Genomic DNA, 72,089 nt, shown 5'->3' on the forward strand with positions numbered 1-72,089 from the left:
ACTCTCTGTATATAGTGGATAAATTGTGAAAAGATAAAGGTAATTTTTGAAGAGGAAAGAAATTGATTGAGTGTAGAATGCCTTCCCTCAGTAATAATAAAAAGATGCAAATTTAAAACATTTTTAGGTATCACTATACAATTATCAAGCAAAAATATATTATTAAATGCAATGAAAGTCAATATAGACAAGATTATAGATTAACAGGAACAGTCATTCATTATTTATGGAATTGAAAACTTTAATTTAGAACCATAGCTGCCAATACACAATCATAAAAAAAAAATGAGGGAATTCAAATCAATCGTGCATCATCAACATAACTGTATTACTCCTCCCATGTTTGACTTCTCAAGAAGAAATTTTAAAGCATCTTTCTGTTCTACATTTTGTTTGTTGTGCTATCAATCAAAAACACGAAATAAATTTAATTGGATCATTATAATCTTCCTAAACTTTAAAAGTTAACTTTCACATAGTTTCTACAGAAATGTTTAAATGACTTCAAGGATTACAGATTCCTTGAGGAACACTTTGTGGAAGGTTGGGAAAATGTAGAGGATTTGATTGAGGGCACTGATTTATTGTTACTTAGAGGTGAATATGTCTGAGTTAAGATGATTTTCAGCTTACTTCACCATCTTGGCCCACAGAAGTCCCTTCTGTATTATTATTCCAAAACCATTTTCTACCTTTCCTTTCTATTATTTTCAGTATTAAGTTTCTTTGAACCCTGAAAAATATTGTCTTCTCTTATCCCTGGCAAATCTGACATTCTCATTTCAATGTTCCAAGATTTGTTTTAGCTCTAACATTTATGATAGTAAATTTGCTAAAATTGAATTTAGAACAACTAAAGTTAAATAGGGGTCACTATGACATGGTTAATAATTGAACATGCTTTGCTATTTAAAATAGTTTTCACTATGAGAGGAGAAATTATATATGTCCCTTTTCTCTTCAAAAATGTATCTGAGAAAAAAATATGTTTGTATGCATATATACAAACACTTATGAATAAGCTTTCTTACATATATGGGATCCATATGTGTAATATATTTTATTATAGTGTAATATGAGAATGTGCTTTATTATCTATATATGTATATGTTCTATTCACATATGTACACATTATATATAAAATGTATATGTGGAAACAGAGTATGGATTATTTCATTCTTTGTCTTTATTTCTTCAATTTCTGTCATAATGCTTGGTATATAACAAATGATAAATAAATATTTTAGTTGATTTCTTTGTTCCCATGGTCCTCCTCTTCAAACCTCTTCAAATAGTCCTTCATATATTGGTCTATCTCTTTGTGCTTTCCCTCTTTTACAGTTAAATATCTGCTACAATTGGACTCTTGATGCTTTTCTGTTTTCTTAGTATACTTTCTCCATTGGTGGATGGAAAGTAAGGTCTTCATAGAAAAGGCTATAAATAAGAAAACTCCTTCTGAATAGTGAAAAGTACTTGGCCTTAGTAAAGCTTGTAAATTAACTTGTAATAAACAATGACTTTTTAGAGGATGGGGGAACTTCTGACTTCAGTAGGTGTAAGTTTATAACAATTAATTATTTAACCTCAACATTACAAAATCATGCTGCTTGGCTCCACAAATCAATTTATGGTTTCAAACTCCAAATTTCCAAAATCTGAATAGTTTAAAGTTCAGTTTTGCTTTAAGATATTCAATAAAGACTCATGTTGTTGAAATATAAAAATTCTAAGCGGTATTAAAAAACAAATTTTATGAAATATTTTAAATAGCAAAGCATGTTCAATTATTAACTATGTTCAAAGAAACAAAAATATATACTAGTGTTTGCATAATTCCTTTCTACACTGGGAACATCTATAAGATGACAGTATAATCAATTAAATTAGTCCTATCACAATGACAAAGTTTACTAAACCTCACATACACAGGAGACGTCAGTTCTCACAACTTTGCTATTACTATGTACATAGTATATTTCACTTTGCTTAAGTACATGGAGGACTTTTTGTGTTTTTCTGATAGCATCATTCTCTTCATTTCTTATGGCTGCTATAAATATTTTTATATATATACGTTCTTTTCCTTTAAAAAAATCTTTTTGGGATTAATGACTAGTAGTGTTATTGTTAAGTTAGAGAATATGTATGATTTTATACTTCTTTGGGCAAAAATTATGTCTTTTGATCATATGCTATTTGGGGAATGCATATCTATATAAATTTGACTCAGCTCCCTATACATTTGAGAAATGAGGGCTTCATTGGAGAAACTTGCTTCAAAATTCTTTAAATAATTACTATTGCTAACTGTATATCCCCCCTGTTTATTCTATTATTTCTTTCCTTTCACCCTGTCCCTCCTCAGGTGTTTTGCTTCTGAGCAGCCCCTCTTTTATCACCCTCTCTTTTTCCCGTATAACTTCCCCTCCTATTTTCCTGCAGGGTAAGATAGATTCTATACCCATTTTTTGAGTGTGTTTATTATTTCCTTTTAGAACCAATTCTGATGTGAATAAGGTTCACTCAGTCCCATTCATTTCTTCTTCATGTATATTATAAAAGCTTTTTCTTGACTCTTTTATGGCAGATAATTTACATTATTCCATCTTTCCCTTTCCCTTTCTCCCAATACATTCATCCCCAACCATTTTATTTTATTTTATTTTTTAAAAATTTTATCCCTTCATGTTCAACTCACACCTGTGCTCTCTGTCTCTATATACTCCTAACTACTATGATAAGGAGAAAGTTCTTATGAATTACAAATATCAGCCTCTCATGTAAGAATGTAAACAGATAAACCTTATTAAGTCCCTTATGAGTTCCCTTTCCTGATTACCACCTTATACTTCTTCTAAGTCCTTTAAAAATAAAATTTTCTATTCATCTCTGAGGATGGTTTTTTTTTTTTCACTTGAACTCAAATCACCCAAATTATATTTCTATTGACTGTTGAGCTGGAAGAAACTAAAAGACTACTTAGTCCAAATCCTTTGTTTTTTCATCTAAAGAAAAAGGCCTGAGGAGGTAAAGTGATTGTCAAATTCTTAAGTTAGAGAAGTCAGAATTTGAATCCTGGATAGTGAATAAATGTGCAGAATGATTAATGATTTGCTTAGGGTTAGACAAACAGCAACTATAGGAGCTAAGACCTTAACTCAAATCTTCAGACTAACTCTGGTACTCTTTCTTCTATAACAAACTGACTCTTTCAAATTAGAACTCTAGGAAGTAGAGATGGAAGTGTTTTAAAAGGTTATTTAGTGACATAAGTACTTACTCCGTAAAAGGTTTTGTGATAAGTATTAAGGATAAGAAAAAGATTAAGCTACTATTCTCAAAAAGCTGGCATTCTATTAGAGAGGGAGGGAGGATACAATGTGAAGAATGGTTAAAAAAAAAAAAAACCATCCACTGGGAAAGAGATAGAAAGGATTCTTTCAGAAGGTGGAATATGAGTTAAACTAACTTCCTAAGGTGTGATGACCATGTATTTTAAAATCAGGAATTCAGGTTAAGGAAAAATCCTCGATCTTTATTTCTTGTGGAAGTGAAGGAGGATGGCAATAGGAATGTGTGTAGCTGCTACACGAACCTGGCCAGCAGTCTCTCTGCCTCTCTCTCTGCCCCTCTCCCTCCACCCACCACAATCGTCTCTACGTCATTTCCTATATAACACATCAAAACTTGCACAAAGAGTGGTAGGGGGCCATTCTTTCTCCAAGCATATATTAATAGAGTATGGTCCAATTACTATTTAACCTCACGTGCTTGGGATCTCAGTGCATGAACTCGAGCTTCAGCCCATTACACTAAGGCAACTTAATTGGCACAGTGGATAGAGTACTGATGGTAGAATCTGAGTTCAAATTTGACTTCAGATGCTAGTTATATGTCTGTATACAGATTCAATCTGCTTCAGTTTCCACAACTGCAAAACGGGAATAATAATAGTAGTACTTACCTCCCAGGGGTGCTGTCAAGGTCAACTGAGATCATATTTTTAAAACATTCTGCACAAGACCTGAAACATGTATGCTCAAAAAATGTTTGATTCCTTCTTTTCTTCCTTGAAGGTATCAGGAAAGAAAGTACTATATCTGTGATTTTGTGATTCTAAATTCTTTCAAAACTCTATTTTCACCTTCTTTTTAAAGCTCCATTAACCAAAGACTCATTTGAGGCCAAATATAGAGATTAATAAGTTGATTTGTTTTGTTTCGTTTTTGTTCAGGATGCAGGCTAGGTGTAAAGGCTTTTTTTTTTTCTCATGTATGATTTTTATTTTATAAAGATAGTGAAATTGTCTTCAAAATTCAATTAAATGCTTTTTGAGAAGTAGATATTAAGTGTCCTCCATGGACAGGCACTGAAATAGATAGCAGGTATGCAGAGACAAAAAAGGAGAGTCATTGATCTCAAAAGATCTGGTGATATCTTAGTGGCAGAAAGGGAAGGAAAAAAAAACTTTTGTAATTTCCTCATTTATTCAAACCTGCAGTTGCACGCATGGTGTCTTAGATTCTTTTCCTGGATAAAACATACTATGAACCTATTAATTCAAGAAACTAATAAGCAGAAATGTGCTGAAATACTGCACTAAATGTGCACTACTTGAGTTGTCTTCCTGATTCCAATCCTTTAATCCCTAATCTTTCTTTGGAGAAAGTTACTAGCTGATCCAGAGGAGGTTCCAGGACTCTTAAATTTACTTTCATTGTCTATCAGCTCTCCCAAGCTGCTGGGGGTAGGGGTAGATAGGAAGAATAAGCTTTTGTATCCAGAACTAAGACTGAATGCTATAGGAATTGTGGAAGTAGGAGTCTTACTTGCAGCAACCAAAGATTTCTTGGGAGGGCTGGCAATGCAGGACAGAAAGCAAGTTTCAAATAGAACTTCTGTCCTATTGCCTGGAGGAATTCCCTTTAGTTGCCACCGGGAAGTTGGAAAACTTGGTCTGGTCTGGTAATTTGGGAATATAAGTATAATTGAGCTCCCTCCCCCCCGCTCCAGTTGTTACTACTTCTTAGCACACTACCCTTTTCGCATGTCAGAAAAGTCCTTCCCACATTGAACTTGGAAATCATCCATAACAGCTCAGCAGTCCTCCATAGTTCAGTCCTTCTTTCCCTCCTGCAATTTTCCATGAAGAGTAACCCAAGCACAGACATTCTTCCTGAGAGCTAAGTAAACTATGATGTTTGAAAATTGCCTTCTGATTTATTTTTATCCAGGAGAAATCTGCATGCCTTTGAAAATGTATTTTGCAGAAGAAAGCAGAAGACCTAGAAAAGTACCCAAAGCAAATTGAAAGTAAAGTAGATGAGATTAAAAGAAAGGAAGTAAAGTAGATGAGGATGGAGAAAAGGAGAGAATGAGACTCAGAAGACAGACATAGGGAAAAGAATTGATTTCTTTAGAAAGGGAAATCCTGGGTAAGGAAGCTTCCTCTTTCAATGCAGGTTGCCACCTTTTATGAAATTTTAGTCTTTGAGAGCTGCCCAGAGCACTGAGATTAAGGAATTTGTCCAGCCAGTAGATGTCAGAGGCAGAACATAAATCCAGGTCGTGTAAGCTCCAGGGCCATCTATCTATCCACTATGAAATGCTACACAGAGAGTGTGATTCAAATTAAGGTTAATAAATTTGAAAGGAAAGAAAGAGGATAGATATTCCAATATCTTTAAACGTGAAATATCTTTTCCAACCGCAGGAAAATTTCAAGAAGTCAAGCTATCTGTGTGGGCAGAAATAGAACAGCAGCCTCTCCTTATTAATACTTTGTGGATGGAACAGAAAGAACAATATGGGGGAGGGACGACATGGGAATCTTATTTTTCTCATGGCCTAGTCCACTGTACACTTTTCCTGGATTTCTAAAAGGAATTAAACATTGAGTAGTATTAGCACTATTATTCCTGAATTTGAGTCATTATAGGTAACCTTGTGTCTGAGCAGAGACCATAATGGTGGAAATAAAATTGGAAATAAATGGTGCACAGATGTATATAGTGATCTTTATTTGTTCTTCACATAGGATACTTCTCTTGGTTTTGAGCATTTGCCTTGGCCATCTGCCATGCCTATAAGATACTTCCTCCTTACTGGTACTTCACACAATCCCTCATTTCCTTCAAGATTCTTGTTAATGATTACCTCCTACATGAAACCTTTCCTATTTCTCACAAATGTTAGGACCTGTCCTCCATAATTACCTGATATTTATTTTGTAATTATTTTATATGATCTCCTTTATTTACTTATTTAAAATAAAGTACAAAATTTTAAAAAAATAAACATTTCTATTTCAAGAAAATATATACAATGACAGAAATGATTATATTCACGCCTGTAAATCCTTTTTTTCTTTTGCTACCTTGTAGGTAATTCTTTTGTTCTCTGATGTGCACTTTTTATATTCTTTTCCTCCCTTTCATCTCCCTCCTCTTTCTCCAAGGAGGCAGCAGTTAAGAACAAGTATAATTAAATACATACATACATACACACACACACACACACACACACACACATTCACACACATATATATTCACCCCAAACACTCGCCCACCCATATATACACATATATACACCTACCTGTATATAGTAATGTACACACATTTACACATATGTAGACATTCATCTAAAGCAACATTAATATGGCTGACATATAATGTAAATTTCTTTCCTGATTGAATTTTAAGTTTGACTTTTCTTGATCAATGATTACTAGCTCTACATTTTTTTCCTAATGATCTCCTGATCCTTGTTATTGTGTCTATATATATATCTATTTGCCATCCCTGCTAACTCTTCTACTTCAATTCTACTCCTTAATTTGCCCTGCTATTACTTAATCTCCCCCACTCATGAATCCCTCCCTTATCTTCTGTACTCACCTTTTCTCTCCCTCTTTATCCCATTCTCATTGATAATTAACTTTATCCCATTATTCTAAATACCCTTCTGTGCCCCACCTTATCCTATGCTACCCTTTCCCATCCTCTTTTTCCCTTTCCTATTAATTTACAAGATCCTTCTATAATTCTGCTCTATTCTATTTCATTCCTCCCACATTTCTTTTTTTAAATTTTGGAGGGTGCTGTACACTTCATGTTTTATCTATCTGTTTATCTATTTGTCTCCTTCCCTATTCAATTTATTCCTGATTTGAATAGGTTTTCAAAATTACAAGTCCTCTGTTCCACAAATAGATTTTATGAACTCTGGCTTTCCTTATGGGGAAACCATCTAGGTGTCTATAAGCTAAAGGACTATCACCCTTAGGGAGAGATTGTCATGCTGGATTCAATAACCACTAGTCTTTTCTTATAACCATTAATCCCTTTGTCTCTGAGGATAGCAATGACGAGGATATTGATAAGATAATTAAGGAATAGTCCTCTTTGGTAAGTGGATCTTAAATAGACAGTAAAGCACAGGGAGTTAATGGATGATACAATTATGTAAAGGACTAGAAGTCATGTTAAGGGATGGGATTGTCAGGGTTTCTGGGTGGCTGGAGACATCTTAGAAGAGGTAAGACATATTGGCTTAGCAGAAATAGAGACAACTGGGAAGAGACCAGAGATTCAGAGGAACAAAATCCTTGCGGGTTGGCAGTAATACAATAGCCACAAAACAATCAGCAAGAGCCATGCATTCTCCCACAAAGCAAATCCATTGCCAATTTTTGGAACTCATAGTAAAAATGAAAGTAGATATTAGTGACTTTCTTTTGGTCCCTCAATAGCTAGTCAAACTGCTTATCTAGAAAAGCTGCCTCTAGGCACTGCTTCAAAATAGGCATTTTATTCCTGTAACAAGAATTTTGCCATGGGAAGTCCACTTTCTGTATTCATCTTAAACTGTGCCTAGAAAGGATATGAAGACTTTGAAGAGAATCCTGATTAGTCATGGCCTTGCATCCTCACACAAAGCAAGAATTTAGGAATCTTAAGTCCTAGATCATTGGTACATGCAAACTGTGAGAGAAGTCAATACCTTAGAGATGGATATAGAAAAGATTTCTGGATACAAGGATAAACTGAGGTCCATTATCAAACAGGATAATACTTTTTAGGGAATTGCAGGGAAATAAAATAAAAATTTTAAAAATAGAGCAATGAAGGGGCAATTGTCTCCCAGCAAGGTTCTGACCTGGGGAATTCTATCTATGCCTAAGGAATTCTCTCTATTAGTTCTTGCCAAATGTCAATTTTGGGTGCCTGAGTGACTGCTACTTGTCTACCTGTTGAGGAACTCTGGATCCCTCAGGTTGGTAACCTAAGGTCATCGATTGAGTTTTCCCTTGTCCCAAAGTTTCTAGTAGAGGGTGCTCTGGAGAAATAGATTCCTGATGTCACCTTTCTCTATTATGGTGTCATGTAGGTCAAGATGTCCTATTGTGCATTTGAGGTCCCTGGTTATTTTGGTTCAGACCCCATCTGTTTCATGGTAAAAGGATAGTAGCCACAACACTTCTGAGTGCATCTAGAATCAGATTAAATTTTAATTGGGAAATATTTAACAAAATTAAAAAAAATGCAATAGAACATGGATAAAGTTAATATATGGTTTTTTTTTTTCAAAATCAATATGCTGTCACAGGAATCCATATGAATGATTTAGTAGCCCATTTCTATTTGAGTTTGACATCATTGCTGAAAGGCACTCAACAGAGTGGGCAGTTAGTAAATGATTTCTGAATTTTGTTTAATTGAGCCAAGAATAAAATGTCAAAAATTAGTCATATTACTAACTATAATTTACAAGCTGTGGATAAAGTTTTTGTTTACTTTTCTTCCTTACCCAAAAAGGTAGTTATTCTTAGTAGCTCTTCTCTCTCGGGAATAAAAACTACTACTTTAACAGTAACTCGGAAGGAATAAAGCAATTTGCAGAGATCATTAAAAGTCTGATTCTCCATAATGTCAATGTTACCATGGTACTTAATCTCATGTGTTGAAAATATGCTTTGGCCAACATTGTTATGAACTGTTTCTGAGCTACAAAACTGATGAGGAACCCCACCTTTACAATACAGACTTGCAATTCTTCTGCATGTCTACAACTTAGGATCTTACGGTGTTATCTGCAGCACTGAAAGATTAAGTGACTTGCTTTGGGTCACATCATTAGTATAGTTGTTCATTCTATATTAGTCTCTATTAAGAAACTGCTTCTCATAAATATTTTTCAGTTCAAACATACATAAATATATAGATATTCTGTGTGTATATGTGTGTGTGTATATATAGATAGATAGATAGATAGATAACATAATGTGTATATACACATGATTTTATCACATTTGGCCAAATAGTAATACAAATACACACGTATATATATTTATATACAAGTGTCTTTGTTTATATATTTATATGTAGCCAAATAGAACTTTGGCTGGGTGTGGTATGCAGAATGTGAACAAACACTCTAATTTTCACCTCTTACTTCTGACTGTTTGAGACTCTTTTCTTTGCTAAATCCCCTTCTGGGTTTAAAGTATTTTGAGATATGAATATACATTCAAAATTACTGAAATTTGCATATACTATCTCTCAACTCAGCTAAATCACATGTTGTTGCCTTTCTCATTTTCAAAATGTGCATCTTTTAGCTTGGATTGAAAAGCTTTTAATGCATAATATAGATTATTTTAATAACATTGATAATAGCTATGAAAAAGCTACTGGGCAAAAATGTCTTTTCACAGAGACTCTGAAAGACTTGGTATTGCGTTTATTATTGGAAAGAAAATAGTTGACTTCCCAAAGAAAGTGCTAAGGAGGATTTTAATTCTTAGGGTATAGGTTTCAATTCTTATTATTGGTGGGTATTTTTTCTATTACTGTGTAACTATAGGTCACTATGATTTCGGAGGGGATTTCATGAGCTTCTGTCAACACATGATGGTTAATCTGATTGTGATAAGTCTGTGGACTTAAATACCTTTGATAGCCCTTAAACAAGTTTGTTACCAAATGTGCTCCAATGCTTTCTAGCATAGGAGAATCTGCTAGAGACATTGGGGAAGACCCTAGGAAAAGAATTTATCACATTACCAGAAAAAACTTTAAATATATATGTTCATATTGATGGCTGAATAAAATGTTTTTCATAAAATTCTAAACTTTGTGGAAAGAGGGTCAATAATTACATTAGTGGGATGAAAATGAGAACTGAACATGGATGGTACTTGCCAAGGGTCACATAGCAAGTAATATTGATTCTTAATCTCAAAGTAGATAATGATGATATCCTCTATTTCTATTTTTAAATTATATGTGAGCTAGTAGTAATTTTGTAGCTTTGCTAAACTTCACCATGTTTCATTAATTAGACAGAAATAGATGACAACAATTTTGAATGAGAAGGGATGAAGGAGAAACTTTGTTTCAATAATGATCACAACATCTCAATACCTTCTCATTCTTCATTATTGAACATTTGTTTTCTCAATGATCATGTAATCTTCCATATGAAATCTATAATTTTATAGATCTACAAAAAATGGCCCAGCTCATTCATAATTTTTAATGAAAAATAGAAACTGAGGAATTCTTCCTCATGAGGAGATGAAACTATAGTAATCTGAAAATATAAAATATTAGTCGCTGTGTTAGCTTGGGCAAGTCACTTCATCTTGTTGCATCTTTATCTGTAAAATGAAATTATACTAGATGATGTCTAATGAATAGTTCTACTTTTAATATTCCTTGATTCTATTAAGTTTATATCCTATTCTTTCTTGAAAACAACAGCCATCAATAGAAACATTCCAAATCACAATAACTTTAAAATATAATGTGTAAAACAGTTAAATTATTTCATTTCTAATTTATATATATATATATTTAACTCAAAAGAATCAGTACAAATATTCAACATATGAATAAGAGCATAATAAGAGAATATATGTTCTGTATATATGAGACAAATGAGTTATTTTTGCATCTCAAGTTTCTGCTACTCAATGATCATTGCTCCCTGCTTCTGAAAAAGCTGTATACATTAACTTTATTACCATAGAGGATTATAGTGGTCATCGTTATTGTTTTTCTGATCTTCTGAAAATTTCACTGCTTTGTGTGTAATATGAGCTTTTGGCAGTTAACTTTGTCTTTAACCAAAAAAAAAGTTTTTCTTTTGTTCTTTGTTTATTTTTATAAATACTTATATATACGTTATATGTGTGTTTATGTATATGTATATGTACACATACATTTTTTCTCTTTAATAATATCCTTGGGATTTGATCTAGGTAGTAGAGACAGTAGGTGATTATGAATTCACAGTTTTACAAGTCTATCATTTTTTAAAAATGGGGCCAATTCATAAATGTAAAATCAACATAATAGCAAACATATCATTAGGGTAGCCCCAAAATATATCCAGCATTGAATTTTGTTGTCTTTTATTGTCTATTCCAATTGAATAGCATTCAGATAGATTCAAGCAACTAATTCAATTTGCATTTTTCTGATTATTATAAATCAATAGCAGTTTTCATGTGATTACTGATTATGTATTTCTTCTTTATAGGATTACTTGGTCCTATACTGTTTGACATTTTACTCTACATGAGATAGATGGTATGTTATGGGATAGATGATATGTTGATGAAGTCTACAGATGACACAAAGCTGGATTAGATAGTTAACACAGCAGTTAACAAAGTCAAGATCCAAGTCCTGAAAGACTAGAGCATTCAAATGCACTTTAAAAATAAAATTCAATGAAGATAAATTTAAATCCTTGCATTTAGGGGAGCAAAAAGACATAGCATTGGATCTAGGGACAAATCTTTCCTTAGACACTTAGTGGATGCATGACCTTGAGTACATCATTTAACCTTTATTTCTTTATTCAACTATAAAATGGTGGTAACAATAGCTCCTATCTTACAGAGTTTGTGAGAATCAAATGAAATTATATTTTTAAATATATTCCAGTGTTGGAATCTTTACAAACTGCTAACTCATTAGAGTTGATGTTTTGGGCCAGAACCTGAAACAAGATACTAAGTAGAACTAATTCATACAATGCTTGTGTTTACACCTTTACTCATTGGAATTCACAAGTATGGGAGAGTCACAAAGTAAACTTTATAACTTTGTGAATTCACACCTCCCCTGAAGCTCTTAGGGCCAGAAAGCACTATGGGAGAAATCCATAATCCTCTCTCTTGCATCCCACAATTCCTCTCTCTCGAATAAATAGAGCTTCAAAGGGGCCAGTCACAAGAGTTTTCAGAGGAAGAAGCTACGAGTCGAGAATTCAGCAGAAGACAGAGAAGGCTCTCTCAGAGGCACAACCAGATTCATCTTCATCTCACACCACTGTGGTAGCTGGGCTCCTGCACTTCCCCCACTGAGACCAAGCTGGTCTGAAAGACTCACCAGAAAGCTAGCCGAGCCCCAAGTGAAGGAGACAAGAGATTCATTTCATCTTTGTGCTGGCTGGAGGCTGAAGAAAGCAGAGGCAGGGGCTGAAGGACAAAACTTTTGGATTTGGAGACATTTGGAGGGAGCTCTTGGAATCAAGCAGAGAGATAGGACTCTAAGAATCTAGCTATCTGGGCCCAAGGAAAGAGACAAGAATTGGAAGGAGAAATAAACATTTGTATTTTTACCAGCTGGCTGCATTTGGGGTAATTATTGATCTGAACTGATCCTAAGGCTGCCTCCAGAAAATCTCCTGCTCTCTTCCCCAGAGAGAACCTTTATATTATTTTAAAGAAGAAAAGAAAATCACCACATTTTGATGTGGTGGAACAGGGACTGATTTCAGTGGAAAAGCCTCTGATCCTGATCCAGTGGAAAAGACTCCTCAACCCAGAAATTAGGGTGAGTGCAACAAAGAAATTTTGTTAAAAGAGTTAAAGTAGAATTTCAGCTAAGATGGGACAGATGTTTAGAAAACAGCCTTCTGTTTCTGTTCAAGGAAAATGTTTAGAGAGCATTGTCAAAGTTATGGAAAGCCAAGGTTTAATTATAATTTTACATCAGATCACTGAACTTTTACAAATTGTAAAGCACATATGTCCTTGTTTCTCTCTGGAAAAGGAATTAGATCTAAATGAGTGGAAATTGGTAGGAGAAGATCTTTGTCAATCCTATAATAAAAATGGGCCTAACTCAATTTCCAAAGACATACTTAATACATATAATTTAATACAACTGGCGTTAGGAAATTTTATAAGTATTAAAATAAGGAAAAAGAAAAAACACAGAATTATGTTTCACCATGGAGTCTTATATTGGGTTCGATAGGGTCCTAGTCCCTTTTATTTATGCTTTGACATATGATTCCCCAGTTTTCTTGTGGAGCAAAGAAAAAATTGCTTATCTGACCACCAAAGAGGATAACTAGAACTGCTTTCTCTACTGAGAGAAACAGGAAAAAAACAGAACAAGAGAAGACTAGAAAATTGTTTCATCTTAGGTCTTTCCCCATACTTCTTTTTAAATCATTTTTTTACTATGGGCTCTGTCAACCCTTCTGAAATTGAACCTTATGTGTAAAGCTTTAATTACATATTTTCTTTTTCAAACTCTGTGCCCAATCTTAAGAGATTTGGATATTGGCAGGAAGATTGTCACCTATTTTTAAACCTAAGTCAGTTGATTGTCAAACAAATAAATCACTCACATTGGCATTTCTCTCCCTTTGCCAGAAGGGAAACAAAAAAGTGTGACACTTGTACATCCCTCCAAAGCACAGATTATAAAAGATAATTAAAAATCAGAATCATTCCTAGCATCAAAATACACCATTGGTTTCTTGCAATATATTGCTTTCTTCTTGAATTTTCTGGTTCTTCCCATCAGATGTTGTCGCATAGTTCTTTATGAATGCCCTTTATTCATTTTCACTCTGACTTAACAGAACTCATTGAAATTTATCAAGTGTAATTTTTTGTATTAGATTCAGTTAAATATATTTAATACCCTGTTATTAGACTATAACTTCTTGAGATTAGGGACTATGACTTAGTCTATGTATTTATCCCATTGCCTAGTAAAGTGTTATACATGTGGTAGGACTTTTTTGTTGTTGAGTCTTTTTTTCAGTAATGTCAAACTTTTTGTGACCCCATTTGGGGTTTTCTTGGCAGAGATACTCTAATGGTATGCCATTTACTTTTGCAGCCCATTTTACAAATGAGGAAATTGAGGAAAACAAAAACAACTTTTAGTGATACCAGGAGTCACATAGCTAGTGACTGAGGTAAGATTTGGCTCACAAAGAGCAGTGCTTATAACTCTAGGCCCAAAACTCCCTTTCACCACACCATCTAGCTGCTCCTAATGGGATTTTATTAAATGTTTAAACAAATTAACTCCAGATTATTTTATGTAACAGAAACTCTTTTCCTAACTGGCATCCTCTCTCTTTGCACCTTTCCTTCACACCCATTTAACTTTGAACCATTTCACACTGTTCTACATATTATGTACTATCTGAAGAATATTGAGAAATGCCATGGGTCAGACTTTAGTCAAAAAGATATTTATACTTAATAGCTTCATTCTTACACAGTCCAAGTGCCTAGTCACTTAGAAGGGATTAGCAGTAGGACAAACACTATGCCCAGTTTTTTTTGTCAGAAGCAAGAAAAGGAGTGTCTCCTTTCATGTAATTGAAACAATTTTTAGTGACCTATATAATCAATCTTCAAGCAGAGCTTTTCTGAGGATTTGAAGCAGAACTCAAAATAAGGCTTTATATTGTCCTAGGATCCATATCCAGAATATCATTGTGTCACAAGCAATGCTTCATAGCCTAACTTACAGTTCAATGCTGACGTAATCATCATCATAACGTAATGGCTTTTTATTTTCCCACACTTTCTTGGCCCTTTTTCCATTTAATTTCTGTTTGCAGTGCATTCTTCCCATTCATAAACTTCCATACACTCTTACCTATAAAAAAGATTTTGATTGTTGGCAGCATGATCTTACACCTGACATCTTTGGAATATAACACTCTGGAAACTTTTGGAACTATGACATAAGATGGCAGAAAGATAGGATTAAAATCACTTATCTAGATCAATCAACAATCTACAAATACTAATTGTTATTATTAGAGATGTTGGTTCTTTTCTTTTCCTTTACCCAAAGATAATTCATCCAACATATGTGTAAGACATTTAATCATCTAACTGAGAAAAATGTGCTATGCATCAAGCTTTTAAAACAAATATGACAAGAAACAAAATTTTTAAGTTATATTTTCTTTTACAAAAGAAAATATATGCATTCTTGGAAATTTTGTTTAGTGATATGTTGAGATCCATTATTAAAGATATAATTTTTTTTCAGTTCTACTCTCTTCTGTCCCAGTTAGAACAATAACTTTCTCCAATTATGAAATCCATCCTTGTTTTTTTTTGAAAAAAAAACATCTATTTTCAAAGAATTCTGCTCTCCATGCTACCTTTCCTCAACCCAAAATACAGGTCAATCCTGCTCCTATTGTGATGCATTCTGCCTGTCATTTGTGGAGCAAATCAACTCTTCATGCTGAAGCAACAATGACAATGGCAGGAATCTCAGTGATCAGATGCCATATTTCAGTCAGGCAAGTGTTCAATTCCAAAAATAACCAAATACAAGTCTACACAAAAAGCCATTCATAAATATAAGAAAAAAAGTACTAAATAAATATCCTAAGGCAGAGCTATTTGTCTCTGTTAATTATTATTATTACTTGTTGGATAGAAAATGTCACAGGTGTTATTTCTTAGAATAAAAATTAAAAAGACAAAAGTTTGAAAAATAATACTTAGGAAAGAAACAGTGATTTTAGCATTATCTCATATCTTCCACCTGACCTTTTAAATTAAATTGTTCACAGAATTAGGGCTCCTGAATGTATTGTTCTTTCCTTCTTATATGGTAGGGCAGAATTTTGATATTCAATACAAGAATAAGATTTGACAACTGCCTCTGCAGTTGTTATAACCCACTAACCCCCTGCAAGCAATAATTGCTAAAGACCAAGAAAATGAATTTCTCTCCAAACTGCTCAGTGCTGTCAAATAGTTCAATATCAAAAATAGCTATGATTTTATTTGGAAAAATGGCTTTAAAGAAGATACATTTGTTTTGCTGCTATACCTTAAATACTATATGGCCTTTCCATTTGATTTGCAGCTGAGTCCTCTTACATGTCTTCTTTCCCTTTGTTAGAATTTTGTATCCCCAGTTCTTAACACAGTGTTCTGCATGGAAGTGTTTAAGAAATGGTTTTCATTCACGTATGCATTAGTTTATTTATATTTATTTTCATCTGATTTCTAATAATCTGTATAATGGAGAAGCATTTTTTGAGCCCCTCTACAATCTCTTCTACAACAGAGACCAGATTGCTTTTTATCATAAGTAATACCTGCTATGGGAAAAGGCAAACATTGTACATTTGAGCTAACATTCCCATAAATTTCACTGTGTACTTCAAACTCTGTGAAAACAAGATTACCAGTCCTCAGCTGAGCAAAGAAAGAACCAAACCATGAATATTTACTAAGAATAGAAAGACTGGGGTTCATCTTCAGAGAACAGTGAAGTAAAAAAAGCCTCTTCTATCCCAAAGTGTAATGTTAAATGGCTACCTGCCCAGACAGAATTTGTAGAACTTAAAAAAAAAAAAAAACTTTTTTTAAATAAAATGAGATTTGAGGGGGGCAGGAAGAATTATCCAAAAACAATAAGAAGATTTTGAAAAAAAAAAGCAATCAACTAGAAAAGGAAATACAGTCTTAAAGAAGAAAAAAATTCTTTAAATATTAGATTTGGGCAGGAGGGAGCCAATGAAGCTATAAGAGAACAAGAAATAGCAAAATAAAATGTAAAGAATGAAAAAATAGAACAGTATGTGAAATGTATTATAAGAAAAACAAAAGATCTGGAGAATAGATCAATAAGAGAAAATATAAGAATAATTAGACTACCTGAAAGCTGGAACCAAAAAAAAGAAGAATCTTGACACAATAACTCAAGAAATAATCAAAGAAAATTGTCCTGGAGTGATAGAGGGAGAGTAGCCAATGAAGTATCCAGACCATCCTTCAATCTATGACTAAGGCTTGGGCTAATGGCAAATTAGGGGAATGATTGCCAAGGTAAAATACAACAGAAATTTTGTGGACCCCAAAATACTTATGCTGATTGTGGAAACCTGTTGGAATGCTGAAAGCTGGTGGCTTAGGCTCCACAAATGTCAGTGATTGGATTAGCACCCTAGTGAATGTGGTATAACTATAAGACTCAGAAACAGATAGGAGGGTGTCATAGGTTTACAGGCAAATTCCATAGAAAAGTCCTGATGATTAATTTAGCATAAGGATAGCAGAGAAAGTAATGCTTTTTTCACATCTGGATACTTAATTGGCTATCACTAATTATTAGTTTAATGTTGATTTTATTGTTTGTGGCAGTTGTGAGAAGTTTTGTTATTGTTACATTCCTTCAAGGCTCACTTCAAATTACAGTTCCAATATTCTCTTTTACTCTAAGAACAATTCTGCAATCCACAGAGATTTCTCCTTTCTCTGAGTCCTGTAGACCTTAACTTTTGATCAAGTCATTAGGAATATTTATTTTTGGTCAATATTCCATCTCTCCAACTAAATGTTAACTAACTTAATTTCTTTAATTTCCTAAGGCAACTGAGACTCAAAGTAGTAAGACCAACCCTTGGAGGAGGCAGGGTTGAAATTAGATCTTCCAGTCTAAATCAAGGATTCTTTCAACAGGAGGTCAATAGCTCCCAAGAAGGTCTTTAAACTCTGTATGTAGTAGTATATAGATCATCAGGAAGAGAAATTTGACAATGCAATTTATTTTTAAAAGATCTGGGGAGAGGAAGGTTGTTGCACACAGTATAAGTTCATTGGACTTTACAATGAACAGGATGCAAAAAAGCAAGGAAGAATCAAGGAGTGTTGTCTGAACAAATATCTATCCATAATTTTCCATTCTTTACAATTTTCCACACAGCTACCAAAGTAATATTGCAGTTATATAGATCTGGTCACATTACACACATTCTTCTATATACTTAGTTTCAATAATTTTTTATTCCTTCTAAGATCAATAAATATTCCTTCTTTGAAATAAAAGCATTTGAGGGGCAGCTAGGGGGCACAGTAGATAGAACACCAGCCTTGAAGTCAGAAGGATCTGAGTTCAAATCTATTCTCAGACACTTAACGCTTCCTAGCTGTGTGACTTTGGGCAAATCACTTAACCCAATTGCCTCAGCAAAAAAAAAGAAAGGAAGAAAGAAAAGAAAAGAAAAATAAAAGAAGGAAAGAAAGAAAAGCACTTGAAAACATGATTGCAAACTACTTTTCTATCTTTATTGTTCATCATTAATTTACCTTTTAGCTATTCCTTCACCTGATTCCATGAGGTTGGCCTACTTTGTTCAAAGCTCAACTCAAATGTCATTTTTTGCATGAGGTCTTTCCTTCTTCCTCACCTTGAACTATTCATAAATCCCTCCAAAAAAGAAATCTCTTACATTTATTTTGTATATATTTGATACATATTTATTTGAATGCTTGCTGTCTCTCCCAATAGAATAGAAGCCCTTTGAGAGCAAAGAATGTTTTATTTTTGTCTTTATCTCAGCAGCATAAAATTTAGGGCTCATCAGATAGTGGGTGTATGTGGGTGATTTGTTGGAAGAACACTAAGTAGACCTCTTAATTGGTTTTCTTGCTATTTTTCTATAAATTCTATCACTCATTGGACCAAAACATAAGGCTTTGCACTTTTATTTGCTAAAAGCTTTCCTGACTAGCAGATGTTTAACTGCCTCTTTCACATCCTTGTTCCTGAGACTATAGATTAAAGGATTCATCATGGGAGTCATTACCCCATAGAACATGGAAATGAGTTTGTCTGTAGTTTGCAATTTATCTGAATTAGGCAATATTTTGGATTTGGGCTTCATGTACATAAACAGGATGGTCCCATAAAATATAATGACCACAGTCAGGTGGGCTGAGCAGGTAGAAAAGGCTTTACTTCTCCCTTCAGCTGAGTGAATCTTCAGGATGTTGGAGATGATTAAAATGTAAGAGACAACAATCAGTAACAATGAAGTTAATCCAAATACTGTAGTGGCTATTAACGTGATAAATTCATTACCAGAGATGTCAGCACAGGCCAATTTCATGATTGCCAGGATTTCACAGCTGAAATGATTGATAACGTTATTCCCACAGAAAGGCAACTGGACCACAAGAATTGTTTGCACCAATGAATTGACACCCCCTGCTACCCAGGAACCAGCTGCCATTTGCACATACACAATCTTGTTCATGATGATGGAATATCTCAAGGGGTTGCAAATGGCCACATAGAGGTCAAAAGCCATTGTGGCCAAAGTACCCATTCTGTGGTCCCCGTGGCCAAACCAAGGAACATCTGAACTACACACCCGGAAAAGGAAATGGTTTTTCTTTGAGATAAGAAGTTCACCAGTGTAGGAGGAATAGAGGTGGATGTGTAGCAGATGTCCAAGAAAGAGAGGTTACTGAGGAAGAAATACATGGGAGTATGGAGATGAGGGTCCAGGATACTGATTACAATGAGGATGCCATTGCCTAGAAGAATGACCACATACATTACCAGGATCACCACAAAGAAAATGATCTCAAGTTTGGGATAGCCAGAAAGTCCCTTTAGGAAGAATTCTGTCACAGTGGTTTCATTTAACTTTTCCATTTACCTGTATAAATTCAAAGAACACAGAACAAATGATTTTACATTCAAAGCCATCACTGCTCAGCCACATTGATGTATCTACTTGGAGATTCAGTGCTGAAGATGATAAATTCATCACTAATTATATTTGAATTTTTTAAACTGTGTCTAAAACTGAGCAACACTGTTAGCATTGAACTGGACCTTGAACTTTTATAAGCCTCTCTACATGGACCAAAGGTAAATCATTAATGCAAAAATTCTACTCAGGAGCATATGTCCCAAATAATGATATTCTCCCCTGGCTTTTCCAAGATGATTTAAGTGACTGGATTAGTCATAAGGAGATGGAGAATCCTTAGAGACAAAAATACTGCTCTTTCTCATTTATTGTTAATTTAGTCATTTGCTAATGAGTTCATTTAGATAGTTTCTAATTCTTTGTGATTATAAATAATACTGTTAGCTTTATGGAAATGACTTTAAAGTTATGCTGATGCTCATCATATAGTTTTGATAATGGGATTACTAGATGAGGAGCAATATGATTTCAGCAATAATTTTTGTGCACCACTTTCCATTAATGTGTAACTTTTTTTGTATTTTTGGTGGGGGTTTTTTTGAGGTGTTACCCCATACTTATGGTCAAATTGGCAAAAATGTCAAAACCCATTTGTATTTTTGTGAAGATTAGTAAATTCAAATATGTTTTTAAAAGATTGTTTACAAAATTTATTTCCTCTTTTATAGATTTTATAGACAATCTTCAATGAGTGTGACTTGGGTTTCTCATCAATTTTAGATGTTGTTTTATTATTTATTTATTTATGATTTATTATGTTTATTACATTTATGCTATTTCTCCCATACATAATGCTTATTTTGAAATAATTTATAATTTTTTTTGGCACAAGAAACATATATAGCTTCAAAAAAATTCTTTTTTAACATACAAGTTTTTATTTACCTTAATGACTGAAATAAATATATTCCATTTTCCTGGTTTTTAAAAGTTTTTATATAGACTAAGGTCTAATTTAATGATTCAAATGAAATTCCTTATATTTTGTAGTGTGAGGAAAGCATCTAAATTCATTTTTCCTACATTTTTATCAAGCTTTCCCAATAAATTTATGATATAATGAATTTTTTCTCTGGTTTTCATTTTCCACATTTTTACAAAAATATTAATATTTCTCATGAGAGGCTGCATGACATAGTGAATAGAGAGTAAGCCTCTCGTTCATGAAACCCTTTCATGTCTTGTCCCTGACATATAATTGAGGGATCCTGGATGAGGCAATTAATTCTTAATATTGTTGAAAATTTTTTAAAAATACAAATTCCACCATTATAATCTAATTCTGCAAAGAATAACATTTTATTGCTATTAAAAATATCAATAAATTAATCTAATAACAATGATCATTTTTCTAATCCACAAACATTGAATTTCCTATTAATTATTAAGATAATCCTTTATCTACAAGCAAAGTTTTAGTTATTGTCATAAAGTTACACACATGTAGAGGTAAGCTAATGCTCAGATAGTTAATATATTTATTATTTCCAGAAAGCAAGACATAGGTGGTGTACAGTTCACATATTCCACTGACATCTAGATATTGCCAAAAGGATACCAAGATCACCAAGCAAGTGAAGTTAATTTTTTGTGGTGAATTTATGGGAAGATATTGTCAGGCATGTATGTGTTTACATCATTGGAGGGAATGTCCATATCATTGAGATCACAGTTGTATTGACTTGATTTCTATCCTTATATTTTCTTGAAAGAAAAAAAAATTTAATTATAGCTCAACTTATTTAATATATTAATTTGAGGCTTTTTGTAAATAACCATATTACCATTTGAAAATAATATTCTTACTAACAAGCTGTGATTTTATATTCTACTGTTGTCTACATAAAAAACAACTCTTTTTAAAAAAAGAAAATAATATTCTCCATAGCAATTAAATCATAGGTACAATTCTAATTTCTATTACTAATTTCATTCTAATAATTTATTTTTTACATTTTTCTCTATTATAAAAAATCCTATGGGCAACTTGCTTAAATTTTGAGCTTCATTTCATCTGTGAATAGGAAGAACACCTATAATATTTCATTCACAGTATTCTTATGATATTCAAAAGAAAAAATACATACTATACACATTGATATAGAAATCAAAATCTGAAACTTATTGTAAGTCACATTATATCATGTTAAGTAGTAGGGTTCAAAATAGAAAAATGGGGGGTTGGCTTTTTTATTGCAACAAGGACAGGAACTTAGGAAATTTAGGAAATGCAGGAACTAACTCCTACCCACTATATATTTGGATGATTCTGGGCATTGTTTTTATAATAATAAAGTAAAAAAAATAAACTACTTGTCACTAAAACAACATTGCATTTAAACTTTATAAGCATCAAAATGCTATGTTAAGTCTTTTGGTTTTAGTTGTAGAACTTCTATCTTTTGAAACTATTGAGAAGGAAAAAGCCTTTCCTCCCCCCTCCCCCTTTGTAGTCTGTGTTTTTGATATTATTTGTTCTAAGTAGCATTTTAAAGTAATACTAAGTTTCTTTTGTTCAGCACCACTGATGTCTGTTTCTTGAATCTGGGTCCTACATCATAGCAGCACAATTATTATTGAATTCTGTTTCATGAATTTCCTGAAACAGATGTTATGAAGCTAGACAATAGAGCCTAATGACAAAATGAATGAAGTGTTTTAACTTCTATCTGAAATTTTTTTATTTCTCTGAAAAGGAATCCTTTACATTGTACACCCTTGGAGAGTGACATCTTGGAATGGGGTTCTTGGGCCTCTATGCCTTTGTGGAATCTTCCAATCAGGATTTATAAATAGAATAACTGAATTGTAAAATACTTAGTTTCAGGGGTCCTCAAACTATGGCCTGCAGGCCAGATGCAGCAGCTGAGGACGTTTATCCCCCTCACCCAGGGCTATGAAGTTTATTTAAAGGCTCACAAAACAAAGTTTTTGTTTTTACTATAGTCTGGCCCTCCAACAGTCTGAGGGACAGTGAACTAGCCCCCTATTTAAAAAGTTTGAGGACCCCTGAGCTAATTAGAACATTGCAGGGACCTTTTCTCTGGGGCAGGTGGTTCAAGAATGAAATGTGTTTTAGTGGCCAAGAAACACCTGAAAGAGAAAGAAACTCTGACTTATCTTTTTAACCTTCTCCATTATAATGTTGTAAGAACACTGTTGTTAACATAGATTGAAATGAGAAGCCAAATTTTTAGTCATCTGTGGTACATGTTTTCTTTCTTCCTTCTCTATAGCTAGTTAATATTTATTACTCAATTTCTGAGCATCACTCTTCATTTTCTACTCCCATGATGGCCATTCTATGCTGCTGAGTTTTCCACTCATGAAACTCTAATAGTTTATAATCATGTTAAAAAGTAAGAGGCAATACAGGAGACACATGGGCTCCATGATGTAGCAAATACAGAAGGCAAAGGTTTCAGAGTAATGTGATTTTTTTCCCAGAGACTCATCTGTCATGCAGGACTACAAAGTTCATCCAGACATCAATTTAATTTAAGTGATGGGATGATTTATGGAAAAGTAAAACAAATGCTAGAAGCTAAAAGACATTATTACACAGCAGGATTTTCATACTTGTCCTCTAAGGCAGAGAGTAACACAATGGCACAACTTTTTTCTTCTGTGTAATGGGAGTTTAAGGGGAAGACATGATGAGGAGAGAGGGCAGAATTATTCACCCCAATACTAGTGGAGGTAGAATATGTTGAATTATTTTCTCTTCAACGTACAACTTAACCACTACTTCCACTACCATCACTATTACTACTACTACTACTACTACTACTACTACTACTACTACTACTACTACTACTACTACTACTACACCACACAAAAAATTACTGAGATAGAGTGAACAGATCTGAACATTTTCTAAGCACTAAAAATTCAGATGATAGAGAACAATATACTTTGATAGGACACAAATGTATACTTTCATGACAACCTAACAATAATAGGACTTCTGTACACACAGAACCATAGAGTCTGAGTAGGATAGGATCTAAACCTTCAACAACTCCCATCAACTCCACTAAATATCTGATTGAAGACCTCCAGGAATGGGAGCTCTCTGTCCATGAAAGAAATACATTCCATTTTTGGACATTACCCATTGCTAGAAAGGATTTCCTTAAGCTCAACCTAACCCTCTCTGTAACTAATTATTAACTCAATTCAGTAGTATTCACAGAGTATTGTTCTATTGCTCAAAACTGACTGATCAGTGTGTGTATGATCTTCAATACAATTTACCTCCTCTCAAAATGTCATTCCTCTTCCTGGGATAGAACAAACAGCAGATTTTTTCCCCTTTTTATGTTCACCTTTAACTTTTTTCAAATTCCTTTTGAAGATTCTTTAGCTGATGGATTCCAAAAAAGTCATTTCTGAAAGAGAGATGCATTACTCTAAGATGTCATGATTATTTACATCTTTCATAAAGCTGCTCTTAAAACAATCATGTTTTATCATGTAGATTCAGGACATACTTATTCCTGAAAAACTATAAAGTTAGTATATTTAAATTATTATTGTGCACAAATGGAAAGAGACTGAAGAAAAAACAGAATTGCATAACTTAAAATTAAGGACAACTTCATTTGGCAGGCAGTCCAGACAGAATCACTGACCCCATAGAGGAGGCCCAAAGATATTTCAAAAGGACAAACCAAGGGCTCTAGAAGGTACCTTAAATCCCTATTTGCTCTTAGGGATTTATTTTGTCCCTAAAGTAATTTAAATTGTGGCTTGTGGAACTTCAAAACTTTTTAGTACTTCAGGAATAATGCCCTAAAGACCTAATTAGATAGAAACCACTTTCTGATTTCAAATGGAAAGATTATCAAGAAGAAGTGTTTGTTACATATCCTTAATCCATCTCATGAAAATGATAATTTCCTCTGCATCTATTTTAATAGCTTTGTCCAAACTACTCAGTTTACCCTCTTACAGTTTATTGACCATAGATTAAAATAATTTGAAGTCTTAATTCTTGCTTATTTACAGTAATGGAGTAGAACAATAGTATAGATAATTCAGTTCTATTTTCATGCAAGTCAAAGGCACTCTGAAGATTCATATCACATCCCCCAAAATTGGAAAAAAAAAATTGGAAAAAACCAGAAACAGTCAATGTTGAAAGAAGGAAGCTTGATACAATAACACAGTTTTGGTAGGCCAATGAATTATTCTAACAATTCTACAGAGCATTTTAGATTTATGTTAGAGGGAGAAAAGGAAAAGGAGCCCATAGCAGAGCCTTGATGGACACACAGAATTGGAAATATAACACAAATGAAGATCTAGCAAAACATACTGCGAAGAGTGATTAAGCAAGTTGGAGGAGAGTCAAGATAGAGAAATATCACAAAAACCTAGAGAGAAAAAGGTACAATAAAAGATGACCAACAGAGTCAGATATTATAGACTACTCAGGAAAAATGATAATTAAGGAAATCAATTAGATTTTGCAATAAGGAAATCACTTGTAACTTTGAAAAGAACAGTTACATTAGAATTATAAAACCAGATTACAGGGGGTTTGAAAAAGATGAGGGAAAAAAGGAAATTGAGGTACTGAATTTAAGGGAAGCAGACATCCAGGACAAAAACTATTGGGGATGGAAGGATAAAATGAGAACTTTTTAAGGACAGGGGAAACATAAATATGCTTGTAGGAAATAGATAAAAAATAAGTATATAAGGAAATATTGAATAATAGAGAAAAATTAGGATGGTGGGGCCAATTTGCTAGAAAGTACTAGGAGAGACTGGATCAAGAGTATCTGTAGATGAGATGATCTTGGCAAAGAGGTCAAACTCTTCATCAGAGAATGGAGTAAAGGTGATTGTGAGGAATGATGTCAAAGAAATTTTATGGGAGTTAAGGGGGAGAATAGAGAGTTAGCTGATCAGCCTTAAATTTTTTTGGTGAATCAAGTAATAAGATTCTTGACTGAGGCTTGAAAAGAAATGAGAATATTTGATAAAATGAAAAACTTGTTCCTATTTAAAAACACTTCATAACTAGATTTTTTCTTTAATAAGAAATAACTCTCTAAAATCAATAGGAAGAATTATTTGTAATAAGATTAAGATAGAAATACATTATCACTAATAATATTCAATATTGTACTAGAAATGCCAGTAATGCTAATAATAGAAAAAAAATAATTGAAGGAATCAGAATGGGCAATGAGGTAATAAAATTCTCTTTTTGAAGATGTTATGATGATAGACTTGGAAAATCCTAGAGATTCAATTAAAAATCTAATTGAAACAAAAATTTTAGTAACAAAGCAAGATTAAAATAAACCTACATAAATGATAATTATTTTCATATCAACAACTAAATCTTGCAAGAAGAGAGAGTTCTTTAAAATAACCATAGAAATAGAAAATACTTAAGAGCATACCAGCCAAGACCAGGTCAAGTCAAGTTATATGAACATAATTATAAAATGCTTTTTATATAAATAAATGAGATTTAAATAATTGAAGAAATAGTAATTGTTTGTGAATAAATCAAACCAATAAAATAATAATTTCAATTCTTCCTAAACTAATATGATCACTCAGTGCCATCCCCAATTACCAAAATTTATTTTATTCAACTAGAAAAAATAATAACATGAAGAACAAAAAGGCAATAATAATAAAGGAATTAATGAAATAAAATGAAAAGAGATCTAGCAATGCCAGATCTTAAACTATGTTATAAAGTGATCATTATAAAAGTCATCAGATACAGGCTAAAGGATAGAGTGGTGCATCAGTGTAATAGAGTAAATGTACAACACAAAATAGTAAATATAGAAAGTATTTGATAAATGTAAAAATTTAAGCTTTTTGGATAAGCATTCAATCTTTAGTAAAAGTTATTGGGAAACCAGAAAAGCAGTTTGGCAGACACCAGGTATATACAAATATCTTACACTATTTACCAAGATTAAGTCAAATTGGATACATAACCTAAATATAAAGGGAGAGAGCATAAGTAAATAGCAAGAACATGGAACATATTATCAATTAAATTTATGATAGGAAAGAATTACAGAGTAAACAAGAAATAAAAAGATTATAATATATAAAATGAAAATTATCAATTACATCAAATTAAAAAGGGTTTTGTACAAATATAATCAATGTAGCCAAGATAAGAAAGTAATCATAAAATTGAGGAAAACAAATTATAGATTGTTTCTTAGATAAAGGTCTCGCATTTCAAATATATAGAGAACTTTGTCAAATTTATAAGATTATGTGTCATTCATCAATTTACAAATGGTCAAAAGAAGAACTAGAGATCACTATTGACCACAAAATAGAAAATTTTGATTATATCAAATTGAAAAGGTTTTGTACAAACAAAACTAATGCAGACAAGATTAGAAGGGAAACAATAAACTGGGAAAACATTTTTACAATCAAAGGTTCTGATAAAGGCCTCATTTCCAAAATATATAGAGAAGTGACTCTAATTTATAAGAAATCAAGCCATTCTCCAATTGATAAATGGTCAAAGGATATGAACAGACAATTCTCAGATGAAGAAATTGAAACTATTTATAGACATATGAAAATATCCTCCAAATCATTATTAATCAGAGAAATGCAAATTAAGACAACTCTGAGATACCACTACATACCTGTCAGATTGGCTAGAGTGACAGGGAAAGATAATGTGGAGTGTTGGAGGGGATGCGGGAAAACAGGGACACTGATACATTGTTGGTGGAATTGTGAACACATCCAGCCATTCTGGAGAGCAATGTGGAACTATGCTCAAAAAGTTATCACTGTGCCTACCCTTTGATCCAGCAGTGTTTCTACTGGGCTTATACCCCAAAGAGATAATAAAAAAGGGAAAGGGACCTGTATGTGCCAAAATGTTTGTGGCAGCCCTGTTTGTAGTGGCTAGAAGCTGGAAAATGAATGGATGCCTATCAATTGGAGAATGGTTGAGAAATTGTGGTATATGAACGTTATGGAATATTATTGTTCTGTAAGGAAGGACCAGCAGGATGAATACAGAGAGGACTGGCGAGACTTACATGAACTGATGCTGAGTGAAATGAGCAGAACCAGGAGATCATTATATACCTCAACAATGATACTGTTTGAGGATGTATTCTGATGGAAGTGGATCTCTTCGATAAAGAGAGCTAATTCAGTTTCAAGTGATCAAGGATGGACAGAAGCAGCTACACCCAAAGAAAGAACACTGGGAAATGAATATAAACTACTTGCATTTTTGTTTTTCTTTCCGGGTTATTTATACCTTCTGAATTCAATTCTCCCTGTGCAACAAGAAAACTGTTCGGTTCTGCACACATATATTGTATCTAGGATATACTGTAACGTATTCAACATGTAAAGGACTGCTTGCTATCTGGGGGAGGGGGTGGACGGAGGGAGGGGAAAAATTGGAACAGAAGTGAATGCAAGGGATAATGCTGTAAAAAATTACCCTGGTATGGGTTCTATCAATAAAAAGTTATTTTAAAAAATTTACAAATGGTCAGAGGATATGAAAAGACAATTTTTGACTGAAGAAATCAAAACCATACATAGAATCTAAATCATTATTGATTTTTAAAAAGCAAATTAAAACAATTTTGACTTACTGCTTCACACCTATCAGGTTGGCTCAAGTAATAGAAAGAAAAAAGAGCAAATGTTGGAGGGGATATGGAAAAATGGGACACTAACACAGTGTTGTTGGAACTATACTGATGCAACCATTCTGGAAAGCAGTTTGTTACAAGATATTTCCTGAGGTGATCAGGGAAAGAGAAAAAAAGAATATATATAGTCTAAAATAATTACAGCAGCTCTCTTTTGTGGTAGCAAGGAATTGAGAATTGAGGGGATGTCCATCAATTGGAGAATGATTGAATTAGTTAGGATATGTGATTATGAAGGATTACTACTGTGTTGTAAGAAATGATGAGAATCTTCATTATATGAAAATGTGTAAAGACTTGCATAAAAAATAGAGAGTGAAATGCCCAGAAGCAAGGGAATATTGTATACAGTAACAGCAATATTGGTGAAGTATTAATATGAATGACTAACTTCTTCTTAGTTTTTTGAATATTCAAATCAACTATAAAGGATTGTGATGGAAGATACTATCCAAGTCCAAAGACAGAATGAATATGAAAAAGTATATATTGTATAGTTTTACATTATGTATCTATGTCAAAAATACCTGCGACTTCTCTAGTTCAGGATTGGGAGGAAGGCAGTAAAACATTAAAACTCAAATGTAACAAACAAAATAAAAATTTTCAAAAAAGAAAAAAGAAACCATAACAAAGCTGTCCAAAAATAGTATTGGTTGAAGAGATGGTAGATTCTTTCTTGGGGGTTTTCTTCAGAGATTAAATAACCTCTCATCAGGCTTTCTCTCATATTATCATGTGGCTTTCTCTCAGTAATGGATGCCTTCTAACAGGTATCATAAATTCCAGTTAATATTCATTCTGTTTTAGTTTAGAATGTATTACATTGAGGTTAGGAGATTCTAGGTTTTTGTGATCATGGATTTAAAGCTCGAAGGATGTTAGAAATAATCTAATAGAATCCCCTCATTTAATAGAAAAGGAAACTGAGATACAGAAAGTTCAAGTTACTTGGGCAAACTCATAGAGCCTATGAATTTAACCCAGGTTCTCTTACTCCAAATTCTATACTAGATGAATCAATAGCGGGGACTAAAAAACACTCCTACTAAAAACCACCAGTTTTTTTTTTTTTTGGCAGAACAATTGGAGTTAAGTGACTTGCCCAGGATCACATAGCTAATAATTGTGTATGAGCCTGATTTCAGGGCCATTGTTCTAAATACTGTACCATCTAGCTACCCCTATCAATACATGTACATTCAGTTTTTGCACATTTCCACATAAATTATGTTGAAAGAGAAAAATAAGAACAAAAAGGAAAAAACCACAAGAAAGAAATAAAAACAAAAGACAAAAATGAAAATAGTATGCTTTAATTTATATTCAGTCTTCATAGCTATCTTTCCAGATGGTAATGTATTTTCCATTGACAGTTTATTGAAATTGCCTTAGACCATTGAAATTATGAGAAGAGATAAATCTATCATAGTTGATCTTCACAAAATCTTGCTTTTTCTGTGTTCAATGTTCTCCTGGTTCTCTTCACTTGTAGTATTATTTTTCCATATGTTCACTTCATTCAGCATCAGTTTATGTAAGTCTTTCTATCATTTCTAATAAAACAATAATATTCCATTGCTTTCTTATATCATAACTTATTCAGCTATTCCCCAATTGATAAACTTCCACTCAATTTTCAATTCTTTGCCACTACAAAAAATGCTACAAACATTTTTGCACATGTGGGTCCTTTTCTCTCTTTTATAATCTCTTTTGGATGCATATCTGTTGGCACTGTGCATACCCTTTGATATATGGAAAAAATAATACTACTCTCTTTTCTAATGTAATGATTCTAGAGTAAAAGAGATTACATTCTATTAAATCTGGTAATATCTTGAAATATTTCTAAATTTGAATTATAAGAATCCAATCCTTTTTCCAATGATAAGCACAAAATATGATCAAAGAAGAAAGATGACTACATAAACAAACCTTATTGAAATTATTTGCTTTTATATTGAAACCTAGGAAAGATGGAGATGGAGATAAATATGTTGCTATTTCAAAACAGCAACTATTATCAAAAATGTGTTTAAAACACTTTCTTTGTTTAGATAGATGGAATAATCCACCTAAGTGCCCTGGAATGAACTGAAAATGAGCTCTGAATCTCACATTGGAAGGTAAACAAAAATGTTTTCTGTAGAAAATGGAAGAAAGAGCAAAGATTTGGTAAAATAGCTAGGCATAAAATTCAGATTATGGGGAACTATAATATGACTGAGTGATGAGTAAATTGAAGATAGTCCATCTAGAAGTTTACAAATAATGGAAAAGAGGTAGAGGAATGATAGCATGATTAGGTGAGAAGTTTTCTCTGAGAAAAAGACCTGAACATAGGTGCCTACGAGAAGGAGTCTGCGAAAAAGGAACAATAGAAAAGGATGTTTTGTTTTAGGTCCTTACACAATTTCCTTGTTCTATTTCTTTAGTCTTAGGTCATTCCTACCATCTGCCTCTTGTCTAGTCATCCAATTTCTAACTAACTTTCAGTGTTATTCTCAACTCCTCATTCTCCATTACCCAATTTAGCCAATCAGTTACAGATCTTATTGTTTCTACCTCCACAATCTCACATTTATTTTCATCTCTCTATTCCTATAGTAATTACATTTATTCAAGCTCTCTTCTCCTCTTAAAACCATTATAACAGTATTCCAATAAAAATCTTTCCTTCAAACTCTTCCATATCCAAACAAATCCACAATTGTTGAAGCACAATTACTAAACCATAGTTCTGACCATGTCATTTCCTCCTTAGCAAACTCCTGTGGCTCCCTATTGGTTTTTTTGTTTGTTTGTTTGTTTGTTTGTTTGTTTTTTGGTGTTGGTGGTAGTAGTGGTTTACTTTTAATTCTCTTCAAAATTTCTTTCCAACCTTCTTATATGTTATTCCCATTCCTACACCCAAAATTCTTGTCAAAATAACCTTTCTTTTCCTCACTGATGACACTCAATCTATCTTCTCTGTTTCTTCGAAATTGATGTTCAAAGAACTGGGCCTGGAATGCACTCTCCTTATCTTCACCACTTAGAATTTCTTGTTTCCTCCAAAACTAGGTGGAGCAGGAGACAGAGCATTGGTACTGGAGTCAGAAAGATCTGAGTTGAAATCTAACCTCAGACAGTCTCTAGTTATGTGATGCTGGGCATTTAACCATTGTTTGCCTCATTTTCTTCATTTATAAAATAGGAATAATAATATACCTCTTAGGGTTGTTATGAGGATCAAATGAGACAATAACTGTAAAGCTCTAAGCAGAATAATGTCTACTTCATAGTAAATGTTTTATAAAAGATTAAAGAAAACTCAGTTCTGAATCCACTTTCCATGTGAATCCATTTTGGATTCCCATTTCTAGTTCCCAAACCTATAAAATTCCTTCATTTATTTTGCACATATTTATATAACAGGAGAACTTGTCAAGAGGACCCTCAAAAACAATATGAAAATTCAGCTGAGGAGAGGATTTTGAAAAAAATAGTAGCAAGTTCTGTATTCAATATGTTAATTTTAAGATAACTATGAGACATCAAGTTCAAAATTTCAAAAATGACTTTATTGAAAATGCAAGATTAAAAATCAGGGAACCTTCAAATAGGTAATAATTGAACCCAAGAAAGCTGATCAGATGAATGAGACAATAAATTGATGATGATGGTATGATTATTGAATATTATTATATAACATAAGTATAATATAAATTTTAAAAATAATAAATTAAAAAGAGTCAAAAATGTTGCCTTAGGAGACACAAACACGTGGAAGCATGATACAAATAAAGATATAGAAAAACATACTGAGAAAAAGTGTCCAAATAGATAGGAGAGCCAAGAAAAAGCAGTGTGACAGAAATACTGAGAGAAAGGGGTATAATAAGAGATGATCAACTGAATCAAATGTTACAGACTGCTTGAGAAGGATGAGGATTGAGGAAAGCAATAATATTTGATAGTAAAGATTTTTTGGTAACTTTGGAAAGAAGAGTTACAATTGAAATATAAAGCCAGCTTACAGAGGGTTTGAATGAAAAAGAAAAAAGAGGGAATTGAAGTATTGAGTATTTTTTCAAGGAGTTTTAGGAAAAGAGATATATAAAACAAAAGCTAGTGGGGATGGTAAGATGTGAACTTTTTAAGATAGGAGAGACATAGATATGCTTGTAGGAAGTAGTTAAGGAGACAGTATATAAGGAGATGTTGATGAATATACAAAGAAGTGGGATGATTGGAGACAAATTGATAGAAATATAAGAGGAGATTAGATCAAGGATATAAATTGATGAATCAATCTTGTCATGGAAGTTTAACTTTTCATCAGAGGATGGAGTGAAAATGATAGAGAGATGATATCAAAGAAATATGATATGAGGAAAGGAGAAGAATTTGGAACTCATGCTTTTTGGCTTTGAATTTTTTGGTGAATCGTGAAATGAGATCGTCATTTGAGACTTAAGGAGAAATAATAATGTTTGGAACAGCTGTGTGAGTAAGACAAAAAAATCTATTAAAGGGTAATAGGGTTGCCTTGAGAGTCCAGTTGTAATTAGATAACACAAAAAATTCAATGTACCAATGTAATATCAGAGAAACTGAGGCAGAAGAGAGATTAGAGAGTTTTTATTATTTTATTCATTGGAGAACATAATTGACTGGACAGGACTTGCTGTCTCAAATTATCCAGTGATGAATGGGAGACTCCCATTCCTTAAGTACTTTTTACAAACAAAGGAAGGAAAAAAAGTGGGAAAAATTCTTAACGGAGCCATTTGGTTCTGTCAGGATGGGGGAGGCCATAAATCTTTACTAAAAGCCAGAGACAGAATGTCTGAATAAACAGAGGTAAAGATGTCAGTGAGATATCCGGGATAGTCTTATCTCTTGGAATATTTTAGAGGGATAGTGTAAATTCTTGAGGACAGAAAGAGTCAGGAAGTCTAATAACCTTAAAGCAAATGGTCCTCAGCCTTAATGGATCAGAGGGGGTTTTACAACTAAAGGGCACAGTTAAGGAGACAAGGGAAACTAGTACAGGGAAACTGAGATAGAACAGTTCAAAAGAGACTATGGCATAACACCAATCACCTCAGTTTCATAACTCCTTCTAATTCCATTCAGTAGCACATGAATAGGAAAAAAGGTGGGTAGGTGTTTGTTATAATCTAAGGCTAAATTTATAATAATCATCTAATTGATATCCATGCTTCAAATATCTCCCCACTCCAATACATCCTCCACAAAGCTTCCACAGTGATTTTCTACTTTACAACACCTTTTATAGACATCTCTTTTTTCTACTCACACAACCAAAATCCTAATTCAGGCCCTCATTTCCTCTTGCATGGAAAAATTCAATAGGCTTCAAACTGGTTTCCATGACTAAAGTCTCTGTCTACTTTAATCCACCTTTTATCCATATGCTTAGTGAGCCTCTAATATTTCAAGGATGAAATATGAAGTATTTTGTCTTACATTTAAAGCGCTTCACAATCTAGCCAATTCTTTCTCTCTAGCTTTTCCACATTTTAGAACATTTTAGAAGTCTTTGTTTACATACTAATATCATTGGAAAGCATAAGAATAAATGCATTTTTTTCCTCAAAGTGATAAGAAGTTTCTACCTAAAATTATCATTAAGCATTATGCATAATGAGGATAAGCTAGAAGCTTTCCCAGTAAGATGAGAAGAGAAATAAGGATAACCATTATCTCCAATATTATTCAATATTTTTCTAGAAATACTAGCAACCGCAGTAAGAAAAGAAAGAAATTGAAGGAATCAGAAGGATCAATACTATCTCTTTTTGTAGAGGATAAATGAGAATTCTTAGAGATTCATTTTAAAAGCCAGTGAAACAAACAATTTTAACAAACCAGCAGGATATAAAATAAACCCACAGAAATTATCAACATTTCTCTATGTCACATACAAACTACTGCAAAAGGAGATAAATACCTCAGAATAAACCTACCAAGAGAAACTGAGGAATGACAGAAACAGAATTATAGAACATTTTTATACAAATGAAGTCAGATTTAAGGAATAGGAGAAATGTTAATTAAATTGTTTATGGATGGGCTGAGCCAAAGTAATGAAAATGACATTCTGTCAAAATTACTTTAATTATTCAGTGCCATCCCAATGAAATTATCAAAAACATCATTTTATGGAGTTAGGAAAAAATATTAACAGGAAGAACAAAAAGCCAAGAATATCAAGGGAATTAAAGGGGGAAAATGAGGAGGAAAGAGGTCAACACTGCCAAATCTTAGAATGTCTCATATGGTGGTAATTATCAAAACTATCTGATACTGCCTAAGAAATAAAATGCTTGATCATGGAACAGAATAACTGTATGATACCAGGAGTAAATTACAATAGTAATCTTGTGTTTGATTAATGTCAAGATTTAAGATTTGGTGATAAGAATTAATCATTCAATAAAAGAAAAAAAAAGTTGAGAACACTGAATAACAGTCTGACAAAAAATAGGAATAGACTACTCTCTCATACCATTTCCCAAGATAAAATTAAAATATATACCTGACATACATAAAAGGAGATATTCTAAGTCAATTAGAAGAATATGAAACATACTACTTATCCGAATTAAGAATAGAAAAACCTATTGACTAAACAAAAAAGAGAAAATGTTATGATATGTAAATCTATAAATAATTATATTAAATTTAAATGTCTTGATACAAATGAGCCCAAAATTAGAAGGAAAGCAGAAAATCAGTGGGGTGGTGGGATTTATAATTTCTAGATACAGATTATATATCTTAAATATATAAAGAACTTTGTCCAATGTATAAGAATATAATTCATTTGACAGTTGATAAATGGTTAATGGATATAAACAGATAGTTTGTAGATGAAAAAATCAAAACTATATATGATTATATAAAAACAATCTAACTCATTATTGGTTAGAGAAATGAAAATTAAAAATTGAGGTATTCTCTCAAATCTATTAACTTGTGTAAAATGATAGAAGGAGGAAATGACAAATTTTGTAAGGGAAGTGGAAAAACTAAGTAGCTAATATAGTGTGCTTGAAACTAGTAACTGATCCAACTGGGAGCAATCTGAAATTATTCCCCAAGAGTTATAAAACTGTAAATCCTTTGATGAGCAGTATCACTATAAGATCTATATTCCAAGATGATCAGTGAAAAAGAAAAAGGATGTATATGTTCTAAATATAGTAACTCTCTTTGGGAAGAAAAGGAACTGAAAATTGAAGAAATGGTCATCAATTGTGGAATGGATAAATATGGGTATATTTATACAGAACACTTAACTTTGTAATTGTAGCTCTTCCATACTCCTAAAACTGGGACTTAAACTTTGAAGGACCCAGACTGCTGTGGGTAAACAACTTAATACTTTCTTTTCTGGGACTATATAATTTTGATGCAATACTATTGTGTTATAAGAAATTGAGATTTTAGGGAAACATAAATAATAGCATGGAATAATGAAGAGTGAAACAAGGAGAACAGAGAAAATGTTGTACAGTAATAGCCATATTGTTTGAAAAGTAAAGTGAATGAGTAAAGTATATTGAATTATATAAATATTCATATTATAGACATTTTCTAAATGGGCTTTTGCTATAAAGAGAGGTAATAATAATAGAATTCTTAATATTTGAGGTTTCTGACATCTTTGAGAAGTGTTATTAAGGCAAGAGTTTAAAAGCCCTACAAAATACTTCCAAAAAAGTCAAAACTGAGAATGATTGCTGATTCAAAACAAAACAAGAAAACTAAACAAAAGATGAAGTAATTGGGTCTGTGTAATAAGCAAAAGTTGAGGCATTACTCCTCAGGGTATACTGATGTTCTTGAGTCACAAATTGAAATTGCCTAAGGGTTAGAGTAAGTCCCAGAAAATAAAGCATTAAGTTGTTTACCCACAGCAGTCTGGGTCCTTCAAAGTTTAAGTCCCAGTTTTAGGAGTATGGAAGAGCTACAATTACAAAATTAAGTGTTCTGTGAGATCAACATAGTAGTCTCATGCCTGACCTCTTTAATTCATTTTAGGCATCTTAAAAAGTCTGACTATGCTACTTGTTCTGGAGAAAAGAAAGAAAAATCTCCCCTGTGAGGATCTTCATGCAAATAGAATGTGTTATTGGTGCTGATGTTTCTGAAAATCTTGTCTTTCATCACTTCACGAAATGTTCCAAGAAATGAGCCAAAAGCCTATTCAAATTGTAAGGTGTTATATATAGTCATACAAGTCACCAGCAAAGAAAGAGAGAATAACACATGCTTGAAGGTAAATAGTTTTTTTTGGGTTTTTTTTTATTTCTTTGATCAACTCAAGAGTGCTCTTATATAGCTATCCAAGTAAAATGAATTATTTTGAAAATATCTCAAAGTCCATTATCACAAGTTTCTGAAATTTCAATGTAGTTTCTAGAAAAGGAAGTATTTAATATGCAACCACAGGAGATTGCTTACCAAGCAACAAAGTCTTTTGGCCAGTCTATTCATACTAAGCTCTTGAGGTGAATTAATAGATTGGGTAGCCATCATTCATCATATGCTGAATCTACAATAGAGTAAGAGAGAAATGATAAGTGGAAAATCTTCAAATTTTTACCAGTGCCTGGTTGAATATTTCCACCCAAATGTTCTGCCATCTTCTCAAATTCAAAACGTCAGTGTAGAATAGTGAAAAGAACACTAGTTTGGAGTCAGAGAACCTCCGTTCAAAATGGTTCTTAGGTTTAATGTCATTTATCCTCCTAGGTCTCATCTATAAAATAAGTGTTAGAAACTTTATATTGTCTTTGAATTCTAATTTAGTAATACTATGACCTTCCATCTCATGATTTTTATCACCCAAATCCCACTCATTGCAAATTTCACACTAAGACCAAAAGATGGATGAGGAATCATCCTTATCCTGAAGGTATATACAATTTAGCAGACATATCAAGTGAAAAATGGCACCAGCCAAGGTATCTAGTGAGTTATCTCCAACCTTTACCTTCCATAGGGAAAGGCTGCTTAAAATGGTTGCTAAGAAGAAAGAGTTTTTATGGCTTCTAACATTATGAATAGAAAGAAAGGGTTTGAACTAGGCTGTCTCAACTGTAGTCACTGTTGCTGGTTATTCAGATGCAAATGAAAGAGAAGGTTGCTAAGAGAAAGAAGTAATGGCACTAAGGAGATACAAGGATGAAAAATGGAAGAGCCCTGCCCTCAAAGAGTTTCCAATCTGATGTGAAAAATAAAAAATGCAAGATTTGGAGTTAAAGGACAAACACTCATTTCTGTCCCTTGCTACCTTTAGTAAGTCACCTCCTCTCTCTAAATCTCAGTTTCCTCATTCATAAAATGAGGAGAATATAATGGATAATCTCTAAGGTCCCCTCTAAATCTAAATTAATGATGCTGTGATAAAGATTAATAGTTGAATTGGATTTATATCCACAGCATCATCTGACTCCCCCTTCACAATTGGGTTTTAAAAAGGTGTCACAGTATTTTGATTGATAAGAGGAGCTCAGATAATTCTTTTAAAATAGCATTGAATTTCCCTTTCAAAAAAGGTTAGAGATACAACCACTTCCAGATCAATTCTGTAGTTTTTCTTTTTTTCTTTCAGTTTTCTTTCAATTTCTTGCTTTCAACTGGTGCCAATTGATTCTTCCCTTCTGAAGCTCCCCACATCCCCAAAAACCAGGCACTAAGCAGCTGTTCTTTTCTGCTCAATTATTACAGGTGAAATCAAATGTAATGGAAAGAGCCAACTGGACATCTGGGAGAGAGTTTGTTCTACTGGGGTTTTCAGAATACCCAAAGATTGAAGTGCTCATATTCCTTTTATGTCTGCTGATGTACATAGTAATTGTATTGGGAAATGGTATTATAATTATTTTGACTATCCTGGACTGTCACCTTCACACACCAATGTATTTTTTCCTCAGTAATCTTTCCTTCTTAGATATATGTTTTACATCCTCTTTTATCCCCAAAATGTTGGCAAACTTCTCATCAGAAAGAAAAACCATCTCTTTTTCTGGGTGTATTATTCAAATGTATATCTCCCTTGCCATGGGTTCCACAGAGTGTGTTCTCCTAGCCACAATGGCCTTTGATCGGTACATGGCCATCTGTAATCCTCTCAGATATCCTATAATCATGAACAAGAGACTCTGTGTACAGCTGGTGGTTACATCTTGGGTTGTAGGTTTTCTTAATTCAACTATGGAAACAGCTCTTATTATAGGATTGCCCTTTTGTGGAAAAAATGTTATTAATCATTTTGTTTGTGAAATCTTAGCCCTACTAAAGCTGGCCTGTGCTGACATCTCCTTGAATGAGATTATTATGTTGATAGATAGCATAACACTTGCATTCTCCCCATTAATGTTAATTATTATCTCCTATATTTTTATTCTCTCTGCCATTCTGAGAATTAACTCTGCAGAAGGTAGGAAAAAAGCCTTTTCTACTTGTTCAGCACATTTGACTGTGGTGACTGTGTTTTATGGGACCATCCTCTTCATGTATATGAAGCCCAAGTCCAAAAATTCAATTACAGACAAATTTATCACATTGTTCTATTCAGTAGTGACCCCCATGCTGAACCCCATCATCTACAGCCTTAGGAACAAGGAGGTGAATGCAGCCGTGAAATATGTATTGAAAAAATTTCCATTCAAGAAAGGCCTATGAAATTCTTGAGCCTAATTTTTAGTACCTTTACATCAATAGTCTTATATAAACAAAATATAACTTGAGTTGACATTGGATGTAAATACTTTATTTTTTTGCCTTCTTTAGTTTTTGAAGAAAAGAACTCCAAATAAAAACAATAAAAGTCCTGAAGATGAACCAGAACTCTTTCATTATAATAAGAATTTCCTGTGATATATGCTGCATGAATTTTTGCAAAGTAGGTAATTAATGAAAAATGAATGCATCCTTAGCATTGCTACCTACTTTTGCCCAAATTCAAAGAGATTTCTTGCCCATTTTAAGTACAGAAAATAAAAATTGTCTTTATTTGGAACTTAACAAGATTAAATAGTCCATCAATAAGACTTTGCAAGCTCCCAGTCTCCTTCGCTACAAAATTATCATGGTTTTTGGACAAGACTATATACCAAATACAGTTAAAATACAACTATCTTCCACATTTTACATTTTGGATGATACTGAGTCCCTTTTTCTATAGTAAGTCTGGAAATAGATTTCCCCCTCCCCCCATTGACTGAGTAAAAGATTAACAAAACTCTACCCAGAGAATGAATTCACACTTGAGCTGATGATAAAGGAGTGGTCCAAGTAAAGATATCATAGATTAATAAAAATCCAGGATAAGGTCAAAATTAGTTGTTTTCATCAGAGGCAATGAATTTAAAAGGCACACTGGGAATCTATAATTGGAGTCTCAGAGTTAAAACGTTCTAAAGTGGGGGAAAGAAAGGAGAACAAAGCTAACAGAATACCAGAAAGAAGGATAAGTAAAATTGCCAGGTGCCAGTTTCTCTCATGTAAGGAATCAGCCCAATTAATTTTTCAACGGGCTGGTATATTAACAGTGCTCTTTCATCACTCTTTTGTGTCCATTCAACTATAGGTCCAGCATTTTTTATTGACCAATCAGCCCACAAAATTTATGAAGATTCTATTAAGTCTCAAACACTGGCTTAGGTACTAGAATACAAAAATATAAAGTGTTCACATATTATGTGGCAGATCACATGAACATATAAAATTATGCACAAAATATTCACAAGTTAATTTGTGGGAGGGTACCATCCTAGGAGCTGGCCAGAGACATTTTATATAGGAGATAATATTGGAGCAAAACTTCAAAGAAAACTAAGGAATCCAAAATATGGAACTTGGAAGAGAAAGAGAGTGTCCTAGCATGAGGGACCATAAGATGAAGCTGTATAAATCTAAAAATATAATACTTTAAGGTCATAATGTGAAGGACTTTAAAAATCAAACATAAAACACTCCATTTGATGCCAGCAGTAATAGGGAATCATTAAAGATTTTTGAGCAGAATACTGAACTGATCAGAACAAGTCTTCGATAATATCATGTTAACAACTATGTAGAGGATAGATTCAAAGGGGAAAAAGACTTGAGGCAAATTTGACAAATTACGAGATTATTGCAATAGTCCAGGATGGAGATAATGAGAAATTTAACTTGGTAGGTGGCTAAGTATGGGTAGCGAGAAAAAGGATAGAGGAAAAGTGTGGAAGCAGAATCAATAATCCTTAGCACCTGATCAAATGTGGGGAGGAGGAAGAGGAGAAGGAAGAGGAGGAAGAAAAGAAAGAGGAGAAGGAGGAGAAGGAAGAAGAAGAGGAAGAGAAAGAGGAGGAGAAGGAGAAAGAGGAGATGATCCAAGGATTTGCACCTGTGTGGAAATCAAAGGTTCTGGTCACTAATCTCAATGTTCTCCTGACTTCCAAGCTTATTTGGAAGTACTCACTTGAATTTAGACATAGAACGGAATAATCTCTTATTTTAAAATTTTAAGATGAGAAAATGAGAACTCAGAGAGAGCAATTAACCTGACCAAAATCACATACTTAATACATAACACCTTCAGGATCCAAACCCCATTTTTCTGACTCCAAATTCAGCATTCCCCCCATTCTACATCCCCATATTGAGAGAAAGCACATTAGTAGGGGATATCTTGGTAATCCAGTGGAGTCAGAAAAAGCAGAGTTCAAATTTGACCTCAGACTACCAGTGTGACACTAGGCAAATCACTTAATATCTGGTCTGTATAAACCTGGAGAAGGAAATGGCAAATCATTTTGGTATATTTTCCAAGAAAACTCTGCAGGCAGCTAGTCCATAGGATTATATGGAGGTAGACATGACTAAGCAATTGATCTAAGGGTCTTTCTTTTACATATTTTAATGTGATATTAATTAGAAAAATTATTTAGAATTGTCATTTCATGTTAAGAAAAACTTGTTCAAAGCAGACAGTAGGATTATATGAAAGCAACATGGAAGACATAGATACATATGTAATCAAGAAGACATGATTTAAGAATAAAAGCTTTTCCTCTTTTCAGGGCTCTAAGAAGGCTTACATAAACGTTTCATATATTCTTTTAATCATGTAAATAGAATAAATTACATTTTCAGATCACAGAACTACCCTAGTAGTCAGTTAGCAAGATCTGGAAATGTTTTCAAAATAAAAACTCAGGGAATATATATGCCTTCTCACTTTGGAATAAATGGAGGACAATTTTCCAAGAAAGTCTTCACATGTCAAAAGAAGAAAGATACAAAGGCTCCTTTCTCTTTGCTTCCACAGTCAAAACCACTTTTTGTCATTTAGTGTTATTTCCCTTTACTTTATAGACTCTATCACCTAGCTTCTGATCTTTTGGTTTCTTGTTCTTGTGGCTCAGCCACCATAATTACAGTCTTAAATCTTAGATGAAGTCTTCGTCTTTTCTTCTGGTATACAAAAGGCTGACTGAGATTCAAAAAATTCACGACTTTTCATCCAAGTCTAGGGCACAACTCACTCTACCAAAAGTATAGCCAGGTAAATGAAAGTTGATGAGGAACCCATTATATTAATCTGCAACCTTTTTTAAATTTCAGTTCTATAAATCAGTATATTATCTCTCTCATATCCACAATTAGAATGAATGCCAAAGTTATTCATAAAAATGCTAAGGAATACATGAGAAAAAAATACATTTTAGAGACAATTACAAACCTACTTTTAGTACTTTATTTGAGAACTCTCTTTAAGTTACTATAAATTGGGTAGTTGTCCCTCATGAGATCCATTCATTCTATTATCACTAACCAAAGTCAGTACAAATATACTACCACACATATGTCATTACTCCATTTTCATCACAAGAATAGTGTGGGTTTGTCTCACTGACCATAAGAAATGCCAACAGGCTCTAGACTGGGATTTGTATTGTAGCCACAGTAAACATCAGTGTATGTGTACACTATATGTAAGGACTTGACAAGAGATCCATATGTGAAGAAGATGAGAATTCTGATTTAGAATACTTCATATCTGTCAGTTATTAGGCTAGCTAATATGTATCTTCTTGTTACCAGGTACACTGTGTGTACCAGGTACAGGCATGAAGGATACAAAGAAAATTAAAAAAACAAAACAAAAAAGCTTTCTATTCTCAAGAAGTTCAGAGTCTTCTAGGGATATGGAGTATAACATGGAAATGACTATGTACAAACAAAATATATGCAGTATATCTGCAGAGAGAAAGTGCTTATCTGAAAACCTGAGAAAAATTTCTTGGTATAGAGATTTGAAGGAAAACAAGGAAACTAGAAAGTAAGAAATCAATATGAAAGAGAAGAGTTTCAAGAATGACAAAGAGCTAGTAAAATTATTCAGATAAACAGTCTTGTGAAAGGGTTATTTAGGGAGTCCCTGTATTTGGAATACAGAGTATATGGAAGTAGAGTAAGGAGTTAAGATGACCTGAAGACTAAGAAGGGGTCAGATTATAAAGGACTTTAACAGACAAATTGAATTTTAAATTTGATTCAGAAACCAATAGGGATGTATTATAGTTTAATGAATGTGAATATGATATGATCAGATCTGTGTCTTCGGAAGATTACTTTGATAGCTGAGTGAAAGATTAACTGGAGTGCATAGAGAGTCAAAATAGGAAAATCAATCAGCTAATGCTGTAGTCCACTTTTGAGGTGCTGAGGCTGAGGACCTGAACCAGCATGGCAAATATATCAAAGAAGAAAAACCAACATTGCTTTCCAATAGTTAAAGAAATGTGGGAAATCGAGGTGAGGCATCAAGATAATTGTTGATTATTGCAACTCAATTGTTTTGAGTTGGCAAAATGAAAATTAAAGGTCTTTCTCTTTTAAATATTTTAATGTGGCATTAATTAAAGCATCTTTATAAGTTTTGTGTAATTAAACTAAGGACACCATAAAGCATCCTAAACTTGTTAACTTCCACATAGTTTCTACATACAACTTTAAATTACTTCAGAGAATACACGAAGACTCTAAGGAACACTGGGATTCAAGGCAGTGGAATGGGGAGGAGAAATAAGTTGACATCTAAAACCAATAGTTGTACCTTTAGAACTTTGCAAAGTCCACAGATGGAAGGAAACATTTAAAAGCTTTATGGGAAAAAATGATGATGCTCTTTTCTCTAAATAATGCCATAGCACTGGAGTAAAATAGATAATATTCTGGATGTGATGTGGGAAAATCGAGACACTAATATACTATAGGTGGAGTTCATAGCTCCACCTCCACCTCCAACTATTCTGGAGAACAATTTGGAACTATTCCCCTAGGGTCACAAAACTATGTTTACCTTTTAAATTGAGCAAAAACCACTTCTTGCTTTTGTTTCTCAATGAGATTTAAGGGGGAAAAGAACCTAGATGTACAAAAATATTTATAGTATCTCTTTTTGTCTTGACAAAGAACCAGAAATTGAGGGAATGCCCATCAATTGGGGAATCACTAAACAAGTTGTATATGTTGGAGTGAAATACTATTACAATCACTAAACAAGTTGTATATGTTGGAGTGAAATACTATTACATTATAAAAATAATGTGTATAATATTTGAGAAAAACATGGAAAGATAAACCTAAGTTGATATGAAGTGAGGTGATCAGGACCAGAAGAACACTATTCAACAGCAATACTGCAAAATGATCAACTATGATCATCTTACTTAGCTATTATCATCAATACAAGACAACTCTGAAGGACTCATAATGGAAAACGCTATTCACCCCAAAGAATTGAGAAAAATTATGCTTGCAAAAAGAAGTGGAAATGCACAAGTCTAACACCTTGTAACTATTGTGTCAATTATAATATACTCACAAAATTAAACATGACAAGTCACAATTTAAAATACAATCCTCTATTTACATTTTGGTGCTTATTAAATCTAAGGTAATCAAAAAAACTTTTTAAAAAATAAGGAATAAACCTGCAATTCTACTGTTAAATGGAATCCTCAAGTGAAAAAAGTCTTCTATAGAAGCAGATTGTCACTTTCTTTTCAGCTTGTTGTTTCAGAGAGTTACCTAGACAATGGAGAGATTGAGTTACTTGCTCTTGGTCATCCAATCAGTATATGACAGAAGCAGGAGCAAACCTAGGGTATTCTTAAATTTAAAACCAATTCTCCTTGTACTCTCCCTTTTATAAAGATATCTATAAATAAAGAGAAATTTTATATTGCAATGAAGATTAGCCATTAAAAATATTTTTTGGTTCATATAAGGTAATATTTAATAGTTTTTTTAAATCATAATCCTCTCTATAATATCACTTCCTATGTGAATATGTGTATGCTGTATTTCATTCATGTAGTTAACTTTCACATTTATTCAGTGGAATTAGTATCTCATAATTGACAGTAAGTTTTTGTTTTATGGATTCTTTTATTGCTTAATTTTCCCCTGTGCTTTTGTGTAGCATTTTTATAAGTTCTTGACATTGCAATTTTGAAAAACTTTATATATCTGGACAGCTAAGAGGCACAGTGAATAGAATCTGGGTCTAAAATCAAGAAGATCTGAGTTCAAATCTAGCCTCAAAGACTCACTACTTGTGTGACTCTGGCTAAGTCATTTAACCGCTGTTTCTGTCGGTTTCCTCATCTATAAAATGGGTACAATAATAGTACCTGCCTCCCAAAGTTGTTGGGGTGAGAAGCTAATGAGATAATAATTGTAAAGGGCTTAGCATAATGCCTGGTATATAGAAAGTTCTATGTAGATGTTAGCTATTATTATCAATAATAACATTAGGAAAGTACTTAACAATATGGTTGGGAATGTGGTGAAATATGGTGTCCATCTAAAACTAAGTTTTGTGTCTTTTCTGAAGATCTTGTAAAATAATTAGTTTATAAATTAAAATGTTATTACCATTTTAGATATATTGTTTTAGCTGAAATATTCCATAGTTGAACTACAAGATTTTTCCATTTTCTTTTTTCCATCATTCTTCTTTTAGAGACAATACCAGTGTAGTAGACAAAAAGCTTGTCTCTTAGAGTACTCTAATTCCAAGGCCAAACTGCAAACCATTTTATAATAATTCAAACAATTAAAAAGTGAAGCCTCTTTCATGAAAAATTTTAATCCTAATTATGGTAATCAACAGAGCTAGAGTTCTTGGTTTCAACTTTGTGTCATTCATGAATATGATAAGCATACAAGTCATAAATTTTAAAAAATGCTAAAGAAGCAAGCAAAGGATCATGGGGAAATGGATGAGGGATTAAATGAGGCAGACTTTTCTGCCTGGGAAAATATGGTGACACATTGGATAGAGTGATAAAACTGGAAGACCTCAGTTCAAATGTGGCTCATACAAAGGTTACCCTGGGCAAGTGATTAAATCTGTTTGTCTCAGGTTCTTCATTTATAACAGACGGATAATGACACCTACATCCCAAGGTAGCAAGAATAGTGTGATGATAAAAATGATATGATATGTGCAAAATGCTCTGCAAACCTCAAAGTGTACCAATATCTGCTGTGTCATGAGTACATCTTCTATTTCCATTCAGACTTTTAGTTTCTATTCTTGAGTGAAATTTGTCTATATTTTCTTTTGTGTTCAAAATGGAGAGACATAGGCTGAATGATGAGGGACCTACATGGATTCATAACTGATTGAAGTAATGGACCAGATCATTGGAGTAGTCATTGCTGGAATGAATCATGTCAACTAACTGGTAGCATCTAGTGTTGTGTCCACAACCTTTGCTTTGACATCTCAGAAATTTTTTATCAGTGACTTGCCTGCTTATCTTATTCATGGATAAGACAAAGTTGATACCAAGAACATTTGTTCTGTTGATTGCCAGAATTAGGCTGAATCAGTTATATAATTATGTCTACTTCCCATTGTGTTTAGCAAGGTGAAATGAGAGGTTTTTTTTTTTAATTTTGCATTTCATTTATTATGCTATCAATTAAAATAGTTTTAAAGTTTCATTTAATTAGATTGTTGAAACATCCCTAAAGCTTTGAAGTTGCTAACTTTCATACAGTTCCTATATAAATCTTCAAATGACTTCAGGGATTACAAAGATTCTCTAAGGAACATCAAAGAAAGGTTGTAGGTATAGAGAATTTGTACATAGATTTAATGGCTGATCATTTAGAACTGTCAAGGGTCCATAGGCTAGAGCAGGCATCTAAAGCAGAATTTGAAGATCAGTAGTGTTTTATACATAAATTAATGCCATGGCCTTACAATAGAAGTGGTAGCATTCTGTTAATTCTGGTCATATTAAGAGTATTTTTTAATTTTAAGAATTAAATCCTTTCTTCCAATATATATTAGAAACAATGACAGAAGAAAGGTGATGGTGTAAATAGGCATTAGTTTTTTTAAAAAATGGTAGTCACATACAAGACAAATACATAGCAGAAATAGGTTGCATGTATGTGTGTATGTGTGTGAGTGTTTGGTGTTCCTTTTAGTCACCAAAACATTTTAGGAAATGTATATAAATTAGATTCTTTGGTTCAAAAAGCTGGAGGAACATCACTTCAGTAAGGAGAAGGAAGAAACAAAAGAAAAAGGTGTAGGAAGAAAAGAACAAGAAGGAAAAAGGAGGAAGACGAGGAAGAAAAGAAGTTCTGGCTCTCACATTGAAGTAAGTTAAAATGATGGGGATTGTTTTGGGAAAAGTAATTTTCAATAATGGACATGGAAGTGAGAAGTGGAACTGGATATTGAAAGGAAATTCACATACAATGAGGAAATTTTATTCAATGATATGTAAGGTCACTCCCAGCTTGAAAGCTAGGATATAATTATCCTGTCTTTTGTGAGGCCATGTAAGATAGATTGAGGCAAATCAGGAAACTTATAATGAAAGATGAAGATAATTCCAAAGGGAAATGCAACAGAGCAGAAGAACATTCTTTCTAGGCTTTCAGTGTTCTCAACTATAAAAAATATGAATTCTGAGGTTCCTTCTAGTTCTTTCATGGGAAGTCACTTGCAGCTCTGATATTTTCTGTCAGTCTGAGTTCCAGTTTTAAAAATCTTTTCTGGCTATGAAGTTACCAATATCTATTGTGTCATCTTCTAGTCCATTCAGACTTTCAATTTCTGCACATGCACCAATATTTCTTCAGACTCAAACATTATGTAATTCTGATTTCAAAATTCTGTATGGCTGAGTTCAAGACCAAGCATAGCCATACCCTAAGCCCCTATTTATACCTCACAGAAAAAAATGATCCTATATCACTTCTTTCTCTTTTCAGATATGTTCAGCAGCATGGTTTGTTATCAAAAATAAAATGTGAAAATGTGAAAAATGAGAGTAGAGTCTGTTTATTTTTGGTATTTCTCTAACATTTAGCACTGTATCTGGCATATTTGATTGATTAGTTGTATGAACTCTTCTGGTCCTATCTTTTTAAATATACCTTCTTGATCTTTTATTTTGACTTGCTATATTCTTTTCTCATGTGATGTGTTAATAATCCCAACATGATCTTCATCTCTCTCCCCTGGTATTGTTGGAAACATGAATTCTCATGTGGGGGAATAAAGGAGCCTGTGTGTGCTGACCAGGGACACATTAGATAGAATACTGAACCTTAAGTAAGAAAGATTTCAATTCAAATATGGCTTCATACATTAATAATCTCTGTTTATCACACTTTCTTCATCAATAAAAGGGGGTAATGATACCAATACTCCAGAATTGTTGTAAGTATAAAAAGCCATAATATATGTAATGTGCTTTCTAATCCTAAAAGTGGTACATAAATGCTAATTAGTAGTTGTAATATCATTATTATTATTATTATTATTATTATTATTATATTATTATTATAGGGGACTACAATAACCTGATGTATTCCATACATTTTCATGGAATTAGACATATAATCTCAAAATTCATAATACCATTCTAACTGGATTAGTACTATTAAGCTTCCGATAGGCCCTCAGTGATATGAAGTATTATTTTATTCATTTTTGATTGACTTCCCATTACATATTTCAAAATTCATAACACTTGATTTTTTTCATTAGAGCCGCAATTCCCCCAATAACCCCTCCCTTTTACCAACTCAAAGAATCAGAGATCTAGTGTAAAAAGAATCAGTGGTCATCTAATCTAACCCTCTCATTTAATAGCCAGGATAACTGAGGTCCAGAGTGGCTAAAGGACTCAGTTAAGTGAGAAAAAAAAATTAAGATTATTGAAAACTAATTGTGGGAATTGAATAAACTACACTGACTCCAACTTGTGGCTCAGTTCTGGAGCTAATTCAGTTTCTTCTCTATCCAATTTATGTGTCTAGTCCAACTTCTGTACTCTGGAGGAAAAAAAAAAACAACTTTATTTAATTGTGAGAAGTAGGAGAAAATCTTATGGCTGAGTTCAAGACCAAGCATAGCCATACCCTAAGCCCCTATTTATACCTCACAGAAAAAAATGATCCTATATCACTTCTTTCTCTTTTCAGATATGTTCAGCAGCATGGTTTGTTATCAAAAATAAAATGTGAAAATGTGAAAAATGAGAGTAGAGTCTGTTTATTTTTGGTATTTCTCTAACATTTAGCACTGTATCTGGCATATTTGATTGATTAGTTGTATGAACTCTTCTGGTCCTATCTTTTTAAATATACCTTCTTGATCTTTTATTTTGACTTGCTATATTCTTTTCTCATGTGATGTGTTAATAATCCCAACATGATCTTCATCTCTCTCCCCTGGTATTGTTGGAAACATGAATTCTCATGTGGGGGAATAAAGGAGCCTGTGTGTGCTGACCAGGGACACATTAGATAGAATACTGAACCTTAAGTAAGAAAAATTTCAATTCAAATATGGCTTCATACATTAATAATCTCTGTTTATCACACTTTCTTCATCAATAAAAGAGGGTAATGATACCAATACTCCAGAATTGTTGTAAGTATAAAAAGCCATAATATATGTAATGTGCTTTCTAATCCTAAAAGTGGTACATAAATGCTAATTAGTAGTTGTAATATCATTATTATTATTATTATTATATTATTATAGGGGACTACAATAACCTGATGTATTCCATACATTTTCATGGAATTAGACATATAATCTCAAAATTCATAATACCATTCTAACTGGATTAGTACTATTAAGCTTCCGATAGGCCCTCAGTGATATGAAGTATTATTTTATTCATTTTTGATTGACTTCCCATTACATATTTCAAAATTCATAACACTTGATTTTTTTCATTAGAGCCCCAATTCCCCCAATAACCCCTCCCTTTTACCAACTCAAAGAATCAGAGATCTAGTGTAAAAAGAATCAGTGGTCATCTAATCTAACCCTCTCATTTAATAGCCAGGATAACTGAGGTCCAGAGTGGCTAAAGGACTCAGTTAAGTGAGAAAAAAAATTAAGATTATTGAAAACTAATTGTGGGAATTGAATAAACTACACTGACTCCAACTTGTGGCTCAGTTCTGGAGCTAATTCAGTTTCTTCTCTATCCAATTTATGTGTCTAGTCCAACTTCTGTACTCTGGAGGAAAAAAAAAAACAACTTTATTTAATTGTGAGAAGTAGGAGAAAATCTTATGGATTATTTGAACCTAGCTCTGTGAATGGGAAACTGGACCACCTCTACCTGTTGCTTAGAGACCCTTAACTAAATAAGTACCATGAAAATCCTATAGTGAAAGGCCTTAATAAAATCCAAAGATGCTGATCAGAAACCTGTCAGATCTAAAAATTGCTGCAAGAAGTTTTTTCACAAATGTGTATCTCAAGCAATCCATATATCTTATCGAAAAACTTACCAATATGGATCAATTAGTTATTGTTTCCATGGTCCCTTGATTGTTTACAGATACTTGGGGAATGGGGCACCTTTTTCACCTAAATTCAGGGAATTGCAGCTGTTCATTTTGCCCCTCCCAAATTGAAATGTATGTATGTATGTATATGTGTGTGTGTATAATTATATAACAAATTTTATTGATTATTTGATTGTTTTAAATATATAAAAGCTTATCTTCTCCTGCATCCAAGATCCAGGCTGAAGGTGAGGAGGTCTGATCCCATTTTGTTAGGTAATTGGCACACATTGAATGATAAAACAATATGCTTGGAAGATCAAAACTTTATTTTCTTCAGTCTTTAATTTCATCTTTAGTTCATACATATTATAAATATCAGAAGTGAGATTTAAAGTTCTGACTTCAGTGCCAGTATTCTTTCCATTGTACTTTTTCTACTTTTACTTACTTTTCCTACTTTATTGTAGGAAATCACATTTTTTAGCTTTGTCTCATCTTCCCTTCTTCACTAGTCATAATTATTATTGATTTTGATTGATCTTCTTTTCTATATTCCTGTTTAAAATAAACGTTTCATTTATGCTTTGTAATAACCATGTGGTCACAACCTAATAAATCTGCACCTAATAGAAACATCTTTTCTAACAAAGAAAGATTGCTAAACCAAAGTTAATTTTAGATTACATATTGGTCAATTAGCCAAATACAATTTTAGTGCTTATTATAGAGTAGGCACTGTGCTAAGTGCTTCAAAGAAAGGGAGATAGTTTTTTCTCTCAAAGAGTTCATATTCTAAAGGAAGTGAGAAAATAAAACAACTATGTATAAAATATATATGTAAGTATCAGTGTATATAGTTACAGATATATCAAAATTGGAGGTAATCAAGAAACGAAAGATACTAGCACTAAAGGAGATCAAGCAAAGATTCTTATTGACCAGGAGTAGGAAATCTTTTTTCTGCCATGGGTCATTTGGATATGTATATCATTCATGAGCCATACAACATCATGAACTTATAGAACTCAATCAGTGGGAGGTTGTTGTACCTAGCTTTCAGCTTATCATCATCTGCAGTTGCCTTAGCAAATCAATTAATAGGCCTTATACAACATAGACTAGACCCCTGTTATACTTTCTCAACTTTGATTGAAGTTTAAAAGAAGCCAGGAAAGCTAAAAGAGAGATAAGAAGGGAGAGTTTCCCAGTTATGGGAGAAGGCTGGTAAAAATAACCAGTCAGGAGTTGCATGTCCTGGTAAAGCAACAACAAAGAGGCCATTATCACTGTATCAAAGAGAATTGGGGTGGGAAAATGTGTAAGAAGATAAAAAATGTTGGAAAGGAATGGATTATGGAGAGATTTTAAAAAGCAAAATTGGAGGAAACAGAGATCCCTGGAATTCATTGAATGGGGGAGAGGATTGATAAGGTCTGATTTGCATTTTAAGGAGACAAATTTGCAACCGAGGAGAAGATGAATTAAAGCATGGAAATCAGTATTATTGTCACCACTGTGATGCAGGCTCGCATTATTTCATGCCTGAACTATTATAATAACCACTCATTGGAGAGGAGAAATATATAAGAAATATAAAGAGATTAGAAGCAATGATTGGACAATAAGAAAGTTTTTGATAGAAAGTGAATAGTTAAGGATCACATCTAGGTTGTAAGCCTACATGGGTTACACCACCAAAAAAAAATTAGAGAAATTTGGAAGAGGGGAGAATTTGGGAAAAAAATATTGATTCAGTTTTGGACATGTTCTGTTTAAGATGTCCACAAGGTATTCTTTTTGTGATGTCAATAGATAGTAGAAAATGTGATAACAATAATCATCTATATAGAAATGATAGTTGAATCCATGAGAGCTGAGATTGCCAAGTAAAATAAAATACAGAAGAAAGAACACCTAGAACAGAGTCTTAAGAGAAAGCCATGATACATAGGAATAAGCTAGATGAATATTCAACAAATGAGACTGAGAAACAACCATCAGAAAGATGGGAAGAAAACCAGGGGAGAGTCATATTACACACACACACACACACACACACACACACACACACACACAAACACACACACATATTCACACATACATATAAACCCAAACAGGAAAGAATAGGAATATGAAAGAGAAGAATGTGAAGCCTTAGCATCAAAAACTACAGCAAAGTCAAGAAAGGTGAGATTTGGGAAAAGTCATTAGAAATGATTATTAGACCATTGGTAACTCCGGAGAAAATAATTTCAGCTGAATGATAGAGTCTGAAGCTACACTACGGAGAGTTTAGAAGAGAATGAGAGGAAAGGAAGTGGAGGCATTGTAATCTCACTTCTGTCCCTACTCCTTCACAAAAATCACCTTCTAGTGCTAAATTTATTGTGCTTATCAGTAGAAGTACAAGTAAAACAAATATTGGGAAAAGGGTTAAATTCACAGTTTAGATTATGAAACTGACTATGAATATATTACAACTATCCACTGTTGCTGTCCATTCCAATTACTTTGATGTGTGCTCTCTCCTAAATATTGCAGGTGACACAGTTAAAATAAAATGGACAAGAGGAATTACACAGCTGTGACTGAGTTCTTCCTGGTTGGGCTTTCTCATTATCCAGGTCTCCAAATGTTTCTTTATGCCATCTGCCTGGTGATGTACTTGGTGATTTTGTTGGGAAACAGCATGCTCATTATCATCAGCATCCTGGATCCCCGCCTTCACACACCTATGTACTTTTTCCTTGGAAACCTCTCCTTCTTGGATATCTGTTACACATCCTCCTCTATCCCTCAAATGCTGGTGATTGTTATGTCAGAGAGGAAATCCATTTCTTTCATTGGTTGTGCACTACAGATGATACTTTCTCTTGGATTGGGGTGTACAGAATGCATTCTCTTGGCAGTAATGGCTTTTGACCGATATATTGCCATCTGTAATCCCTTGAGATATACAATAATAATGAATAATGGACTTTGTATTCAAATGGCAGCTTGGACCTGGATAATAGGGTGTTTAAACACTCTGCTACCCTCTGTGCTTGCCCTGATAAAACCTTTCTGTGGAAACACCATTGATCACCTTACCTGTGAAATCTTGGCTCTGCTCAAACTTATCTGTGGAGACATCTCCATTAATGTGTTACTTCTAACAGTTGGCAGTATTCTCTACTTACTCACTCCTCTGCTACTCATTTTCTTTTCTTATGTCTTCATCCTCTCTACTATCCTGAGGATCAACTCTAGTGAAGGGAGGAAGAAAGCCTTTTCCACCTGTTCAGCCCATCTGACTGTAGTGATCTTATTCTATGGTTCAGCTCTTTTCATGTACATAAAGCCCAAGTCTAAGGATACCAAGGTTTTTGATGAAATTTTTGGATTGTCCTATGGAGTCATCACCCCAATGTTGAATCCCATTATCTACAGTCTGAGAAACAAAGAAGTAAAAGATGCTGTGGAAAAATTCCTACTGAAAAACCTTTACTTAAAGTGAATATGACATACTTAAGGCACACAATAGATTGATTTTGTGTCTTGGACATTATTCTTTGAATTACAATATTGCCATTCAAAACAACATGGCTGCAAATTTTAATATGTGATCCTCCTCCTTTCCACACAAGGTATGCATGTGCCTCATTTGAGGCCCAGTTCCATTCTATAGTCTATTGCCATGGGTTGTCTACAACTCTGCCTCTTTGACTCATGAAGTTTCATAAACTTTTACTAAAATAAATCTCTCTCTCTCTCTCTCTCTCTCTCTCTCACACACACACACACACACACACACACACACACACAAAAACACACATACTAATGGTGCTCATATGCTGACAATTAGTAAAATGATGTTTCCAGTTGCCCAGTTTCAGCTTTAGAAGAATTAACCAAATTTTTCATTAAAATACAAGAACTTTTTAGAAAATATTATGGAATATATTTATGTATTCATGAATATAGCCAAGAAATTTCTGAAGGATTTATACTACATTATATAAAATTATATAAAAGATAAAGGGCTGTTAATTAAATGGTTTCTGATTTTGAGAAGTTGCAATATTATAGGTATTGAAGAATCACTGCATCTCAGATTTGGAAGGAATATCAAAGTTCTTCTGATACAATTCATACCTGATAAAAGTTCCAATCTCATCCAATATCCAATATCATATTGAATGTCCAAATTTCATGCAACAAATTCATCATCTTAAGGCAATTATTCCCATTTTAGTCTCTCCAACTGTATGAGAATTTTTCTTAACATCAAGACTGTGAAAACCCCTAAAATTTGCTGATTTTGTGCCTAGTTTTATGTGCCTGACATATGGTAAGTACTTAGAAGCTGGGAAGAAGCAAAACAAGTCCAATTCTTCATACACAGGATAGTCTTTCAAATACTTGAAGACAAATATCATGTTACCTGTAGATCTTCTTAGCTTAAAATTAATTCAAGTATGACATAAATTTCAAGTACTTGATTGTAATTTCCTTTCCCTTGAAACTTTATAGATTATTTCCTTTCTAAAATAAACTGTGTACAACTTAATATTACAGAGATTGAATGAATAGCAAAATTTTCATGACTTATTTAGTTACTGCATCGCATTAAAAATATTTGAGGTCCAATCTATAGACCTTTGGGGATGAATTCCTATATAATGACAAAATGGGGATTATTGAGTACATATAAGGAAAAATTTGGGGTACACACTGTTTGAAATAAAACTCCATAAATTACTTTAAAAATTCATATTCTCTTCAGGACAATACCTTTCCTGATCCCATAAACTATTCTCACTATTTTGTATTTAAACTTTATATATTTATTGTAAACACATTTTTAAGGTAAATGTCCTACCCTATAGAATGTAAGTTCCTTGAAATTAGAGATTTTTTTTCCCTTTTTTTCTCATTGTCCCCTATGACTAGCATACTACATGTGCATACTCTTTGACCCAGCAGTGTTACTACTGGGCTTATACCCCAAAGAGATACTAAAGAAGGGAAAGGGATCTGTATGTGCAAGAATGTTTGTGGCAGCCCTCTTTGTAGTGTCCAGAAACTGAAAGCTGAGTGGATGCCCATCAATTGGAGAATGGCTGAATAAACTGTAGTATATGAATATTATGAAATATTATTGTTCTGTAAGAAATGATCAGCAGGAAGATTTCAGAAAGGCCTGGAGAGACTTACTGATGCTGAGTGAAATGAGCAGGAGCAGGAGGTCATTATATACTTCAAAAACAACACTATATGATAATCAATTCTGATGGACTTGGTCCTCTTCAACAATGAGATGAACCAAATCAGTTCCAATAGAGCAGTAATGAACTGAACCAGCTACACCCAGCGAAAGAATTGTGGGAGATGACTATGAACCACTACAGAGAATTCCCAATCCCTCTATTTTTGTTTATATATTGTATTTAACTTATACTTTAACATATTTAGCATGTATTGGTCAACCTGCCATCTGGGGGAAGGGGTGGGGGGAAGGAGGAGAAAAGTTGGAACAAAAGGTCTTGCAATTGCCAATGCTGAAAAATTACCCATGCATATATCTTGTAAATAAAAAGCTATTAAAAAAAAGTTTTGCCTAATGGGAATCATGCCTATGAGAATTTCAAGAATACCTCACAAACCTCACAAAAATTAGTTCCACAGAAGATAGCTAACTGCTTTTGCCCTCAGATTCTTGGGGATAGCTCTGAGGGGGCTGAGGGTGAAAAACAGTTTGGTGAATAAGACCTTAAAGTTTACTTTCCTCTATGATAATGATCTGATATCATCAATCAGATGGGGAAAGAGCTTCAACTAAGATCTATAAGTTATCTCTTTCTTATTACATGTGTTCACGAAATTGGAGTGCAGTTTCCCCTAGATTCTGTAATTATTTGTGGGAAAGTATATTAAAGCCTAGATTGGGGGTAGAATAAGCACGGAACATATTTCTTATTGATGATATCAGATCATTATCATAGAGGAAAGTAAACTTTAAGGTCTTATTCACCAAACTGTTTTAAAAACCACCCTCAGCCCCCTCAGAGCTATCCCCAGGAATCTGAGGGCAAAAGCAGTTAGCTATCTTCTGTGGAACTAATTTGCCATTATGGATGAGAGAGTAGCTTCAGAGCCTCAACACACAAATACATAATATTTGAAATTTAACCTTCTCTGAGAGATTATGTAATGAATAGTTTATTTACTAAATCAATATTTCAAATTGATTCAGAATAATGCACATTTCTCTGCTTACCAATATTTTTCAAAAATTGTGGTGCTAAAACTATATTCTAGAAGTACAGAGGAGTAGTGACCACCTTGTTCCTAGAAGCTATGCTTTTCTAAATGCAGCTCCAAATATTATTGGTGTTGGGATTTTTCTTTTTATACATTACAACACTGGCTCATGTTAATCTTATAGTTTGTTTTAAAAAATCCAAATTTTAAAAAATGGCCTCATTTCCAAAATATATAGAGAACTGACCCAAATTTATAAGAAATCAAGCCATTCTCCAATTGATAAATGGTCAAAGGATATGAACAGACAATTTTCAGAGGATGAAATTGAAACTATTACCACTCATATGAAAGAGTGTTCCAAATCATTATTGATCAGAGAAATGCAAATTAAGACAACTCTGAGATACCACTACACACCTGTCAGATTGGCTAAGATGACAGGAAAAAATAATGATGAATGTTGGAGGGGATGCGGGAAAATTGGGACACTAATGCATTGTTGGTGGAGTTGTGAACGAATCCAACCATTCTGGAGAGCAATCTGGAATTATGCCCAAAAAGTTATCAAATTATGCATACCCTTTGACCCAGCAGTGTTTCTATTGGGCTTATATCCCAAAGAAATACTTAAGAAGGGAAAGGGACCTGTATGTGCCAAAATGTTTGTGGCAGCCCTGTTTTTAGTGGCTAGAAACTGGAAAATGAATGGATGCCCATCAATTGGAGAATGGCTGGGTAAATTGTGGTATATGAATGTTATGGAATATTATTGTTCTGTAAGAAATGACCAGCAGGATGAATACAGAGAGGACTAGCGAGACTTACATGAACTGATGCTAAGTGAAATGAGCAGAACCAGGAGATCATTATACACTTCGACAACGATATTGTATATATATTTTCTTTACAAGAATAATACAAGATACTTTATCAAGTACTTTGTTCATGTATGAGTGAAATATTTTCACAACATTCCCTTAATAAAAAATAATTATAATAACCTGTGAAAACAGGAACCAAATTTGAGCTAACATAACCTGTTCTTAAAGAAGTTAGAAATCATTGCTTACTTTTGTAGATGTTTGCTCATCAGCTTTTAATAATCCCATTCTATCATTTTCCCAGCAATTCAAGGAATTCATTGGCATTTATTTTATAAAATCCCACAATCTTGTAGTATTTTTTAAATTATTAATGATATTTCATACTTTATGGATAAGCAATCATATCTGTTAGTTCTTCTGCAGTCATATGAGATAGATTGAAATTCATGAAGGATGAATACTCATTCTCATATCTACTTAATTATCTTAGCTATCAAGGCACTTTTAGCCATTTTTGTTTTGTCATTTCCTTTGCAAAAATCATTTTTCGAACATAAAATAGAAATAAATATGAATATAACCCTTCTGTATCTTCTCTTAGCTGTCATTATCTCATATATCCCCCAAGCCATATTTCTTTGATCTGCCTATTTCCCTCCATGTAGTAGGTTCTAAACCTAAGCACTAATATTATTTCATCAGGAGACTTATCAAAATGTTTAATTTCTAAGTATTCTAGCCAAATTTCTAAGATTATAATTTGGAGAGAAAATGTAGATCTGCATTTTTGAAGCAGTTCTTGTAACAATAAAATAACAAGTCTAATCTTAGTACCTATGCCACTTTTTTGGTTTATTTCTATCTTAGGTAAATTTATTTTTAAAACCTAACTTGGTGCCTGAATTTCCTGAGTGCCCATGTTCACTTTTTCAGACAATTACAACTTTTTGCCTCATTGAAATTATTTTCTTTAGTATCTCAAGAATTTTATTCTTTAGAGTTTCCTATATCACTTGACTTCTGAGTGAACTATATTTAAGGAAGTCAGACTTGCACAGAAATATCAGCATCCCTTTTTTTTTTTTACCAGTCATCAAAGTCCAGTGGCAAAACAAATTGGTTGTAGCCCAGCATGCAGTGTATAACCTTGATATTTTTGATGTCTGGACAAGACAAGTAGACTCTTTACTTGATGATTAATTGATGTTATGGGTTTTTACAAATCTACATCTATACATATGCATACAAATACACACACACTAGCACATGTAAATACATATATATGCATAAACATTCCAACTTTTGTGTCTTTCTTAGAGGACAGTGCTCCAAAATGAAAAGAAAAACTCAGATGTTGACTGCCCAGGAAAGAACAGAGTGGGATAATGACTATATTATTTTTAAAAACTATCCATTTCTTTTTTTTATTTTATTAAAGCTTTTTATTTACAAAACATATACATGAGTAATTTTTCAACATTGACCTTTGCAAAACTTTGTGTTCCAAAATTTTCCCTCCTTCTCTTTACCCCCCTCCCTTAGATGGCAGGTAGTCCAATACATATTAAATATGTTTAAAAAATATATGTTGAATTCAATATATGTGTACATATGTATAGTTATCTTGCTGCACAAGAAAAATCAGATCAAGAAGAAAAAAACTGAGAAAAAAAACAAAATGCAAGCAAACAAACAGAAAGAGTGAAAATGCTATGTTGTGGTCCACATTCAGTTTCCATAGTCCTGTCTCTGGGTATAGATGGCTCTCTTCATCACTGAACCATTGGAACTGGTTTGAATAATCTCACTGTTGAAGAGAGCCACGTCCATCGGAACTAATCATCATATAGTCTTCTTATTGCCATGTATAATGACCTCCTGGTTCTGCTCATTTCAGTCAGCATCAGTTCATTTAAGTCTTTCCAGGCCTTTGGTCATCCTGCTGGTCGTTTCTTATAGAACAATAATATTCCATAATATTCATATACCATAATTTATTCAGCCAATTGATGGGCATCCATTCAGTTTCCAATTTCTTGCCATCACAAAAAAAGGCTACAACAAACAGTTTTGTGCATGTGGGTCCTTTTCCCTCCTTTAAGATCTCTTTGGGATATAAGTCCAGTAGTAACATTACTATATCAAAGAGTATGCACAGTTTGATAAACTTTCTGAGCATTGTTCCAAATTGTTCTCCAGAATGGCTGGATGTGTTCACAATTCCACCAAAAATGTATCAGTGTCCCAGTTTTCCCACATCCCTCCAACATTCTGCATTATCTTTCCCTGTCATTCTAGCCAATCTGACAGGTATGTAGTGGTATCTCAGAGTTGTCTTAATTTGCATTTCTCTGATCAATAGTGATTTAGAGCACTTTTTCATATGACTAGAAATAGTTTCAATTTCTTCATCTGAAAATTATCTATTCATATCCTTTGACAATTTATTAATTGGAGAATGGTTTGAATTCTTATGTCTGAGTTAATTTTCTATATATTTTAGAAATGAAGCCTTTATCAAAACCTTTGAATGTAAAAATGTATCCCCAATTTATTGCTTCCCTTCTAATCTTGTCTGCATTAGTTTTGTTTGTATAAAACCTTTTTAATTTAATATAATCAAAATTATCTATTTTGTGTTCAATAATTCCTTTGGTCACAAATTTCTTCCTCCTCCACAAATCTGAGTTTTGTCAGAGGAAGGAGCATTCACATATTGAGAGAGCATATTATCATACAAAAAATAGAATTTGCCAGAATATTACATCAGAAAATATGGAAGCAATAAGTTTTCAAAACATTGAATAACCTAGTTGGTAGGAGGGACAAATAACTAGAAATAGAAAGACCTGGCTTTAGAAATGATTTTTGTAATTGTGATGGATAAGAATTTACCTCATCATTCAAAACAGTGATTTCTGTCACACACCACTGAATATATTTGCATGCCTTCTTTCATGAATTAATACGTCTGAATGATGAGCAATAAGAATTTGTTAAAATGGAAGATGGGATATAATAAATAAATATATATATAATAATATAAAAATAAAATTGAAGAGGGAATTTGAATGAAGCACCTCAAAATGTCTACCATTATGAGGGACATAGAGACAACCAAGAAAACAAGAAAGAAGAAATACAACCAATAAATAGACAGCTAGGTAGTACTGTGACTAGAGTGCCAGTCCTAGAGTCAGGAAGATTCATCTTCCTCTGCTCAAAGCTGGTCTCAGACACTTACTAGCGTTGTGACTCTGAACAACTCACATAAGCCTGTTTTCTCATCTATAAAATGAGCTGCAGGGAAAAGTTGATATACTATTCCAGCATCTTTACCAAGAAAACCCCAGATAGGGTCATAAAAAGTCAGACATGATTACAAAAAAAAAAAAATGACAAAAAATGATCAATGAAGTAGAAAGATACATACGTAATGTAAGAAGGAAAAATATATATGAAATGTAAGAAGCAAAATAAATCTTTTTGGGAAAGAATAAAGAGAATCATACTTTAAGAAATTGGAAGAAAGGTGTAAGGAACTATTATAAACCACATGCTTAGCTCAACTATGGCAAAGGTGGGTCAAAATATGTAGAGAAACTTTCATTGATGATAATGATATCTCTCTATAGATTATAAAAGATGAGATAGTCATGCTTGGGACAGTTGGATGACACAAAGAATAGAGTTTCAAGTCTGGAATCAGATTCCTTATTTCAAATCTGGTCTTAGAAATTAGTATATGACTATGGGCAAGATACTTTATCCCATTTGTCCCAGTTTCATTTTCTGTAAAATGAGAGGGAGAAGAAAATGGGAAACCATTCTAGTATCTCTGCCAAGAAAACCAGAAATGGAGTCTTAAAGAAGCAGATATGAATTAAAATGACTGAACAACAATAGATGTTTAATTGCATTAACATTGTTTTTAAATTCTTCAAACAAAATCAATCTCATTTTAACAAGCCAAATAACAATATATAAGAGAAATGGTTGTGGCAAAAATCAGATCAACTTTTAACATCTCTAATATTTGAGGAAATGCTAAAGATTGCAAAGATTGAAAATTAGAAGAGGAAACAAATTGATTTTAAAATGCCCTCCCTCAATAATAATAAAAAGATCCTAATTTAAACCATGTTGATGTATCACTATATAATTATCAAGCAAAAAAAATTATTAAAGCCAATGAAAGTCAATGTAGACAAGGTTGTAGATTAAAAGGAACAAGTCACTCATTACTTATGAAATTACAAACTTTGATCCAGAACCACAGCTGCCAATACACAGTTATAAAAACAAAAAAATGTGGGGATTCCAATCAATCATGCATCCTCAACATAACTATATTACTCTTCCCATGTTTGGCTTATGAAGAAGAAATTTGAAAGCATCTCTCTGTGCATTTTGTCTATTGTGCTATTAATTAAAAACTTAAAATAAGTTTAATTTAATTGATCATTATAGTATCCCTAAAGCTTTAAAAGTTAACTTTCACATAGTTCCTATATAAATGTTTAAATTACTTCAGGGATTACAGATTCCTTGAGGAACACTGTGGAAGGTTGTGAAGATGTAAAGTCAAATTTCAGATAAATCCAGTGAAAGATCATTTTTAATCTCCAGGGCATTTAGTTTCAAACATAGTGTTGTTCTCTACTCTAATATCATGGTATCACTTTGGAAAGGGACGCATTCTCAAGCCAGACAATATTTCACAAACATATTTTAATTAGATAGGAATATCACATGGAAGAAAGGTAATAATATAAATTAGCTTGAGTAAAAGCAAATGTCTCCATAAAAAAGAACATTGGATAGGATAAATAGATTTTATACTCATGAATTTGGTGCTCCCTTGAGTCACCAAGACTTGATTCTTAATGTGGTTAAAAGTAGTACCTTTGTTTAAAAGTAGGAAGAATACCACTTCAATAGAGAAGAGAGAAGCAGCTCTACATCTGACACTTAAAGGTAAATGAGAAGGGTGAGGACTGTCTTGGAAAGGATTATCTTCAGAGATATCCATGGAAGTGGGGAGCTGGGATTGGGTTGGCTAGAAATGTTGAAAAGGAAGTCACTTTATTTTTTCCCCTTTTTTTTAATAATTATAACTTTTTATTGACAGAACCCATGCCTGGGTAATTTTTTACAATATTATCCCTTGCACTCACTTCTGTTCCGATTTTTCCCCTCCCTTTCCCCACCTCCTCCCCCAGATGGCAAGCAGTCCTATACATGTTAAATAGGTTACAGTATATCCTAGATACAATATATGTGTGCAGAACCGAACAGTTCTCTTGTTGCACAGGAAGAATTGGATTCAGAATGTAAAAATAACCCGTGAAGAAAAACCAAAATGCAAACAATTTAAGTTCATTTCCCAGTGTTCTAGGTAGTCACTTTGAAAAGAGAATTTTAGACTCACTGGCTTTTTAAGAGGCCTCTCAACTTTTAAATCTGTGATCTTAAAATCCTATGTTCCATGATCTTGTGTATAAGGGTGGGAATAATAAAGAAATAAGGAAACTTATCATGGAAGCTGAAGGCAATTCAAACAAACAAAAGAGTAGAATTGCAAAGTATGGTTGCTAGAGTAAAATGAATTCATTTCTGAGAAGAAGAATCTCTCAACTCTCTGGCTCTTTGAATGATCTCTTCAGCCCTTTTGGCCAGCTTCCACTAAGTTACTTTTGATTTAGCTTTGAACTAACCTTTAGATGAATTTCCTCATCTATGGGATCATAAGAACTCTAAGGCTATTTTTAGTTCTAACCTCTCTGTTTTAATGTTACTCATCTATCTATTACTTTACTTTCTATATTCCTTTTTTTAAAAAAATACTTTTAGTATTTTATTTTTTCCAAATACATGTCAAGACAATTTTTAGGTAGGGATTGCTACTGGCTTGCTGGGACATTTCCTACCTGCACTATCCTTTTACCTAAGTGAGAAAGATCTTGCCTGCTGATCTTCCAAGTATCTTGGGCCCAAAGATTGTTTCACCTCATCTTTTTATTGGTTCTCCTGTTCCAGGATTTGATTGAGGGCACTGTTTTATAGTTGACTGGAGGTAAATATAGCTGAGTTAAGGTGATTTACAGCTTACTTCGCCATCTCGTTTCACAGAAGTCCCTTCTATATTTTTATTTCATTGTATTTTTCTGCCTTTACTTTCTACTATTTTCAATTTTAAGGTTCTTTGAAGCCTGCAAAATATTGTCTTCTATTATCCCTGATAATTCTTACATTTTCATTTTAATATTCCATGATTTGTTTTAACATTCTATAGTTCTATGATTCCAAATTCACTAAAATTGAATTTAAGACAAGCAAAGCTCAACAGAGGTCACTATGCATACATGACAGAGAAAATTATTTATGACCCATATCTCTTCAAAAACGTATTTGATTACACTCCAATCCAAAGTGGATTACACTCCAATACTAAAGATGTTTCAGTAGTTTCATATTGCCTATAGCATAAGTTATAAACAAAATAAATATAACATTTATTGGCCCTCAAAGTCTGTCCATACCTTATCTTTCCATGATTACGGAACATTATTCCTTACCATGATTTCTCTTTTCAAGTCTATTGGCTTAATTTCTGTAACTAGAATTCAGTACTTCATCCTCTTCCTCTGAAATTATATATGTTTTTCAGAACACCTGGAAGGGATGCACTCCTTCCTCCTAGAAAACTAAAAATTCTTCTGGGCATGTCCTACTGAAAATTTTTGCTGATTTACTTAATTGTCACTGCTTTCTCCAGCTCCCTGAATTATTACAATTATATAACAATTTGCATATTAAATACTTCCAGTAAGGACTTTCTGAAGTTAGGAATTATTTTTTCATTAAGCCCTTTCATGCTTACCTATTATGCTTTATCTAGCAAAGCATATTGCATGTTACTAATCTTTAATAGATATTTCTTGGACTGTCAAACTTCAAGACAGAGTCATTTCTGTCATTTGTTTTCATTTCTTCATAAACAAACCTGTAATCTAGTTTCTGTTCTAACTCGTTTACCAAAATTACTCTAACATCACTAATGATAATCTTACCACAATACAATGGCAATTTATCTATTCTCATCCTATTTAATTTATGTGCAACATTCAACCACCTCCTCCTTTTTTATATACTTTATTGTCTTCTTTCCATGCTGTTTCTCCCATTCTGAACATTCCTCTTTCTTCATCAGCTTTTCATACCCTTTGCTACTTGTAATACAGGGAAACAGTGTATGTTTCCAAATATTAAGAGCTTGATTTTTTTCCTCAGTGCTCTCCCCTTTCTCTTCAATAACTCACCTAGTCTTCTGTATTTAGTCTCTATATAGATGATTCCCTATTCATTATCTCTTCCACCAACATCATTAGAGATCTCAAATCCCATTAGATATCTCCATTATGTTACTCTAAAGCCAAGTTACTGATATTTTAACTGTTCATCTTCTCCAAATATTGCTCCACTTTAAATTTTTAAAAGTAAGAAAATTTGTAATCTCCTATTATTCTTCCCTCACTCTTACTTCCCATATCTAATCAAGTAACATATTCTATCCTTTCTAGCTTTAACTATCATTTCCATCTGCCATCTCTTTTACAGTACCCTATTGTCCTCCTACTTTTGATTATTTATCATCTCTTACCTAGAATATATTACAATAACCTTTTCATTAGTCTCCCTCAAGTTTCTCCTACCTCAAATATATCTTTATAACTAGTGTCAAAGAAGTTTTCCAATTTTAAAACCTTCATCTTGTTGTATTCACTAACATGTCTAGTGATAATTATCTATCAAATTAAGTTTCAATTCTTTGGTCAGATAAACAAGGCCTTCCATAATCTAGTTCCAATCCCCCTGTCCAATCTTATCTAATACTACTTGTTATATTAAAAAATAGTTTCCAATCTTTGCCTGCTCACTGTCTTCCCTTCTCATCCTGTATTCTCTATCATGCTTCTATTGTTCACTTTCTCTTCCAAACCCAGAACTAATTTCCTCTATGTATTTCAGTCTATTACAATTCATCTCTTCTTTCAAAGTTCAATTCCCTTATGTTTTCTGCCAAGAGTGTTTTTAAGTCTTCTCATATCACTGAGTACTCGTCTAAAATAAAGATACCATCTGGCGGAATGCTCTCCAAATCCTATTTTATTAATTCATAAAATATTTCTTTCATATATGTATTACATATGTATAAATGGTTTTCTGATTTCAGCATGAATACCAATATTGTTTTATTCTATAGAACCATACCTCCATTTTAAAGAATATGGGAAATCTACCATTCAATTTGGGAATGGAATACGACCCCTAAGTACTACATAACAAATACAAATGATAGAGCTTTGACAATGTACAAAGTACATGAAGAAATACAGAATGAAAAGGGCAAAATGAAAAAAAATTATACATACATTTGTATGTTATATACATACATATGTATGTTATATATATAACCATGCTGGTAATTTCATTCAGTTAAATACAAAGATGACAGCAACAAAATCATGTTTTAAATATGGTATACATAGTTAACCATGAGATAATTGGTAAATTGAAGAAGTGACAGAGACATGTACAATTATTTATAATTTGTTGGAGTGGTTCTTGCTTGTTGTAACTTCTTTGTGCTTTTAAATTCTACATTGAGAATGCTAATTTCTGTATTAAATCTACTACTAATTTTTTCTTGAATAAATTTTACTCCTCTTTTAAAACAGTTTGTATTATACTTGCTCTTGTTCCATCATATCTAGAATTTCCAATGGATTATCTCTTTCATCTAATAGTATTGTTTCCTTTTTCTTTATATTATATTTATATATATTAGTGTGCTTGAGATTCTCTTTCTAAAATACATTCATCCTTCTAATTTTATGTTTCTCTTCATTTACATTTTCTCCATATGTATTCAGTTTATCTGCTTGTGAACTAGTTTTAGGCTTTTGGTCTTTTGATCTTTTAGTTCTACTCATATTACCCATAATTATACTTTTGAAATCCTGCTTACTCTTTGATTTCTCCATCTTAGATTACTGCAAAAACTACTAAGGCTAAGCTGCTGGGAAACTTCAGCATCCTCAAGAATGGGGGGATATGAGGATTGACTAGACTCAGCTTCCTTTCCTGAGAAATTACCATGGGGTAGTGGATTGGGCAAAGCTAAATTGCCAATCTCTGTTTTCTCAGACTTATCACATAATGCTCCCCTCTAGTCTATGGCTACAAATATAATCTTTAATTTCCCTCTTGCTGGCTTTTTCCACCCTAGCCTTTGAAGGATTTGACAGAATCAGTGCTTGACAGGAGAGTAAGAATGAAGAGTGATGACAGGATTATTTTTGTAGTATTTCTTGAAGCCATATCATGAGGTACAAAGTCTAAAAACTTATTTGTCTTTACTGCTGTGAATTTTTAGAGTAAGTTCTGTCTAAGGACTCTGAATCGATGTTTAAACTATTAGAGTCTTCTGATGAGACTTTTACTTGTCCAATGAACTCAGCAATTATTCAGTATCTGGCATATAACTTCTTTTTTTTTTTTAATTTGTCAGGAGCTGAAGAAGTTTCTAGAAGATAATTACCTTGTCATCTTCCCTATTCACATTTCTTTCATACTACATGAATTTTTAAATTCTCTTTATTTATGTTATTATTCATGAATATAAATACCAGGATTTCTTTGTATAAATCAGCAAAAAATCATACTGGAAAAAGAAAAAAGAAACATTTTAAAATATGAAATTAATTATGATTGTATTATTCACTATTGCAAATCATTTCAATTGTTTTCAGCTGCATCCTTCCCTAAATCCTAATATCAAATGACATGGAAAAGGGAAATGTCACATCAGTGACTGAGTTTTTTCTTATTGGACTTTCTTATTACCCATGGCTCCAGCAAGCTCTTTTTGTGCTCTGTCTAGTGATATATGTGGTGATCCTGTTGGGAAACAGCATGCTCATTATCATTAGCATCCTGGATCCCCGTCTTCACACTCCTATGTACTTTTTCCTTGGGAACCTCTCCTTTCTGGACATCTGCTACACATCATCCTTTATCCCTCAAATGCTGATAAATTTTATGTCTGAGAAAAAATCTATCTCCTTCATTGGATGTGCCCTGCAAATGGTTATTTCTCTCGGACTGGGGTGCACAGAGTGTGTTCTCCTAGCAGTGATGGCCTATGACAGGTATGTAGCCATCTGCAATCCCCTAAGATACACCATCATCATGAACAAGGGACTCTGTGTGCAGATGGCTGCTTGGACCTGGATCATAGGGTGTCTGAATTCTTTGCCCCAAACTGTGCTTGCTATGATGATGCCTTTCTGTGGGAACATAATTGATCACCTTACCTGTGAAATCCTAGCCCTCCTTAAGCTTATCTGTGCAGACATCTCCCTCAATTTATTTATAATTATGGTGGGAAGTATTGTTTTCCTGGTCATGCCTCTGTTACTCATTTTACTCTCCTATATCTTCATCCTCTCCACCATCCTGAGGATCAACTCTAGTGAAGGGAGGAAGAAAGCTTTTTCTACCTGCTCAGCCCATCTGACTGTGGTGATCTTGTTCTATGGCTCAGCCCTTTTCATGTACATGAAGCCCAAGTCCAAAGACACAAAGATATCAGAAGAGCTTATTGGTCTGTCTTATGGAATCATCACTCCAGTGTTGAACCCCATTATCTACAGCCTAAGGAATAAGGAGGTGAAAGGGGCTATTGAAAAAGTCCTGTTCAGAAACTTATACTTGAAAAGAATATGAAATACTGGTACTAGTGGCAGGGTTTGTTTGGTTTCTTGGGTGTTGTCATTTGTATTCAAAAATAATATTGTTCTACTTACTAATAAATTTATTAGTGTGGCTGCCAAATGTAATATGTAATTCCACTATATTCCAGACAGGATATGCATATACCCTCTTTGAGATACAATTCCTCTCCAATAGTTTCTTACTTTATATCCTCAACAGCTCTGCCTGTTTAGTCTCCTTTTGATTAAAATATCTTTAATTAAAATAAATCTTTCTCTCTATCTGTCTGCCTCTCCTTTCTCTATCTTTCTCTTTCTCTTTCACAAACACAGCTCTCGTGTGCTGATAGGTGTGAAGGAAAATTATTTCTAATAATATAATGCCAGATTCAATAAAATTAACAAAGAGAGAAAAATACATGAGCTTTCTGGATAACAATACAAATTATATTTATATAGTCTTGTGTTCCACAAACATTTATGAAACAACAAATACCATTAAGTTTGGTGGAATAGATATAAGGATAAAAAGACTTGATCCCCAACTTCAAGGAAGTTACAGTAGAATAGGAATTAGAATTATGGGGTCTCAGGTTTGAAAAGCATCTCAAAAGTCTCATAGACCAACTCAAGCCTGATTTAAGAATTCGGGCTACACTATATACAATAAGTGATCATCTAATCTTATGTGAAGGGAAATACCTCACCTGAAGGTTAGAATTCTTTTCCAAATCTGTCTGTTTGCCCAGTCTTGATACAATCTTCATATAGATTGGAGACAGACATGGACAATCCTATTTGAGGTCAGTTTCATGGGATGAAGATAACTGCATAACTGGAACTGAGTGTGGGTAGGGGTAAAAGGTAGTATTCAAAAAGTGCCATTCCAGCAGTAATATCTCTCTTTCAAAGGACTTCTTTCTGACAGATGCTGTTCTACTGAAACAGAAGAAAAAATGTTCTGAGTAGAGAGATCTGATGAACCTTAAATATAGCCTATAAATATGAGCCTCAGTTCTTGGGAATATATGGCATTATGAGTTTTGAAAGGTCAGGAGAGTGAACCACAAGGAATTCCAGATGTAAAGTCAGAACTAGGATTTGTAGCCAGTACACTCAGCTTGGAATCCATGAGAAGTAAGGATTAACTTCAGAATTCAAACCAGTGATAGCTGAGCCAATTGCTTATGCATCACTAATCCTGCAACTAATTATTGGTATGATGGGACATATAAAATGCAAAAGCTATGTTAAGTCTGAAATCACTTTCCCTAACATCTACTGAGATGGTAAGGGGACAAAAAAAAGTTTGAAAACTTGGCAATAGGATTATTATTTATATTACTGTTCTAGTTATATTTTTCAAATAAATAATCTTTTGTAAATGCCAATCAATGTTAACTGGTTAAATGGCATTCATTATTCCACAATCATTGAAAATAGAAAAGATTTTACTAGAATAAAAGTTCTGATTTCTAGCACTGAAAAAAATAAGGACCAACCCACTAGAATGCTAAGAGAGAGGCAGGGGCAGGGTGGAAAGAAAGAGAGGGGAAGAGAGGAAAGAAGAGAGATAAAAGTTAGTGATAGACACCACAAACCCACTAGAGCCCTGAGAGAAAAATACAGATGGTCAAATTTGAGAGGAGGTAGGGTTAGACCAGCACTAAGCATGGAACCCAGAAATTCTGTATGAGACAGGAACCTACCAGCACACAGGATGGGATACAGCCTAATTCTCATAAACCTTTTGGATCTCAACTTTGCATTTTGCATATCATTTCTTCCTCTGGTTTAACGCCACTAGCAAACATAACATGTATGCAAAGCACTAATAAAATTGTAAAAGAAAATAGGGCAAAAAGCAGAGTTTGGGAGCAATCCACTAGACCTGCCCTAGTTAGTCATAATCTAATAATCATCTCTCATATTCCCAAGCTTCGGCCATGAATTCTGCATCCATTTAAATGTATTATGCTTCATCCCCCATTTTTCTATTTGTTCTCTAGGCCAATCTCAAAAATAATTTGTTATTTAGTCATTTTCCAATAGAGTCTGACCATTTGTGACCCATTTAGGATTTTCTTAGCAAAGACACTGGAATAGTTTGCTTTTCCTTCTCTAGCTCATTTGACAGAATATATATACACACATATATGTAAAGATAGAGAGAGAAAGAGATGTAAAGATAATATGGAGCCAAGATGGAAGAGAGAAGCCAAGAAATTGCCTGAATTATCCCCAGTTTCCCTTGGTCACAATTTGAAATCAAGTCTCTAAACAGATTCTGGAATGATACAATCTACAAAGATATGGAATAAAACCATTTTCTAGCTCAAGATAATTTCTAAGGACTTCAGGAAAGAGTAATTTTACTTGGATGAAAGGAGAGCACAGCCTTATGCACACTATGTCCAGAAAAGCTAGTGGGAGAGTCTTAGTCACAGCACAGATAGCAACTGAGACCCTTTTAATCCTAGCTCAGTGTGACAACAATATAGGAGACCAGTGGTAAAGCCACCACTCCCAGAGCAAAAGACATATAGCTAGCTCTGGAAAGCAGGCAACAACAGGCAGTATTAGTTCAGGCACTCCCAGAATTTTGAGCAAATTTTTTAAAAATCCATAAGCCTCAGTGCTCAAAACCAAAGCTCAAAGAGCCCTAAAGCTCAAAGCTTCATAAGAAGCTTAGAACAATGACCCCTGTGCCCCAGGAGAAGAGCTTGACTTTAAAAGCTATGAAATAGGCAAAAGAAAAACAAATAAAATGAGTAAGAAACAAAAAAGAACTGTGAACAAATAAATTTAGTTTAGTGACAGGAAAGCGCAAAACACCAACTCAGAAGAGAACACAATGCAAAACCTTAAAGCAGGATGTGAATTGGTCTCAAGCCCAAAGAGCCTTCTTGAAAGAGCTCAAAAAGTATTTTTAAAGTCAAAAAAGGAAGGTAAAAGAAATATTAGGAAGAGAAATAAGAGGTATGCAAGAGAAAATCAACAGCTTGGTAAAGAAAGATCAAGAATTGACTGAAGAAAGCAATTCCTTAAAAAATACAATTGGCCAGATATAAAGTAAAATAAAATAAATCTACTGAAGAAAACAACATCTTTTAAAGTAGAATTAAACAAATGGAAAAGGAGGTACAAAAGGTAACCAAGGATAATCAATTATACATTAAAAACTAGAGTTGAGCAAATGGAGGCTAATGCCTCCATGAGACATTGAGAATCAGTCAAACTAACTAAAAAATGGAAAAATAAAAAGAAATGCAAAATATCTCACTGGAAAAACAACTGACCTAGAAAATAGACCCAGGAGAGATAAATTAAGAATTAATCAACTAATGGGATAAAGAGGGAGGAAGACCATAAATGATGGATTCATGGATGGGGGGAGGTTAAGTAATAACAAGGCACATTAAGGAGCAGAATTAAAGTAGAAGAGTTAGCAGTGATAGGAAATAAGAGATATAATCAAACACTATAAGAAGGATAAGAAATGGAATTCATTAGGAAAAAATAAATAAGCATAATAATCATTAATCTCAAACAAAGTCAAACTTAAAGATTCAAGTGAGAAATCTACATTATATGTTAGGAATATTAATATTGTTTTAGATGCATGTCTATATATATGTATAAATGTGTGTGTGTGTGTGTGTGTGTGTGTGTGTGTGTGTGTGTAGTAGCTAAATTCCAGAATTATTAGGTCAAGGAGAAAATACTACAAGCTTTGAGAAATGAACAATTCAAGTATCAAGGAGCCAGAGTCAGGATTACTCAACATTTAGCAACTTCTACATTAAAGGATAAGAGATCCTGGAATACAATATTCTCTAGAGCAAAGGAACTTGGATTACAACCAGGAATCAATTATC

At 33.3% G+C, this 72,089-nt stretch overlaps 4 protein-coding genes across 4 annotated transcripts; 3 read left to right on the forward strand and 1 right to left on the reverse strand.

Moving 5' to 3' along the window:
- Nucleotides 1–18,792: 18,792 nt before the first annotated feature.
- LOC127558190 (olfactory receptor 13C2-like) lies at nt 18,793–19,748 on the reverse strand. The gene is given in 2 exon segments (XM_051991452.1): nt 18,793–19,409; nt 19,412–19,748. Coding segments are annotated over 2 exon segments (954 nt in total).
- Nucleotides 19,749–38,264: 18,516 nt separating this feature from the next.
- Nucleotides 38,265–41,293, forward strand: LOC127558276 (olfactory receptor 13C9-like). Its single transcript, XM_051991579.1, has 2 exons — nt 38,265–39,172; nt 41,260–41,293. Exons 1-2 carry the CDS (start codon nt 38,265–38,267, stop codon nt 41,291–41,293), a joined length of 942 nt encoding a protein of 313 aa, XP_051847539.1.
- An 11,630-nt stretch (nt 41,294–52,923) lies between these two features.
- Nucleotides 52,924–53,859, forward strand: LOC127558332 (olfactory receptor 13D1-like). Its single transcript, XM_051991693.1, has one exon. The coding sequence runs from the start codon at nt 52,924–52,926 to the stop codon at nt 53,857–53,859; it is 936 nt and encodes a 311-aa protein (XP_051847653.1).
- Nucleotides 53,860–67,282: 13,423 nt separating this feature from the next.
- Nucleotides 67,283–68,224, forward strand: LOC127558394 (olfactory receptor 13D1-like). Its single transcript, XM_051991804.1, has one exon. The coding sequence runs from the start codon at nt 67,283–67,285 to the stop codon at nt 68,222–68,224; it is 942 nt and encodes a 313-aa protein (XP_051847764.1).
- The last annotated feature ends 3,865 nt before the right edge of the window (nt 68,225–72,089 follow it).

This window comes from Antechinus flavipes, chromosome 1, assembly GCF_016432865.1.
Source record: "Antechinus flavipes isolate AdamAnt ecotype Samford, QLD, Australia chromosome 1, AdamAnt_v2, whole genome shotgun sequence".
NCBI lineage: Eukaryota > Metazoa > Chordata > Mammalia > Dasyuromorphia > Dasyuridae > Antechinus > Antechinus flavipes.

What these genes read in the sequence shown, in the direction of transcription:
- LOC127558276 (XM_051991579.1), top strand. Translation starts at nt 38,265, where the DNA reads ATGGAAAGAGCCAACTGGACATCTGGGAGAGAGTTTGTTCTACTGGGG. An exon ending in AATGCAGCCGTGAAATATGT is followed by an intron (nt 39,173 to 41,259) that starts ATTGAAAAAATT and finishes TACCAGTGTGAC; the next exon opens with ACTAGGCAAATCACTTAATA.
- LOC127558332 (XM_051991693.1), top strand. Translation starts at nt 52,924, where the DNA reads ATGGACAAGAGGAATTACACAGCTGTGACTGAGTTCTTCCTGGTTGGG.
- LOC127558394 (XM_051991804.1), top strand. Translation starts at nt 67,283, where the DNA reads ATGGAAAAGGGAAATGTCACATCAGTGACTGAGTTTTTTCTTATTGGA.